Below are 72,089 nucleotides of genomic sequence, written 5' to 3'. Positions count from 1 at the left end.
CATATATATATATATATATATATATATGTGTGTGTGTGTGTGTGTGTGTGTGTGTGTGTATACACACACACACACTCAATGGACCAATGAGTTGAACCTACCAAAGAAGTCCCCTAACACTGAGCTACAGTGTAATTTTAGCCCCATGACTAGCCAAGTATTTTATATAAGTTGTGACAAAGTTCCTCCTCTATCTTGATGGGTCCTGCGCTTATTGGCGGATTTTCTTGCCTCAGAGATTCACCATGTGGATTGAGGAACAGCCCAGAGATGTTCCCCTCTGGAAGAACCCACAGTCTAGGTCAATTGGGAGGTTTGAGGGGATCCCGGGCCCGCCCTCTACTCCGGGTTCCAGCCCAGGGCCCTGTGGACTGCAGCTGTCTATAGTGCCTCCTGTAACAGCTGCATGACAGCTACAACTCCCTGGGATACTTCCCCATGGCCTCCTCCAAACGCCTTCCTTATTCTCACCACAGGACTTTCCTCCTGGTGTCTGATAACGCTTGTGATCCTCAGTCCTCCAGCAGCACACCCTCATCCTCTCACTCTCAGCTCCTTGCGCCTCTTCCTCCCAGCTCCTCACACTCGCACCACAAACTGAAGTGAGCTCCTTTTAAAACCCAGGTGCCCTGATTAGCCTGCCTTAATTGATTCTAGCAGTTTCTTCTTAATTGGCTCCGGGTGTCCTAATTAGCCTGCCTGCCTTAACTGGTTCTAGCAGGTTCCTGATTACTCTAGTGCAGCCCCTTCTCTGGTCACTCAGGGAACAGAAAACTACTCATCCAGTGACCAGTATATTTGCCCTCTACCAGACTCCTGTACCCCACTGCTCTGGGTCTGTCACATACCCCTCCCCCCTGCTCCACACCAAGGGGTTGGGCAGCTTGGGACGCTAGACAGTGCACACGTGACAAGCCATTGGCGTTGCCATGACGGCTCCCTGCTCTGGAAAGGTTGGAGGGATAAGAACCATCTGGTCACCCTTGTGTTCTTCTCCTTGTTCCGCTGCATCCATTGAAGAGGGGCATGGTCGGTCACGAGGACAAATCTGCGCCCGAGCAGGTAGTAGCGCAATGTTTCCATGGCCCATTTTACAGCGAGGCATTCTCTCTCCACCACTGCATATTTTTGTTCCCTTGGAAGGAGTTTCCGACTGAGGTATAGAATTGGGTGTTCCTCCTCCCCGACCATCAGTGATAGAACAGCCCCCAACCCTACTTCCAATGCATCCCTCTGCAGGATAAACTCCTTGGTGAAATCAGGGGCTATCAGTATGGGGTTACTGCAGAGGGCAGTCCGTAGGTCTGTGAATGCTTCCTCTGCTGCATCAGACTATCTCACCAGATCAGGTCCACGGGCTTTCACTAGGTCTGTCAGGGGGCTTGCCCTTGTGGCAAAGTGGGGGATAAATCATCGGTAATACCCCACCACAGCTAGTAACGCCCGGACTTGTTTCTTGCGACTTGGTCGGGGCCAATTTTGGATGGCCTCTAACTTGTTCACTTGGGTTTTACCAGACCTTTTCCCACAATGTAGCCAAGATACTTGGCCTCTGTAAACCCTACAGCACACTTGGCAGGGTTTGCTGTAAGGCCAGCTTGCCTGAAGGTATCGAGGACTGCCTCCACTTTCTCCAGGTGGGTTTCCCAGTCTGGGGTACGAATGACCACATCGTCCAAGTAGCTAGCAGCATACCTGTTATGCTGGCATAATAGCTTGTCCATGAGGCGCTGGAAGGTAGCTGGGGCCCCATGTAGTCCAAAAGGGAGGACAGTATATTGAAAAAGACCCTCTGGTGTAGAGAACACAGTCTTTTCCTTTGCATCTTCTGCAAGGGGAATCTGCTAGTACCCCTTTGTCAAGTCTAGGGTAGTCAAGTACCGGGCATTACCCAGATGGTCCACTAGCTCATCTATGCGAGGTATGGGGTACGCGTCGAACTGGGATACTTTGTTTAGTCACCAGAAGTCGTTGCAAAATCTTGTGGTGCCATCAGGTTTGGGCACCAGCACGATTGGGCTGGACCACTGACTGTGGGATTCTTCGATGATCCCCAACTCCAGCATTTTTTTACTTCTGCTTTTATTTCCTCCCTTTTTGCCGCTGTCACCCGATAGGGCCTCATTGTTACTCTGGCCCCAGGGTTCGTGACGATGTGGTGATATGTCTCAGTTGTTCGACCCGGTTTTGTCGAGAACACATCTTGGTTCTGGAAGATCATCTCAGACACCTCATTCTTCTGGTCTGGTGTTAAATCGGGAGACACTCTCACCTGTTTGGAAGGCTTGTTTTCCTGGGTTAGGTCTTTTGGGACCATTGTGCATGCCTCTTGTGCATGCCAGGGTTTCAGAAGGTTAACGTGATAAATCTGTGCTTGTTTTCTGCGTCCTGGCTGCCGCACCTTGTAGGTTACTTCCCCCACGGGTTCAACCACCTCATAAGGCCCCTGCCATTGGGCCAGAAGCTTGCTTTCTGCCGTGGGTACCAACACCATAACCCGATCCCCTGGTTGGAACTGTCGCACTTTTGCCTGGTGATTGTAATGGGTTCGCTGGGCCTCCTGTGCCTTCTCCAAATGTTCCCGTACAATAGGGGTAACCCGGGCTATCCGGTCTCGCATCTGCATTACATGCTCTATTATATTTCTCCCCTCATTGGGTTCCTCTTCCCAGATCTCTTTGGCGATATCTAGTATGCCACGGGGGTGACGCCCGTATAATAACTCGAAGGGGGAAAACCCAGTTGAGGCCTGAGGTACCTCCCGGATAGCGAACATTAGGTAGGGTAGTAGGGTGTCCCAATCCTTCCCGTCCCGACTTACCACCTTCCTTATCATAGCCTTGAGGGTTCGGTTAAACCTTTCTACCAACCCATCAGTCTGCGGATGGTAGACCGAAGTTCTCAGGGTATGTATATGGAGCAGCGTACAGAGGTCCTTCATTAGCTTCGACATAAATGGGGTTCCTTGGTCGGTTATTTCTCCTTCGGTAGCCCCATTCAGGCAAAGATCCCCACCAGCTCTTTGGCTATAGTTTTAGAGGCCGTGTTCGGCAGGGGAACTGCTTCTGGGTAGCGAGTAGCATAGTCCAAAACAACAAGTATATATTGGTGGCCCCAAGCCGTCTTCTCCAGGGGTCCCACTAGGTCCATGGCTATTCGCTCGAAGGTGACCTCTATGATGGGAAGGGGTACTAAAGGTGCCCTCAAGTGGAGACGGGGACTGTGCAGCTGACACTCTGGGCAGGAGGCACAGTACCTCCGCACTTCTTCATGTACTCCAGGCCAGAAGAACGGTCGTAGGACTCGTGCCAGGCTCTTCTCTACCCCCAAATGCCCCCCAAAAAGATGACTATGAGCAAAACTTAATACAGCGTTCTGGTGTTTTTGAGGTACTAGGATCTGCTGTACCTTCTGCCCCTGTACTGGTGCAACCCGGTATAAGATATCCTTCTTCATTATGAAGTAGGGTCCTGGTCCCTGGGTTTTCCCTTCCACAGGGACCCCATCTATTTCAGTCACCTCCTTCCTAATGTTGTCATACCTTGAGTCTTCTGCCTGGTCCCATCCAAAATTTCCTCTCCCGGGGCTAATCTGCTGAAGATCTAGGGGCCCAGTCTCTTTTGCCTCTACTGGGTCAGAAGCATTAGGGTGGGGGTCAGACTCAGGTGCTTTTCCCTCCTGCATGGCCTCCTTTTCAGCTGCTCGGGTCCTCCTACCTACAAGAGCGACCCTCTGGCTTTGGGTCAGTATTTGGGTTCCCAAGGCCTTAGCTGCCCTTCTTTCCCTTTTTGTCTTTCTACCCTGTCTGGGAGTGGAGAACAAATCTGGGGATATTTCAGAGAAGATTGGGGGTTGACAGTCTGCTGTGGATGCCTCACCAATTTTAGGGTCCCCATCTTTCTCCAATCCCCCTACTGGGAGTAAGTTTCCAAACCCTGGGAAGTCCCTCTCTATGAGCACCGGGTATGGGAGTTTAGGGACTACACCTGCTGCTACCTCAGTAGTGTTCCCTTGGATCTCAATTTTTACTGGGATGGTGGGGTAGTAACTAACTGTCCCATGGACACATGTTATCTCCGTACATTTAGTCTGCAGCAGCTGACTACGCTGCACGAGCTTACCTGAGATAAGCGTGATAGCACTCACCGAATCAACCAGTGCCGTGGTCCCTACCCCATTTAGTTTCACTGGTCTGGTATACATATGTGGGGTTAGTGAGACCCCCACAAGGTGGATTAGGGAGCATGGATCTGCCCAGTTCCCCAGGTTACACTGCATAGGTTCCTCAGCATTGGGACACTGTGCAGCTATGTGTCTCCACTCCCCGCAGGCATAACATCTGTATGGAGCCCTAGGCGTTCCCCGGTCTCTTGGTTTGGACAGTCTAACATCACGATCCTCTTCTCCCTCAGTGCTCCGACTCTTTGTGGCCTCTGATGGGCCTTCAGCCTCTCTCTTTTTCCACCTGGGCCCTCCTGGTGGCCCAGTCACCCAAACTTTAGGACTTGGTGCTGCTAGTTTAACCCGGGGTGCCTCTTCCTTAACTGGTCGGGTCAGCTCCCTCGCTGTCCTTTGCCTCTCTTCCAGGGTGAGAACCTCGTCATAGGTGGAGGGTTCGTTCTGGCTTACCCAGGCACGAAGGTCTGGTGGTAGTCCCCTCATGTATCGGTCGATGACCAGAACCGCTAGTATCTCTTCCGGACTCCGGGACTCTGTTTGCAACCACTTTCGTGTGAGATGGATGAGGTCATACAATTGGGACCGTGGGGTTTTGTCTTCCTGGTACCTCCAACCGTGATACTGCTGGGCACGCAATGCTGTCGTTACCCCAGATCTGGCCAGGATCTCTTTCAGCTGGGGGTAGTCTGCCGCAGCCACTTCAGGCAGATCATGGTAGGCCTTCTGGGCCTCCCCACACAGGAATGGGGCAAGGATGCCAGACCACTGATCTCGAGGCCAGGCCTCCTGTAGGGCTGCCCTCTCAAAGGCCAGAAGGTATGCCTCTACTGAATCCTCCCATGTCATTTTCTACAGCCAATGTGTCCTATCATGGCTGTGATTCAGCTCTGTAAGGAACTTCACATGGTTTACCAGTTCCCGCAGCATAGCTTGGTCTTGAGCAGCCTGGTCCATCAGCAGGCGATTAGTCTCTTGTTGCAGCCGCCCTGCCTCCTGTTGGGCGACTGCCTGGACACGGGTAGCCTCCTGCTGGGCCGCCATAGCTTGTATCAGTGCCCGCACTACATCATCCATTGTGGTGAAAAAAAAATAAACCCTCTCCCTTTTGTTGTTGTTGTTTTTTAAGTCACCCTCCTTCTTCCGCTGCGCTGTGCACCCCAAGATCCCACCCCTGACACCAGTGTGACAAAGTTCCTCCTCTATCTTGGTGGGTCCTGCACTTATTGGTGGATTTTCTTGCCTCAGAGATTCACCATGTGGGTTGGGGAGCAGCCCAGAGACTTTCCCCTCTGGAAGAACCCACAGTCCAGGTCAATTGGGAGGTTTGGGGGGAACCCAGGCCCGCCCTCTACTCTGGGTTCCAGCCCAGGGCCCTGTGGACTGCAGCTGTCTATAGTGCCTCCTGTAACAGCTGCATTACAGCTACAACTCCCTGGGCTACTTCCCCATGGTCTCCTCCAAACACCTTCCTTATTATCACCACAGGACCTTCCTCCTGGTGTCTGATAACGGTTGTGCTCCTCAGTCCTCCAGCAGCACACCCTCATCCTCTCACTCTCAGCTCCTTGCGCCTCTTGCTCCCAGCTCCTCACACTCGCACCACAAACTGAAGTGAGCTCCTTTTAAAACCCAGGTGCCCTGATTAGCCTGCCTTAATTGATTCTAGCAGCTTCTTCTTAATTGGCTCCAGGTGTCCTAATTAGCCTGCCTGCCTTAACTGGTTCTAGCAGGTTCCTGATTACTCTAGTGCAGCCCCTGCTCTGGTCACTCAGGGAACAGAAAACTACTCATCCAGTGACCAGTATATTTGCCCTCTACCAGACTCCTGTACCCCACTGGTCTGGGTCTGTCACAAAGTGGAATAGCTTCAATAGGAAAGCTTGAGAAAACTCCACCCCTGTGTACCCCCTTCTCTTTCAGGTAACTTGGTCATCCAAGTCCCATTGACTTGTGCTCTAAATCATTTAGGCACTTTTAGAAATGCCACTTGCAGTTTCCATTTCATGAGGAAAAATGCTGTAGTTTGTTATAAAGGAGAAACGCCCATGGTGCTCTCTCAGGAAACTTGACTTTGTTCTTCCTTGTTTTGATGTTCGCCTTAAGGTCTGCTGGAGAAGAGTATTAAAAAAGTACATTGGATAGGAATCTTGCTCATGAAGGCTTGTCGGTCAAGGAAGAAACCAACATCTATTGCCTAGCACAGCTGATCTCAAACGGTGATTCATTGTCCTCCAATGGCCTGTGGGCCATATTTTTAAAGTTCTTTACGTGACTGAAGACACAGATAAGTACCTAGGAGTACCTAGCTCCCTTTGACTTCAAAGGGAGTTATGTAAATGGATGCTTTTGAAAATCCCAGTAGGCATCTATCTTTGGAAATCTGGCCGTATGGTTCTCTTCCTTCTGGCCTGGAGAGAGGAATATTTTGAAAACCAAGAACTGGGGAGACTGAAGTATTGGAAGAAGCAGTACAGAAATGAAAGAAGTTGGAAGACCACTGGCTCAGAGGGAGGAAGGCATGATTATATTTGAGAAAACTGTACAGGGCGCAAAGCAAAGAACTTAAGGAGAATATTTAAAGTCTGAGTCTAAGGGAGACAAGTTGGATGTGATCTTACATTTTCAATGGAGATTGAGGGAGCTATGTTTCAAAATCCCATTGGCTGTCAACTAACTCCCTTGGGCTCCTTGAAAAATCTCAGCCTGCGTATATATAGGTAGATGGTTAGATATCAACAGAGTGAGTGGATTGGTAGGCTGGCCTATCAGGAGGGTATAAAATGGTGAAAATTAAAGTAGGCTGCTACCTATTTTATTGTTCACCTTTTATGGCTCATAGGATCTATGCTATGTCCCAACTTTTAAACAATCCCTTGGAGGAACCCCTTCAGTGTGCCAGACCCCCACAGGGTCCCACTTTTCTTTAAGTCCTTGTGGCCTTTCACACCCTGAACTCTGCACAGTTATTCCTTGTGTTGGTATAAAGAAGCACAGCCTGCAGTCCATCCTGGTCCAGCCAGCGCGTCACCCAGCCAAGCTGCCATGGAATCCATTTTTGTCTCTCTCCCTCTGTTAGTCCTTGGTGAGGGCTGCTGAGCTGCCCTTAACCCAGCCACCTGACACCTCTTGGCCCATCCTCCTCCTTCAGGTCCATGCTGAGTTTACCTATTCCGCCTGCTGGAGTTGCCCATGGGCAGGTGTCAGTTGTTCAATCCTTGGGGCTCCCATTGTCTTTCTGGATCCTCCATTGAAATGGGTCAGTTCCAGATGGTCCTTAGTGACCCATTCCTACCCCCCCCCCAAACAGTGATGTGACACACACACACACCCCATGTCTCCAGCTCAGCCTCTAAACAATTTTAACCATTTTGCATCCACTCGGTAACAATCCCTAGTCACATATGTCACTGCATTGCATGTCATTCATTACATTATTACAGAAAATTCCCACTTCATCACACAAACTCTGACTGGGCCCTATAGAATACACCCAAATCACTCTACATAACCTGTCCAGTGTAGCCTGTTCTATTGGTTATGTATTAATTATACTGATCACTTGAGAATTGCTAGTTCTCTCTTTGAGGGTTGATAGGTTCTTGTCCCAAAACCAGTATTATTAAAATTGCTATATGGTTGGGAACCCCGATGTGCACAGTTGCAACAGTCACACTATAGGAACTCTTCTATATTTACAAATAGTTCATTATTACATTTAGCAAAGTAACAAACAACAAATTTAGTAAGGCAGATAGAGAGACTACAGAATGTACATCTGCACATCCATAAACTCACACCATCCCTTGCAGAACAACCTGAAATATTCGTCATTATCTTCATTCTCATCAGCAGTGGCCATCATTCTGGCTCCTCCCAAGGGATAGATCTCTCTCTCCTACCATCCACAGACTGGGATGCAACTTCTATAATATGTTATACCAGAGGTTCTGAAACTGAGGGTCGTGTCACCCCCCCAGGGTGTCATGTGGTTATTATATATGTCACAAGCTGACAGCCTCCACCCTCAAATGCCACTCCACCTCCAGGATTTATAATAGTGTTAAATATATATATTTTTAAAGTGTTTTTAATTTATAAGGGGTGGTCACACTCAGACGCTTCCTGTGTGAAAGGGATAACCAATACAAAAGTTTGAGAACCACTGTGTTACACTGACAGTCTCTAAGGTGCCCCAAGTACTCCTGTTCTTTTTGCGGATACAGACTAACACAGCTGCTACTCTGAAAGCTAACAGAGACTAACAAATTTATTAGATTAAATTTAAGGTGACACAAGTACTCCTGTCTGGTTCTGACACCACTATATCTAATGCATATTCAGTAGGGTCCCCCCCCTTCCCCTTATTTGTGTTTCCTCATCCTACTAATATTGATGTGTCTTTCTTCTATAGGTTAGTATATTAATACATGTAACGACCATTTCAGCTCATGATCAAACCCATCACCCCTTGCTTAAGCGGATTTGCAGTTATTACTTCCATGTTCCTTGTGGCAACACTTACTGGACCACTCTAACTCTTGGCATTGAGGAAGCTCTTCTTAGTTCCCAAAATCTAAAGGTAATGGCTGATCTGTGCCAAGGGTTACAGCCTACTTAACCACACTTATGCTAACTAATGCTTCAGCTAATATCATACAGGATACAGGCCTGTAGGTTTCTTGCATTACAGCTGAATATAATGGTTTCAGAGTAGCAGCCGTGTTAGCTGAATATAATGAAAGCAGCTAAATATAATGAAGGTAAGGCACTGAATATAGTAAAGGCAAGCTAGCCCTATGAGCTACACCAGTCCCCAGATCCATGGGATATTTGGAAGACTATCAATATCAGGAACTCAAAAAGGGCAATCAGGGCCAAGGGGCAAACCTGAGTCTAGGAGTAGCCAAGGAGTTCATAGTCAGTTCCAGGCCAGGGTCAATACCGAGCATCAGAGTCCAAGTCAGGTTTCAGGGTCTGAGTCAGGAGGCAAAGTCCAAAACAAGCCACAGTCTAGCTAGGTGTTCAAGAACATAGAGCCTGAACAGTCATAGCAACTACAGAAGATCCATACTGTTGCCTGGACACTTCCCAGAGCACCCCTTGGGTTTATATAGGGCAGGGAGCCAATCAGGAGCCATGGGGCTGCTGCCTATCAAATCCTTGGGGTGGAACTTCCCATTGCCTGTCTCCACAGCAGGTCATGGAATGTGGAGTGCAGGCTGGTTACAGCTGCTGCTGTGTAGCATTTTGGAGTGGTTAAGTGCCTAATACCTCTGCAGACCTGGGTTCTGAACCCATGGGGTCCTACCTTCAAATAAATAGAAATAACAGTCTTGGTCTGGTTTAGGGTTTTAAAGTCAGTGGGAGAATTAATAGGATTTGGGCACCTCCCTTACAATCCTTTAAAATCCCAAACTTAATCTCTCTAACAACCAGGGTAAATCTTCATTGCTCATGTAGGCTGAACTGTGTGTTTTCAGTGCAAATTGCTTTTTAGGTTTTCTGAAAACACAAAACCAAACAAAAACCCCACACATGTATACAACAAGAGTCTATGGATGTGACCTTTTATTCTGTAATGGCCCCATTTGGGACCTCAGGACTGCAAAACCTAGCTAGGCAGGTTGGGCCAGAGTGGGAGTAAGGGGCTTAGCTGGGAGGCGGTCAGAGTGGGGGTGAAAGGTGTAGCTGTGTGGCCATTTTACACTTGATTCTAACCAACAGGGAGGAAGTGGTTGCAAACCTGAAGGTGGAAGGCAATTTTGGGAGAAAGTGCTTGTGAAATGATAGATATGAAATTGCAGAACTCCTTCTTTTCCTTACAGTCATGAAATCTGAGTTTCTTCAAGACTCTTGGATGAATGCCATCTGGTCCTCGTGACTAATTAGTGTTTAATTTATCAATTTGTTCTAAAACCTCCTCTATCGACAGCTCCGTATGGGACAGTTCCTCCAATTTATCACCTAAGCTGAAGGGATCTCCCTCCCATCCTCTGCAGTGAAGATTAATGCAAATAATTCATTTAGCTCCTCCACAAGAGCAATGTCTTTCCAGAGTGCTCCTTTAGCATCTTGATCATCCAATGGCCCCACTGATTGTTTGTCTGGCTTCCTACTTCTGATGTACTTAAAAAAAAAAAGTTCAGTTAGTTTTTGTGTCCTTAGCTAATTGTCAATCAGTCCCTGACTATGTGAGCAAGAACAGTGTAGGCAAACATCTGAGAGAGAGAAAACCTCGGAGCCCTGGCTCATCGCATGCAAGATCCTATCTCCAATTGGGGCCATCACTGATGCTTCAGAGGAAAGAGACCCAAAAAACCCCTCCCAGAATACATTGGTGGGAGGAGGAAGGATTCCTTCATGAACTTTGGTGTCCGGCTGAAACCCTGAAGCATGTCCTTTAGGAACATAAGACAGAAACCAGAAATGAGCCCCAGGGTTGCTGAGCCCTGCCCCACACCATCACACCGTCATAAATGTATCCAACACTTTTAATAAACTAATTAACATATGCATCCCTACAGCTCCTATTAGAAGTTTGTTCCAGAACCTCATCCTTCTGAGGGTGAGAAACCTTTCTCTAATTTCCAGCCTGAATTTGTTCATGGCCAGTTATATACATTTGAATTTGTGCAAACAAGAAGACAGAATTAGGAAGAGGAGCTCTGGCATAACTTTTATTCCCGTGGTTATGGTACTCATCTCAAATGTGGGAGACCCCTACTTCAAGTGTCTGATGAGGAGAAATGATTGAAACAGAGATCTGTCCCCTCCCAAGTGCATGCCTTGGCCACTGTGTTATAGGATATCTCTCATTTTCTCCTGTTCAAGACCATTTGTGAGTCTAACTCCAGCACCCATTGGTTCCAATGGAGCTATGCTGATTTACACACTCTGGGGATCTGGCCAATTGACTTCAATGGTTCTGCACTGGATCTGTGGAGGATTTGGCCCAAAGTGTCAGTCAGTTATCTGAGCTGAGAATGTCCCAAACACTAGTTACCCACAAATCTATGCTTTCTGACTTTAAAAAAATGAGAGAATCAACACTAATTGAGAAACCTGAATTTCCCCAATATATTCCTTAGAGCTGCTTTCACCTCCTTGTTTTTCAGGCTGTAGACGATGGGGTTTAACATGGGGGTCAAGATGCTGTACTGGATGGAGAACATTTCATTCAGAACCACAGAGGAGACTGATCTGGGTTTTGTATACTGGAGAAAACCTGTGTTAAGAAGGGCATAGAAGAAGCCCATGGTCCATGCACCACTTACCAGTTGAACACAGATCCCTTTCCTCATTGTCTGAACATAATGTAATGGATCACAGATGGCAGCATAGCGGTCATAAGCCATGGCTGAGAGAATGAAAATTTCAGCACCAACCAAGAGGATAAAAAGGAACATCTGGGCAGTGCAGCCATTGACAGAAATAGTTTTGTGCTCTGCTAGGAAGTTCATCAGCATATGAGGCACAGTGACCGAGGAATAACAGATATCAACAAAGGATAAATGGAAGAGGAAGAAGTACATAGGGGTGTGAAGATGAGAATCAGCTCTTATCACCACCATGATCACTATATTACCACCCAGAGTGATTAGGTAAATAACTAAAAACACCAGGAAGAGGAAAATCTGCATCTGTGGTTCACTGGAAAGTCCCAGGAGGATAAATTCGGTCACTGTGGTTTGATTTTTCATTGTCATTTATTCAGGACATCTGTGACCTGGAGGACCAGAAAAAAAATGAAATTAGCACTTATCATAAAAATAAATTGAAACAGTATGTGGAGATCATCTGTTCCAGAGGATGAATGTAAAGAGAGTGCTATTCCGTTCTGCAAAATGTGTGTTTTAACTATCCTATTTCTAGACCTTTAATCATTTGTGTTGCTCTTCTCTGGACTTTTTCCAATTTGTTCACATCTTTCCTGAAATGTGACACCCAGAACTGGACACAATAGTCCAGCTGAGGCCTAATCAGCGTGGAATAGAGTGGAAGAATTACTTCTCGTGTCTCACTTACATCACTCCTGCTAATACATTCCAGAATGATGCTTTTTTTTGCAACAGTGTTACACTGTTGACTCATATTTAGCTTGTGATCCACTATGAGCCTGAGATCCCATTCCGCGGTACTCCTTCCTAAGCAGTCATTTCCCATTTTGTATGTGTGCAACTGATTGTTCCTTCCTAAGTTTAGTACTTTGCATTTGTTCTTATTGAATTTCATCCTATTTACTTCAGACCATTTCTCCAGTTTGTCCAGATCATTTTGAATTATAATCCTATCCTCCAATGCACTTCCAACCCCTCCCAGCTTGGTATCATCCTCAAACTTTATAGGTGTATTCTCTATGCATTATCTAAAGCAGTGATGAAGATATTGAACAGAACTGGACCAAGAATTGATCCCTGCAGGACCCCACTAGTTATGTCCTTCCAACATGACTGTGGACCACTGATAACTACTCTCTGGGAACTGTTTTCCAGCCAGCTATGCACATACTTTATGCTAGCTCCATCTAGGTTGTATTTCTCTAGTTTGTTTATGAGAAGGTTATGAGAGACACTATCAAGAAGAAATGAATGTGACCATCAAACATTATCTCGACACAGTGTTATAATTTGGAAAAGAGGGACCTGATAGAAAATCAATGGGACTTTTGTTCCTAAGTCAATTAAACTCTAGCTCAATGGGATTTTTGATTCAATTTTCTGCATGTCTGAATATCAGGCTGTACATACAGTAGAGACATTTTCCTGCCCTCCTGGAAGTGAATGGCTATGTTTACATCAGTTATTAATGGAAAAGGGAATGAAATCAATGTTCTGTCCAATGTCAAAATTATGTTTGCCCCATGCAACCCTAGAGAGAAACTGAACCTTTCCTCCATTATCAGCTCATGAGACAAATGCCTAAGCAAAGAGATGGACCTTGTACTAGAACATGAATGTCAACACAGGCAGATTCTGTGCATAAGGAAATTCAATTCCAAGTGCGTTTTCCAGAGAATGCCCTTCCCCTGACACACACACACACACACACACAGACACACACACACTGCTCTCAGCTATCTCAGTGCTGCCTTGAGAAAGAGAGAGCTGGGCGATTCAAGTAAATCAGTTTCACCAGCCATGGCCCCTGTGCTGTAACTGAGTCTGTGTGAGCAGACTGCTGCAGCCAGGTAAAAGTCAATGGGACTCTGAAGAGACCCACCCTTAGATAAGAGGGGCAGAATCCGGTCCTTTGAAATGAAAAGGATACAAAAATTGAAAAGGAATAAAAATATGAATCAACTCACCTGCCTTTTAAGCACAGATCATAAATATGGTGAGATCATTCTGACCTGTGATTTTCTCTTTTCTTAGTCTATCTACATCCTTATGGATTTGTCTATGTAGTCTGTCTGTCTCTGGAATACAGCATCCAAGGAGATCCAATACTCTTTACCCGGAGCAGTGAAACTCCTCAAGGTGTGTAGGGTTATCAGTGGGAGTGAAGCAAAGAGATTTTCCTTAGCTGACTCCAAGACTAGGTGCTGATTCTTGAGAGTTGTTTAAATGCTGTCTTGTTCCCCCTGGGACAATCCCTGGAGTTCACTCTCTGTAACAAGCTCCCAGCAACATTGTGCTGTGTCAGACCTTGAGCAATGATCTATGGTACCTAACAATGAGAGCATTGAGGCTTGGGTTATCATATGCATCCAAGTGATTTAGGTACCCAATCTCAGTAACAGTCCATTTAGGCTCAGATTCTCAAAGCAGCTGACGGGGTTAGATGTGCAAATAGCAGCACATTTCCTCTCCCCTAGACTCCTTTGAAGGTCCTAGTCTTAATGTATAATTACCACAAGAGTGCTGCAAAGAGAAAGAATGGGGACTGGCCAGCCATCCTTAAAAAATCACCAATAGCTGGATACACAGGTTAAGGAATGAGAAAAGAGCAAATAGACTGTATAAAATGACAGGAAAGAACAGGAGATGAGACAAAGGAGGAGCTTTTCTGAATACATCTGGATAAAATTTTTCAGACAAGTAGTTTATTCACTGAAAAATGCAGTTTGGTTGACCCAATACTATTTGTGAATTAGAAAGAAAAGCCAAATTGTTTCATCCAGGGCAAAACAAACAAACAAAAAAACCAAGTAAAGTCACAAAGCAGCACAGGGCACCTTAGTGCCTCCCCAGTACCTTTAACCTACTGGTTAGGGAACTCACCTGGATCATGGGAGATCTTCATGCAATTTCTTCTCTGTCTGATGTAGAGCAGAGATTTGAAGTGAGGTCTCTTATCTCTCAGGAAAGTGATTTAATCTCTGTGCTGTAGGCCTTGCTGGAAACCTAAGCATAAGTAACTATTAACCAAAGGCTGGGAACTAGAGTAGGCCGGGCTTTGACAAAATAACAATGCACCAGGTAAGCACATTCCTGACCACAGAGGATGATACAAAAACATACAGATATCTCAAGTTACTATGTAAACGCATTCTTAGGAGGTGGTACAAGAGCACACTGACTCCTCATAAGATAAGGATGGGATGACAGGATAATGAGTGAGGATGTTTTGTTCTAACTAGCAGGTACCAGGATAAGGGTGGTAACTAACAGCATCTAGAGTGTAATACGGCACTTGTTTATATCAATGTATAAAAGAAGAAGTCCTATGAGGGGCATATTTGTATCGGCCGAGGGGACAGGACCCTGGTGTCCCATCTTGTCACAGAAATACATGTGTTAGTGTCCCTGTGACCCCTTGGACAGGGCGCTAGTGCCATGCTTTGCTGACAATAAACCTGGCCGAGGGCCTTCACCACGAAACCGAACTTATGGTCTTTCTTTAGGAATAACATTGAGGTCTGCTGAATCGGTAAGCTGAATTCCCTGCTCGTGCAGATGGCACCTGAGTTCCAAGAACAGCAGCACTGAGTAGCCTTAACAAATTAGCAGCCTTAACAACTCTCCTCAGCACTAACAACTTGGTCTATAAGGTATTTTGGGGCAGGGCTTTCTAAGCATCTCTGAAGCTGGTTTGCTTTGTAAAGTCAGCAGCACATCAGCAGCAGCAGAAACACCTGGCTCTAACACAGCCATGGTGGCATGTAGAATGGGTTTCCACCTTGAATGGTCCTTTGCAAGTCTTCTTCCTTACACAAGAGACAAGATGGGATGATTTAGGTTTCTTAAATACCACAAAATTGCATCTTTCAATCTCATTCATGGTTGCACTGGTGCTCTACTTCCTTCTACCTCAGCTCTATAAACCTTCTGTAAAAGCATACGGTCTTCTGAACATTGTGCATACCCCCACCATTGCAGTCGTCTTCTTCTCAACTAATGCAAGACTGCAACTTGCTGGGAACATTTAAGTATCTCCCTGTTTGTGACAAAATCAAATCAATGGATGTCAAGGATATGTCATAACTTTTGACATTGGAAACTGTTTAATTTCCTCTCCTCAGCTGTTTTTAATGAATATGTTTCTGCTCCGTATAACAGAGTTGTCATCACTACCATATTGAATACTTGTCTCTCAGTTGTCACATAGACATTCTGCCTCCCAAACAGTGGCCCTCGAAGATTCTGAATTGTCATTGACAGAAGACTCACCAGATGTGTGACTTCTTCAGATATAGAAACTCATGCTGTCAAACAACTACCCAGATAGAAAAACCTATTCACCCATTCAATGTGGTTGCTATCTACATGCAGCATCAGCAGGTCCTGAGCAACCCCTGGGTAAAAGAAATTGCCCATCCAAATTATTTGTCAAAGCATTTAGAGAAATCAGGAGGACTTCACAAATAACTCAAGGCCAATATTCACCACTAACTTTGACTGACTAATGAAATCCAGCAACATGGGTCTGTGCATTTTTCAAGAGATCAGAAACTGCCCCGTCCATTTCTGAACATCTCCTCATGTGATTGCTATTCATAATTGTGGATTGTATAATATGTTATGTCATCGTACACTATCAGCATTATTTCTCTTTGTTCCTCTCTGTGTGGCATTTATCCTTCCATCATCATCTATCTAATCTATCTATCTGAGTGACAAGATAGGTGAGGTAATATATTTTATTGGGCCACTTCTATTGGTGAAAGAGACAAGCTTTCGAGATACAGTGAATATTTCTTTGGGTCACTGTGCAATGGGTAGGGCATCCTCTATGAGGCAAATACGCCATATCTTGTGGACATGAAGTCAGCCAGCAACTCAAGGGAGGTAAACCTTCATTGGGAATACATTGTTTTCCCTAGGAAAGGGATCATGGAGCTTGGAACCAGCAACTGGAAGGCAACTCTCAGGGTCTGCTGAATAGGGTTTTCTCCTTACATCGGGCACATTGCAGAGACGAATTTACAATGAAACACACACCCCCAACTACAGGGGGCCTCAGGGCCGGGCAGCCCAGCACTATCCAGCACTCCCTGTGGGGAGGACCACTGTGGGGGCAGAAGCTGTGAGGGAGAGAGCTGTTTAAGAGCAGTTCTGGAGGCGCAGGTTGCAGTGTGCTCTCCCAGCCGGTAAGCCTGGCTCCTGCTAGCTTCCGGGACTCCTGCTGGAGGCTGGTGCTGGCGGCCCCGCGCGCCACAGCAGGCTGCCGGAGGAGGCAGGCTGGTGAGGGGCTGGCTGGGGGTGCGCAGTAGGGGAGGCCTGCCTGCTCCCCTGGTGGGGTGTCCATCCGTGCCTGTCTGCTGCCCTGCTCCTCTGGATGCCGGGCAGCACAGGTGCAGTCTCTGGCGTGCACTGCTGGTGGCGGCCCCTGGAAAAAAGCCAGGGGAAGGGAGCGGCATGCCATGGGGTCTCAGCACTCACATGCTGCTTTAAATATACTGAATTCAATGAGAGATAAACAGAGAAGCTGGATAGAATTTGTGTGTTTTAATTAGTCAAAATAGGCTAGATACACAAAAGGACTTGGGCACCTAACTGCCACTTTAGATACCTAAATTGCAGAGTCTGGCCCCACTGGTGTTCACAAAAACCCTGCTCAGCTGCGATTAGCAGACAGGCTGATGTGGGGCTCCCTAAGTCTCTTCTCTTGAAGCTGATCCAATCTAGCTCAAATATTAGAGAGGAAGTGCAGCAGGGTTACTGGGTACTTGGTCTTCTGCATTCCCGATAAGGCTCTAACCAACAGTCTCTCTCTCTCTCTCTCTCTCTCTCTCCTAATGTTACTTTAATCCGGCCTTATGACTTCAACACAGCTACAAACTGAGGTACACCATCATGGGAACTGGCAGATTGACTCCAATGGAGCTATGGCTGATTTACAATAGCTGGGCATGTGACCAAATTTATAAAAAGATTCTCCTTCTCTATATCTTCCTGTCACTTGTTCTGGACTATTTTGTTGAAAACACTATTTAATATCTATAGTATATAACTGGATTCTTACCTATTAAAATCATTAGGATTTTTCAAAAAGCAACAAAGAGTCCTGTGGCACCTTACAGACTAACAGACGTATTGGAGCATAAGCTTTCTTGGGTGAATGCCCACTTCGTTCGTCCATAAGGTGCCACAGGACTCTTTGTTGCTTTTTACAGATCCAGACTAACACAGCTCCCTCTCTGATAACTGAGGATTTTTCAAGAAAAAGAAGAAATGAATGTGACCAGCAAACATTGCCTCAGCACAGTGACGTAATTTTGAAAAGAGGGACCTGATAGAAAATTAATGGGACTTTTGTTCATAAGGCATTTAAACTCCGACTCAATGGGACTTTTATTCCATTGTTCTGCACATCTGAATATCAGGCTATCAGGCTTTACATATAGTAACAAGCTACCAGTAACACTGTGCTGATTAAACCCTTACGCTCTACCATGAGTAAGAATGAGAGCAATGATACTTGGATTATCAAAAGAGCCTAATGGATTTAGGTATCCAAACTCAGTGACAGTCAATCAAAAAGACACATATTTAAGTTCAGATTCTCAAAGCAGCCAAAGGAGTTAGACTCCCAAATAGCAAATATTTTTATCACCCATTCAATCCTTTGACGATCCTAGCTATAATGTATCATTACCACAGGAAGGCGGAAGAGAAAAAAGCATGGAAAATAGCCAGCCATCATTGAACATCATCAATAGGCAAACACATAGGTTAAGGAATGAGAAATGAGCAAATAGACTGGATAAGATGGCAGGAAAGAATAAGAGATGAGACAAAGGAGGAGATGTATTGTATAGAGCTGGGCAAAATTTTGAGGTAAATCGTTTATTTACCAAAAAACTAAACAAACAAACAAAAGTTTTGATTGACCCCCATACAATTTGCAAATGTGAAACCTATTTGCCAAATATTTTCATCCGTGGGGAAAAAAAGGCTAAACTGACAAACTCAGCATGTGGAACCCTGGCATCCCCCCATACCTCTAACCTAGTGGTTAGGGCACTCAGCCATGGGATATCCTCGTTCAGTTCCCTCTCTGTCTGACATGGAGCAGAGGTTTGAAGCTAGGTCTCCCATCTCTGAGGAAAGTGTTTAATCTCTGGGGTGTAAGGTAGTTAGGGCGGGGCTTCCTCAGGCTCTCCTCTTGAAGCTGTTCACATTGCATATATATTAGCGGCACAGCAGCAGCAGCAGATACACATCACTATAATGCAGCCATGGTGGGACATAGAATGGATTTCCATCTTGGATTGTCCCTTGCAACTCTTCTTGCTTCCATAAGAATCAGTATGGGAGGATTTCGGTTTCTTAAATTCCTCATAATTGCATCTTCCAATCTCATTCATGATTGGCCTCATACTCTACACTTTTTGACCTCAGATTTATAAACCTTCATTAAAAGTACACCTTCTTATGCACATTAGACAGGACTCCACCATTGCAGTCATCTTCCTCTCAACTGGTACAAGACTGCAACTTGCTGGGTTTATCTCTGTAGCTCCTCATTTGTGACAAAATCAAACCAATGGATGTTAAGAATACTCTTAACTTTTGACCCTGAAAACTGTCTAGTTTCCTCTCCTCAGCTATTTTTAATGAATATGTTTCTGCTCCGTATAACAGAGTTGTCATCACTAGCATGCTGAACACTCTTCTCTTAGTTGTCACATAGACTGCCTGCCACCCAAACAGAGGCCTTTGAAGATGCCGATATGCTATTGATGCAAGACCAATCAGACGTATGACTTCTTCTCATATAGGACCTCCTGCTGTCAACTGACTACCCAGATAGATATTCACCCATTCAATGTCATTGCCATCTACATGCAGCATCATAAGTCATTCATTTCCATTTTATAGGAGGCATGCATGGCTTTGGTTTTATCATCATAGATTCTGCAGTTTTCCTCAGCTTTTACAGCAGCAGCTGTAGCTGGTCAATAGTCTCTCTAAGTAAGGAAATATCATCCACATATTCAAGATCCACTAAAGATGAATATTTAAATATTATACCTCCTACTTAGACTATCCAATGACAAGGCTTATTGAAGCCTATCAGAATATTAAATAACATAAGTGAGAGATCACATCCCTGGCGTACCCCTGATTCTACTGAAAACCAGTCTGTAATAAAACCGTATGGGCAGTGGTGTGTGGCGGTATGGCTAGCTTTGCCAAATACATACCCACGGGGTTCAGTTGAAATTATTACTCTGTGAAATGAGCCAATGCCACTGCTCACAGCTGCCCACGCTACTAGTGCTAATTTTGGAATGCTAGCTCAATGAACTGGGAAACACACCTCTATCTCATAGCATAGGCGTAGCCTTATTTGTCATTAAGAAACAGTTCCTTAAAGGCTGAGGTCTGCTGCCCTTGTGGAGCACTGGAACCAGTTTGAACAGGCTGGATCACACTGGGGGAACCACACTGAGAGTTATACGAACACAGAGGAGAATCTGGGCAGGCCAAGAGAATGCAAATCAGACAGGTTGTGTTCCTGTAATTTAAGAGCGAAGCCAAATTAATTTAGCTTTTAGTGTAGTATGAGATTAAGTAGGTGTGCATGGCTCTGGCAGGAGCTGTCCTTCAATGCCTACCAGGGGTTTTCCTGTGGTTTCAAGTTCATCATATCTCAGCTCAGACCAAGAATATCTCCTGCCTCTGTCAATCATTGATGTCTCCAGTTGGGCTCTTTAAAGAGACTTGGACTACGTAATCAGACAGACAATGGGTATCCGCTCAAAGTGTAGCTTCAAAAGATTGGACTTTAGGTGGGTAATTTGCATAATCTTCACCCTCAACAATTTTCTTGATAATCCACTTCACATGTATTATCCCCAAAAATTCCCCAATATCTCCCAGCAATTCCTTTATTCACATCTTCCTCCTAGAGAAGCACCATGCAATCCTACAGAAGTACATAAACATTTGAATTTTAATACAATGAACTCCAATGATGTGAAACTTAATTCAATAATGTTTGTTCAGGATGTTACAGGATGTTGTCCTATCTGCAATATAGTGTTTTGCACTCTTGCACTCTATATTGAACTCTTGCAGTACAGTGTCTGAACCTCTTGCTGCACTTACTTAACTCAAATCTTCTTCTAGCCTTACTCCCATCTATACGGGGTTGGTTCTTCACCTCCTTCTTATCCATTGCAGTGTGTCTTGAATGCCATTCCTTAGAAACTCTGCAGCTAATCCTATCCTTTATTATGACATCCACCCATCCAGTTTTAGTTTTCTGCCAACTCTTCTCTTACCCTACACTTCTAAGTTTAACTCCCTGTTTCCTATATATTTTTCCGATTTTCTTTTCACATGGACAAACCATCTATGCCTCGATTCCCTCAGCTTTTCTATAACTGGTACCAACTTCACATTTCCCCTACTTCATTCGTTCCAAATATGGCCCAACCACGGAACTCCAAGTATCCATCTTTACATTTTCATTTCCACTGTATTCAAGATCTGCTCCTGTCTGTTCCTCAGTGCCCAGAATTCAGAGCCCTGTGAAAGTGCAGGCCTAAATAACATCTTGCAGATCTCACTTTTCAATTTGGTAAGTTTAGTGAAAATACAAATGCTCATATAAATAGGCTTATAATGCCCAATCCAGCAAGAACTTTACTCCTGTGAAGATGTTGTACACATGAATAATTTTATTGAAATTATGTGTGAGTACCGACTATTAGCACGAGTGTGATTCTATCTGCAGGATGGGGATCGTGTATAATGTTGATTAGATTCAGTCCTGCAGGTGGTCTATATGTGGAAGTCTTGTAAGCCTCAGTTAGAGTTCTGAATGAAGACAGGCTGTAGGGGTATGTCCATTTAGTCTAAACATTCAAGTGCTTGCAGTATCATGTCTATAGAGAAGAAGAGATTCACAAAAACATAATAGAGAAATGAAGAAGCCCACTCAGTGGAGACCTCCTCCCTTTCTTCCTGTAGGATTTTCATAAGGTGAGATTGATGGTTTGGTAAACCACTATTGGGAGGGTGTTCCATGCATGTGCTGATGGCATGAAGAAGAAACATAATTAGACAGTGGAACTTCTTGACACATTTAGACTTTGAAGACCAAAAATGTAGCAATATTCATATAAGGTTTAGATAAGACAAATATTCAGGTTTATTATAATTAATTTTGACAACATATTTTGAAGGGATATTAAACAACATGTTTCAGGGATTAAGCCACATAACCCAGTCACTGTCCCACATTAAAGAGTTTTAAACAAGGTTCAGAGTTCAGTTGCAGAGACCTCAGTCTGCTTCGTTCCTTGGCAAACACACCATTACAAATCTCCCTTTATAACTTTTATATTAAAGACAAGATAAAAAAAAGCATTTGAAATGTAAATATTAAATCAGACTTTCATTTTCATATTAACAACATCCTTTATTGCCTTTTTCTTGAGCTGGAGACGGTTTAAAAAAAAAGAATTAGATAAATTCATGGAGGTTAGGTCCATCAACGGCTATTAGTCCAGGCCAGAGAGGCAACCCCATGTTTTGGGTGTCCCTAAAACTCTTACTGCCAGAAGCTGGGAATGGGCGACAGGGGATGTATCACTCAATAATTGTCTGTTCTGTTCATTCCATCTGAAAAATCTGGCACTGGCCACTGGCAGAAACATGAGACCATCCCAGATGGTCCATTGGTCTGATCTGGGATGGTCTTTCATTTGTTCTTGTGTTCTAACATGATGATAGGTGTTTCCCTATTCAATGGGAGATGCCGAGGCGAGGGGTGTGTTCTAAACCCTGCTGCTGCCAAAGAGGTCAGTCCCCATATCCCCTTCTTCTATCTCCATAACACCTCCTTCTGCTTGTAATTCTCAGCTGGGAACGCTGTAACCCACCTAAGGGTTTTTTACATGAAGCTGGGTCGGGAGGAGGAAGAAGATGGAATTAGAAGGAGGTTATAACTTTTATCCCAATGGTCAGGGTAGTCACCTGGAATGTGGGAGGGCCCCGCTTCAAGTGCTTGATAGAGACAGGCTTGAACACAAGAGTTAGAGAGAGACCCACATGAGTGTATCCTGGTGGTTATGTCACCCACATCCCCTGTTAAAATCCTAAGTTTATTTGTGGCTCTAGCCCTCCCTGGGGAGTAAACCTATTGGCTCCAATGATTATTATATTATCCTTATTATTATTATAGGGTAGAATAAGGTAATTGATATTAAATAGAGTTTCAACAAATTACTCAAAAAGAAAGAAAGAAATTAATAGATGAAGAGATTCTTTTTATAGAATTGGCCAGATCCTCAGCTGGTATAAATTGGCCATAGCTCCCCTGAAGTCAGAGGGACAGATTAAAGAGATATGGAGAGAGGGGAAAGGGAGAAATGTGTGAATGACTATAAGCCTGGTGCTCAGAGCACTTGCTCTGGATTTAGGAGACCCAAGGTCCAGTTCCCCATGCTCCAGTGACTCTTGTACAACTGGGAATCTGGCCCGCTGACCTCAATGGCACTACACTGATTTAGACCAACTGAAGTTTTGTCCCAATGTTTCCATCAGTTACCTGAGCTGAGAATGTCTCAAATACAAGTTATGCACAGTTCTATGATCTGATGTAAAAATATGTAATTTAATTTATTTAAGATCATCAACATTACTTGAGAAACTTCAATTTCCTCAACATTTTCCCTACAGCCGTTTTCACCTCCTTGTTTTTCAGGCTGTAGATGATGGGGTTTAAGATGGAGGTCAAGACGCTGTACTGGATGGAGAACATTTCATCCAGCATGACAGAGGAGACCGAGCTGGATTTTGTGTACTGGAGAAAACCTGTCAGGTAGAATAAGACAACCACAATCAGGTGGGAGCTGCAGGTGGAGAAGGCTTTACGCCTGCCCTCCGCAGAGCGTATCCTCAGGATGGTAGAGATGATGTGAATGTAGGAGATCAGGGTGAGGAGAAAGGAGCTTGATCCAAATATCAGAACAGAAGTAAGAAGCACCACTTGATTGGTGAGGGTCACAGTGCAGGACAGCTGTAACAGAGGAGGGAGCTCACAGATGAAATGGCTGATTTGATTGGGCCCACAGAAATGTAACTTGAAGGTAAAAACAGTGTTAAGCAGGGCATGGAAGAAACTTATTGCCCATGCACCGCTCACCAGCTGAACACAAATCCCTTTGCTCATTCTCTGCATGTAACGCAGTGGGTCACAGATGGCAGCGTAGTGGTCATAAGCCATGACTGAGAGAATGAGAATTTCAGCACCACCTGAGAGGAGGATGAAGAACATCTGGACAATGCAGCCATTGACAGAAATAATTTTGTGCACTGCTAGGAAGTTCCTCAGTGTGTTAGGCACCGTGACCGAGAAATAGCAGATATCAATAAAGGATAAATGGAAGAGGAAGAAGTACATAGGGGTGTTAAGGTGAGACTCTGCTCTTATCACCACCATGATCACTATGTTACCACCCAGTGTGATTAGGTAAATAACTAAAAACACTGAGAAGAGGAAAATCTGCATCTCTGGGTCACTGGAAAGTCCCAGGAGAATAAATTCAGTCACTGTGGTTTGATTTTTCTTTGGCATTTATTCAGGAAAACTATGACCTGGAAGACAAGCGAAAACAAATGAAATTAACACTTATCATAAAAATAAACTGAAAGAGTATGTGGAGAACATCTGTTCCATAGGATGAATGTAAAGAGCGTCCTATTCCATTCTGTAAAATACGTGTTTTAAGTAGACTAAATTTAGAGAGAAAGAGAGAGAGAGGGATGTCAGATCGTATCTGTGTGTTTTAAATAGACAAAATAGGCTGGCTACACAAAAGGCCTTGGGCACCTGCCACTTTAGACGCCTAAATCCAAGAATCAGGTCCTACTGGTATTCACAAATACCCTGCTCAGCTCTGACTAAGGGATAGTCTGATGTGGGGCTCCCTCAGTCTCTCCTCTTCAAGCTGTTCCTCTGTGGATAAATCATAAAAAGAGGCAGTGCAGGGTTACTGGATACTTGGTCTTCTGCATCTGTGGTGAGTGTTCTAGCATGTGAAGTTAATCTGATCAGTAGCATGAATGTAAAGAGAGCCCTATTCCAGGCTGTGCAATGTCTGTTTGAAAAATACTAAATTCAGAGAGAGAAAAACAGAGATCCTGGATGGATTTTGTGTGTTTTAAGTAGACAACACGGGCTGGTTTGGGGCACCTAACTGCCACTTTAGATGCCTAAATCACAGAATCTGGCCCCAGTGGTGTTCACAAAAACCCTGCTCAGCTGGGACTAGCAGACAGGCTGATGTGGGGCTCCCTAAATCTCTCCTCTTGAAGCTGATCCAATCTAGCTCAAATATTAGAGAGGAAGCACAGCAGGGTTACTGGGTATTTGGTCTTCTGCATCCGGGATAAGTCTCTAACCACTAGGCTATATAGTCTCTCTCTCTCTCTCTCTCTCTCTCTCTCTCTCTGTCCTAATGTTTCTTTAATCCGGCCTTATGACTTCAACAGAGCTACAAATGTGGTACACCAGCATGGGAACTGGCAGATTGCCTCCAATGAAACTATGGCTGATTTACAATAGCTTGGCATGTGGCCAAATGTATAAAAAAATCTAGTTGAAAACACAATTTAATATCTGTAGTATATAATTACATTCTTACCTATTAAAATCATTTGGATTTTTCTAGAAGAAGAAATGAATGTTACAAGTAAACATTCCCTCAGCACAGTGACATAATTTTGAAAAGGGGGACCTGGTAGAAAACTAATGGGACTTTTGTTCCTAAGTCATTTAAAGTGCAACTCAATGAGACTTTTGATTCATCATTCTGCACATCTGAATATCAGTCTTTATATATAGTAGAGAATCTATCCTGCCCCCATGGAAGTCAGTGGTTATTTTGACATCGGTTTTCACGGAGAATGGGAATGAAGCCAATGTTCTCTCCAATGTCCAATCTATATTTGTCCCCATATAATCTCAGACAAAAAATAACCTCTCTTTCATTATTAACTCATGAGACAAATACCTAAGTGAAGAGGTGGACCTTGTTCTAGAATCTGAATGTCAACACAGGCGGATTGTGTGCAAAGGGAAATTTGGCTAATTCTATAAGAATTCTATTACATTTTGTAATTTTTGTAGGCCAGTGGTTTTCAACCTTTTTTCATTTGCGGACCCCTACCTGGATACATAAAAGTATTCACCCGTTCAATGTTGTTGCCATTTACCTGCTCTGTCGGCAGGTCATGAATAACCCCGGGCAAACGAAATTGCCCATTCAAATTATTTGTCAAATCATTCAGTGAAATCAGGATGAGTTCACAAATAACTCAAGGGCACAAAACAAGGCCAACATTCGCAGCTAATGTTTGACTGACTAATGAAAACCACTGACATGGGTATCTGACTTTTTCAAGAGATCAGAAACTGCCCCCTATATTTCTGAACATTTCCCGATGTGAATAGTATACATTTTTATTAATTGTATAATGTGTTACATCATGATAGACTATCAGTATTATTTCTCTTTCTACTTCTCTGTGTGTCATTTATTGTTCCATCATCATTTCTCTCTCTGTGACAAGTTGGACCACTTTTATTAGTGAAAAAGACAAGCTTTCGAGCGACACAGAGTTCTTTTTCATCACTGTTCAATGGGTAGAACATCCTCTGTGGGTCAGTGATTCCATATCTTGTGGACATGAAGTGAGCCAGCACCATACGGAAAATAAACCTTCATCAGAAGGACATTGTTTTCCCTAGGAAAGGGAGCATGGGGCTGGGAGCCATGAACCGGATGGAGATTCTCAGGGTCTGCTGAGTGGGGTTTGCTCCTTACATGGGGCTCACTGTGGAATGATTGGTAAAGTTCAGAACAACTGCACCTGTGTTTCTCCTCTATGGTCCACTGAGGGCACCCAGTCTCAGGCGTCCTGCTCCCCAGTCATTACCTCTCTTGGATGGAGACTTGCATCACTCTTCCTTCTGACAGGCTGACCAGTTACCTGCCTTCACTGTGTTATTCCTAACAGACCATCTTCACTTCTCTCCTCAGAGACAGTACACAGTGTAATTGCTAAGCTTGTAAGTTACCACACAGCTCTTTCTAAGCAAGCATATTTTAGGCTTAAGGTAAGTCACTACCGAGAAAAATATATAAAAAAGAATAAAAGAAACCTATACAACAAGCTTTCCAGAGATCTCCCGAACTGCAACATGGGCTTTGGTAAGAGCTGTCCTTCAACCCCCACTCAGGGATTTTCCTATGGATTCATGTTCTTCACATCCTCACCTCAGAACAAGAACAATGCCTGACTCTGTGAGTGACTCATTTATAGAGTTTGTCTCTTTGAAGAGACCTTGCATATGTAGTCAGCCAGACAATCTCTGCCCAAAGTGCAGCTTCAAAAGAAGGGTTTCCAGGTGAGTCATTTGCACAGGGCCGGCCCTAGACCAAATGGTGCCCAAGGCCAGAAACGTCTTTGCCGCCCCCCCTCCAAATGTTAAACTTTTGAATACCTTATTTTTTATTGCATTTGTACCACATTTCATGACTTTGGTGCATGATTTGCATGCATGATTTATCCCTGTCAGAGAAGAAGTTAAATTTGCACACTAGGATCTGTAAATCTGTATTTTGTCACTGACAACAAAAACAGCACCCCCCAAGCCCTGGGTTGCCTGCCCTAAATCCGGGTCTGCATTTGCATTCCCTTCTCCCCCACAAAATGTCCTAGGACATCCACTTCACTCGTATTGTCCCCAATAGTCCTTTGAAGCTCCTAATAGCTCCCAGAGATTGCATTATTCATTGCTTCCTCCTAAGGAATCTCCATGCAATCTCACAACAGTACATAAATATTTGCATTTTTAATACAAAAACTCCAAAGATGTTAAACTTAATTCAGTAAGGTTTTTCCAAGATATTACAGGATATTGTCATTTCTGTCATAATGACAATCTTGCAATATAGTGTCTGAATCCCTGGCTGCACTCAAATCCTCTAGGCTTACTCCCATCTATATGTGGTTGTGTCTTCAAGTTCTTCTTATCCATTCTAGTCTGTCTTGGTATATATTTCCTCTGAAACCCAGAAGCTAACCAAATCCTTTACTATGACATCCATCTATCTAATTTGGGGTCTTCCAACACTTCTTACCCTTCACTACTAAATTTAACTCCCTCTTTCCTATATGTTCTCCCTATTTTATTTTTGCATAGCCAAACCATCTAAACCTGGATTCCCTCAGCTTTTTTTTATATATATATGTAATTTGTATCACCTTCACACTTCCCCTACTTTGTTCCGAACATGGTCCATCCTTGTAACTCCAACCACTGATCTTAAATATTCATTTCCACTGTATTCAAGATTTCCTCCTTTCTCTTCCTCGCTGCCCAGAATTCAGAGCCCTTCAAAAATGCAGATCTAATTACTATCTTGTAGACGTTACTTTTCAATTTGTTTGGCTTAGTGAAAACTCAAATGCTCATATAAATATTCATGTAGTGACCAATCCTGCAAAAGGGCTACTCCAGTGCATAGGATGAACACATGAATAATCATACTCCAATTAAGTGTGACTATGGACCACTACCAAGATTCTGAATTTGTCTGCAGGACTTGGATCACACAGAATCTTGATTGGGCTCAGTCCATCAGTAAGTCTAAAAAAGGAAGTCCTGTTAGCCTCCGTTGGAGTTCTGAAAGCAGACAGGCTGTGGGGATACAGCCATTTAGTTTATTGCTGCATCTGAAGAAATTAGGTTTTTTACCCATGAAAGCTTATGCCCAAATAAATCTGTTAGTCTTTAAGGTGCCACCGGACTCCTTGTTGTTTTTGTGGATACAGACTAACATGGCTACCAACTGATACTTGACAACCATTTAGTCTAAACACTCAAGTGCATGCAATATCATGTCTATAGAGAAGAAGAGATGCACATAAACATAATAGATGAATGAAAAAGCCCATTCAACCAAGTTAGACTTTCTTTCTTTAATATTTGCTTTGGGTGTGGGTGTTTGTTTGGTGAACCACTGTTGGGAGGGTGTTCTATGCACAAATAAGACACATAATTAAACTTTAAGTTTCAGGGCTTAAACCAAACTCTAACAATTAGAGACTCTGCTATAGGGGCAGATTATCCCACATCTGTGTACTGTCAAGAATTGCCATATTGAGTCAGACCTGCCATGTAGTCTAGAATCCTCTTTCTGGCAGTGACCAGAACCAGCTGTTCAGAGGAAGACTCAATAACCTATGTTCCCATGACACAGACAATGGCAGTACAAGAGGCGATCAATTTTCTTCAGCAGCTTCCTTTATCCGAAGATTTCAAAGGACTTTATGTGTATCACTGTATGTTCTATTAATTTAGATGGAATATATGGCCCCAAAGGTGTTAACATATCCCAGTCACTGTCCAGCATTAAACAGTATTAAACAAGCTTCAGAATTTGGTATACAGAGAGCTCAGCCTACTTGTTACCATGTCAAACACACCATTAAACATCCTTTATGGCTTTTATTAAAGACACAGAAAAGGAGGACAAACAATTTAAGTCTTTGAAAAGGAAAGTGTTAAATAAAGCTTTTATTTTAACAACTTCCGTTATTCCCCTCCGCTTTAGCTGAAGGAAGTTTTTGGAAGGAAAAAAAACACACCCTTGTTCAACAGACTTTTAGATGGCATTAAAGATGGTAATAACTGTTCTTTTGGGGAAAAGAGGAGAAGTTAGTAGAGCTGTGTGGGAGCTATCCTTGCTGTTCTTGTTCAAATCCGATCCTGTTTGCTAGAAGACAAAACAAAAGAAAAACACACACAAGGGGAGAGTAAGGGACAGCAAAAATAGAAAATGCAGCTTCAGTCTCTGGGGTTGACTCTCATTTGCAACCTCACAGCTGGAGAAACACAGGCATGGCTCACTGTCTTATTAGCCATTTAGAGACCTGGCAAGCTTGTACCAGCATCCAGCTGTTTAGGGCATTACTTTCAATGGCCTCTTTCTGGTCCCAGGCTGACAGCAGTGCTCCTAAGTATACAGTCTTGTCCTGCTAAGCCAGACTCTCATTAGACAGAAGGGAAAAGGGGAGGGATAGGAAAGAGAAGAAATAAAGTTGCGAAGGAAAAGGAGGCAGGGCAAAAGGGAGGAACATGGAGCTAAAGGAAGTATCTCATCTTAGGCGGTATTTGGAATTTAACTGGAGGCAGTGATGGAGTCATCTTCCTCCCTCTCTCTGGACCAGTCTGGTCAGGACGTCTCTCAGGATTAGGATGAAGAAGTTCTGGGGTCCCAGGAAACAGTGCGGGTGTTAGCCATGATGGTGACGCTCACTCCAGTAGCCAACTTTTCTACCCAAAGTCTCTTTCTTTAAGAACCCCAAAAGGGACTGATGGATGCAGTAGCCCATCCCCTCATTACTTTGCTTACCAATTAGGCCTAGTTTGATACACTGATTTTGGTTAACTGATTTTTCGGTCTCACACTGCCTTATTTATGAGGCATGATCTTAGCACAGTTTGTGAGTTCTATCAGGAAACGTTTTCCATTGGACTAATTCAGTCTCTCTTTCTCACTCCCTTTGGTGTCTTTTTCCATCACCATTTGCTATTATAGGCTATTGTGACATCTGATGAACTGTCACATACTTTTTTACAGTTGAGCTCATAATGAGAGTAAGTTTGTAGGCTGAATTATTACAAAGTGTATTGAACTCTGCAGTCCATCTGTGAGGTTCTTTTCCCCCAAATTACAGAAGGTTATTACCACTAATCTGTTAGGCACCAACAAAATACCAGTCTGTGCACTTAAAATGAAATTAAAGAGAGTCTATGACCCAGAGAGCTTAAATGTTATGGACTGAGACACTGGAGAAACCACTTCTTTATTATATATAATCTGTCCTGTGTTATACAGGAGGTCAGACTAGGGGATCACAGTGATCCCTTCTGGCCTTTGAATCTATGAAATCAGTTCCTTGTTTTACTTGGCAGTGTACAAATATTAGAGATGATACAGAAATTTCCATCACACAGGAAGCTACATATGTTGACATTTCATTTAATCCCAACAGGGGCAAAAAAAATGAAATGTCAAAATTTTCATGAGATTAAAATTTCTAAAAGGTTTGGATGCAGAAATGTCTGAACATTTCATCTTTAAATTTGATTGTAACAAAACATTTCCTCTTTAAGTGTCCATTTCAAACAAAATCCTTATTGAATGAATATTTTTATTTACAATGAGCTTGAGAGGAGTCATTTTATTGTCAATTTTAGTGACAATATCAGTTCAAAATGAAAGTTTTCATTTCAATTGGACATTTTGAAACAAAAACTCTCATTTCATTTTGAAATGTCAAATTGAAATGGAATCTTCCCCCCAACAAAAAAAATGAAATATTTTTATTCAAAATTCAGATTTTCCCACAGAAAATTTCTATCTTGATGTAAGAACATTTTCAGATTTTGTTTTCCAAACATGGGAAAAAAATTGACCAGAACTAACAAACATAGAAGTGGTCATCATTCCTGTTCTAAAGAAATTACAGTCCAGCAGAGTGACAATTAGTAGGCAGGACACCTACTAAGCAAGAGGGGACAGAAGTTATATCATGCTATTTTCTATTCAATGAGCTGGTTGCAAAAGGTGTGCATTTTAACAAGAAAGAGGGACATATTTTTTTTATGACAATATTCCCATTTTCAACCAGCTCTATTCATTTTTCGTGAAGAATGTGAAAGAAGAAATTCTCCCTTGAAACCGGGAGGAGAGGGTGGTATCTTTCTTAGCAGGGACAGGGAGTGCATTCTGTTAGTATTAGGCTGACATGGGAAGAGATATGGGACTACCAGTGGCACATGGATCAAGCTTCAATAACTTGCTCTCCACTGACTTTCTTACTGACCTTGGGCATATCACTGTGACTTCATTTTTCCCATCTAATAGGAGTAGGGCACCTAACTTGCCTAAAGTCTTTTGAAAATCCCAGCCTGCTGGTTGACTCTTCATTTACTCGAGACCATATCTCTGTAAGTCCAACTTTGACAAAAGGTGGATTCTGAATCATAACTTTATTCGCTGAGGCAAGATCCTCAGCTGACATATATCGGTGTAGCCCGGTTTCTTTCAATGGAGTTATGTTGCTTTCCACCAGCTGCAATGCTGCATCTAAGGGTGAATATCACTGGGGTGCATAGTGCCAGCACCACTTCCTATTATGTTTAGGATTTAAGTGGAAACTCGATGACACACGGGGCTTTCCAACTCAATGGTGAGGGAAATTTGAGGAATGTAAAATCACTTTAGAATATGGACACTATGGGCCAGATTCCCAGTTCATGTAAATTCACCTAGTTCCATTGATGTAATGGCACTATGTCAATTTACACCCAGAGTTAGATTCACAAAGGGACATAGCTCTTCTAATGCTGAACATTGCAGTGGGTAACTTTTAGGTGATTTTTCCATCCAATCACTTGGTTTCCAGAGCCTGAGTTGGGCAGCCAGGCTCCTTACACAGTGAACGGGCAGACATAGGTACCAAAGAATGTGATTAAAAAAAAGCCAACATGATAGATGGTTCCTTAGCCAATGGGAAAGGCCAAGCAGAGGGTTGTGTTCTAAATCCTGCAGCTATCACAGGAGTTCAGTCTCTATATATTCTCTGGGGGAAGGCACCTCCTTCACCTTGGGACTCTCAGCTGGGAAGCCTCTAACCCCACCTAAGTTGTAATACCAGTCAGCTCTGTGTTTTCGGGGAACCAGGGTGCAGTATCCAGCCTGTCTGACTCATGAAGGACACACCCCCAGGATCTGCTTGAACCAAAGCCGATCAGAGAAAAGACTTACAGAGAGCAGTGAAGGGTGGTGGGAGACAGACCTAGACCCCTCCTAACAAGGGTAATAGGATTAAGGCAACTCCCCTAGCCTCATCTGCATCAAAGATGGGACAGGGAGGCATCTCCATTAGCATACAGAATGGAGAACAGAGATTCCAAGGCAAGAACAGCACCAAACTCTGGGACCAGAAAAGCAGGGAAGCATTGCATCCTGGGGGATCTCTGCTCCAGATGTTCATGAACCTATGCCTGCACACACACAGCTCAGCAGTTACCAGACCAAATATAGTAATGAATCCTTGATTGATAGCCAAAATACTGAAGCTGCCTAATTGCATTGTGAGCTCCCTGGAAGGAACACCACCCATAGCCAAAAGTGATCAGCTCCTATTGTCTAGCCTAAAGAAAACCCTTGAGTCATCAGTTTACCCATAAACAAATCTAGTGTTCTCCCTTGAACCATTGTTGTTTCCCTACACACACACACACACACAAAAAACCCCTACCCACGCTCAAGTAAGTGTTCTGATGAATGGATCCAAACTCTGCATCAGTTCCACTAAGACTTCATCTTCTCCTGACTGATCGTGCTGGGGACTCTCCCTTTCTCCAGCACTCAGGACGCTGAGCTACCACCATCACCTGGGAACCCCGACCAGTTCAAGCTTCATGGAGTGCTGAGATCCCTCCCTCCCTCTCTCTCTGTTTTCTTTTCTACGTCAGGTATAACTTTTTAACCCTGACTTGTTTGATCAGGTATAGTTTTCTATATATGACTTCTGTAATCTTTTATAACATAACAGTTATGATTGTTTAGGCTCTCCTTGTGTGGTTATCACTATTATTCAATAAATAACTTTTATGGTTAAGCTGGTTGCTTCCCTCACTATCTATCTGAACTTTACTCTTCTGTTTTTCTGGCTTCCCATTTACTCTGCAGCAACGCTTCTCTTACCTAAGCTAAAGATCCCTGTAGTGCCCCAAAATCCGGTGGGATTTGCTCATCAAGAGGGATACTACCAGAACAATTGTAACGTGGAAGTGGGGTTAGGGACTTGCTGAACCTGTGACAGACGAGGGTGGCAGCGCTGCTCGACCCAGACTACTGAGTCTAGGGGCATATAAGGGTGGCAGCTTGGAAGTGCTAATTACCAGAGCAAGTCTGAGTAGACCAGGTCAATGTGTGTGTGTGTGCGCGCATGCGTGTTCAGCTGGTTCTGGGGCTGGAGGAACCCAGCCCTGGGGAACCCAGGTCCTGCAGGATAGCTCCATTGGGAGGGGACTTGCAGAAGGGAGAAGTAGGGCTCGATATGAAGACACCAGATTTGCCCATTACTTTGGGGTATGTTTATTAGAGTTACTTTTCTGTGGGGGGGGGGAGGAGGGTTGTTTCTGTAATTCTATCAATGTACTGCTTGTGTCACTTGTAACAGGTGGCAAGAAACCATGGCGAGAGAGGGGAGAGAAGAAGAAGGAATTAGGTGGAAGAAACTCCTAAACTTTTATACTAGCAGTTAGGGATGTAGCAGACCGTTTTCAAGTGCCTGATAATGAGAAATATTTTAAAAAGGGATCTGCTTCCTCCCATGTGGGTGCCCTAACCACTGCGATATGGGATTCCTGATATGTGTCTCAATCTCTCCTAACAGAGACTTAATTCCTTTGTGCATCTTGGCCCAGCTGGGGATCACACTCATTATGAATGTATATGACATAACTAGAATATGTTTTATGCTACCTATGCCATGTAACATATCTATGTGAAGGTTATGATCTACTGAATATATTCAATAAATAACTTTTATGGTTAAGCTGGTTGCTTCCCTCACTATCTATCTGAACTTTACTCTTCTGTTTTTCTGGCTTCCCATTTACTCTGAAGCAACGCTTCTCTTACCTAAGCTAAAGATCCCTGTAGTGTCCAAAAATCCGGTGGGGTTTGCTCATCAAGAGGTTTACTACCAGAACAATTGTAATGTGGAAGTGGGGATAGGGACATGCTGAACCTGTGACAGATGAGGGTGGCAGCTTGGAAGTGCTGCTCGACCCAGGCTACTGAGTCCAGGGGCATATAAGGGTGGCAGTTTGGTAGTGCTGATTGATCTGGTCCACTCAGACTTGCTCTGCTAATGTGTGTGTGTGTGCGCGCAAGCGTGTGCTCAGCTGTTTCTGGGGTGGAGGAACCCAGCCCTGGGGAACCCAGGTCCTGCAGGATAGCTCCATTGGGAGGGGACTTGCAGAAGGGAGAAGTAGGGCTCGATATGAAGACACAAGTGACACAAGCAGTAGATTGATAGAATTACAGAAACACCCCTCCTGCCTCCCCCACAGAAAAGTAACCCTAAAAAATGAGCATACCCCAAAATAATGGGCAAATCTGGCAACAGGTGGCAAGAAACCATGGTTAGAGAGGGGAGAGAACAAGAAGATGTTAGGTGGAAGAAACCCCTCAACTTTTCACCTAGCAGTTAGGGATGCAGTAGACCATTTTCAAGTGCCTGATAATGTAGGTGCCCTAACCACTGTGATATGGGATTCCTGATATGTGTCTCAATCTCTCCTAACAGAGACTTAATTCCTTTGTGCATCTTGGCCCAGCTGGGGATCACACTCATTATTAGTTATTATTAGTGGAGACAGAGACATTAATAGTGATGAATCCTATAAGATACTACAGATATTAAATAGGGTTTTCAACAAAATACTCTAGAAGAACTACAGACTGCAATAGACAAAGATGTTCTTTTCATAGAACTGGCCAGATCCTCAAGTGGTATGAATTAGCCATAGCTCCATTGCAGTCAGCAGGTCAGATTGAAAGAAATATTGGCCTAGAGAGAGAGAGAGCGTGCGCATGAATGGCTCTAGATCCTGGTGCTTCTAGCACTCACCCAAGATGGAGACCCAGGTGTGACGGGTTGGATCACAGAAACCCCCTTGGGGCTGTCAATTGATGTGCCAAGACTACTTCTGCCCCTGCTCTCCTGCCCTGGGAGCTTGGGACTTCAGTCTCCTGCCTGGTTTGAGCCAGACCCACTAGCCTGCTGCAAACCCAGAACCAGGTCTGAGCCACGTCCCTCAACAGCTGCAGGCTTGAACTGAAAGCAGGTTAAGAAGTGTTTCTGTCTTCAACACTCAGATGCCCAACTCCCAATGGGGTCCAAACCCCAAATAAATTTGTTTTACACAAAACATAAACATAAAGCTTTATACAGGGTAAATTCATAAATTGTTCGCCCTCTAACACACTGATAGAGAGATATGCACAGCTGTTTGCCCCCCGGTATAAATACCTACTCTGGGTTAATAAGTAAAAAGTGATTTTATTAAATACAGAAAGTAGGATTTAAGAGGTTCCAAGTAAAATAAAATAAAAACCTGCAAGTCTATGCATAATACAGTAAGAAAACTGAATACAGATAATACCTCACCCTCAGAGGAGTTCCAGTAAGCTTCCTTTTACAGACTAGTCTCCTTCTAGTCTGGGTCCAGCAATCACTCACACCCTTGTAGTTACTGTCCTTTGTTCCAGATTCTTTCAGGTATCCTTGGGGGTGGAGAGGCTCTCTTTTGAGCTAGCTGAAGACAAAATGGAGGGGTCTCCCAGGGGTTTAAATAGACTCTCTCTTCTGGGTGGATACCCCTCACTCCCCCTGTGTAGAATTCCAGCTACAAGATGGAGTTTTGGAGTCACATGGGCAAGTCACATGTCCATGCATGACTCAGAACTTACAGGTAGCAGCCATGTTTCACACGCTACATTGAACGTCCTCATGTAGACTTATGTGGATTGGAGCCTTCCAAGATCCATTTTCCATTAAGTGCTTCTTGATTGGGCACTTAACTTGCAAATTCCTTTCTAAAGAAGCTGACCAAATGCCTTCCTAAGGCTATTTAAAAACCAAACATGTATACAGCCAGTATTCCTAACTTCAAATACAACAATAACACATGCATACAAATAGGATGAATATATTCAGTAGATCATAACCTTCACATAGATATGTTACATGGCATAGGTAGCATAAAACATATTCTAGTTATGTCATATACATTCATAAGCATATTTCCATAAAGTCTTATGGGGTGCAACACCACAACAGGATCCCGTCCCCTTTGCTCCAGTGTCTCTTCTACCCAATGGGGATATGGCCTGCTGAGTTCAATGGAGCCACAGCTGAGGCTTTGGCCCAAAATGTCAGATACCTGAGCTGAGAATCTCCCAAACACAAGTTACCCACAGTTCTATGCTCATTAAAAAAAATAATAACATTGACACTACTTGAGAAATTTGATTTTCCCCAACATTTTCCCTACAGCTGTTTTCACCTCCTTATTTTTCAGGCTGTAGATGATGGGGTTTAACATGGGGGTTAGGATGCAGTACTGGACGGAGAAAATTTCATCCAGAGCCACAGAGGAGACTGAGCTGGGTTTTGTGTACTGGAAAAAAGCTGTCAAGTACAACAAACCAACCACAATAAGGTGGGAGCTGCAGGTGGAGAAGGCTTTACGCCTGCCCTCCGCAGAGCGTATCCTCAGGATAGTGGAGATTATGTGAATGTAGGAGATTAGGGTGAAGAGAAAGGAGCTTGATCCAAATATCGCAATAGAAGTAAGAAGCACCACTTGACTGGTGAAGGTCTCAGTGCAGGACAGATGTAATAGAGGAGGGAGCTCACAGCTGAAATGATGGATTTGGTTGTACCCACAGAAATGCAACTTCAGAGTAAAAACAGTGTTAAGAAGGGCATAAAAGAAGCCCGTGGTCCATGTCCCACTCACCAGCAGAACACAGATTCCTTTGCTCATTCTCTCCATGTAATGCAATGGGTCAGAGATGGCAGCGTAGCGGTCATAAGCCATGGCTGAGAGAATGAAAACTTCAGCACCAGCTGAGAGGAGGATGAAGAACATCTGAGTAATGCAGCCATTGACAGAAATAGTTTTGTGGTCTGCGAGTAAGTTAATCAGCATATTAGGCACCGTGACCGAGGAATAGCAGATATCAACAAAGGATAAATGGAAGAGGAAGAAGTACATAGGGGTGTGAAGGTGAGAATCAGTTCTTATCACCAACATGATTACTATGTTACCACCCAGAGTTATTAGGTAAATAACTAAAAACACCAGGAAGAGGAAAAGCTGCATCTGTGGGTCACTGGAAAGACCCAGGAGGATAAATTCGGTCACCGTGGTTTGATTTTTCATTTATTCAGGAAATCTGTGACCTGGAAGACAAGGAAAAAAAATGAAATTAACACTTATCATAAAAATAAACTGAAAGAGTATGTGGAGATCATCTGTTCCATAGGATGAATGTAAAGAGCGTCCTATTCCATTCTGTAAAATACGTGTTTTAAGTAGACTAAATTTAGAGAGAGAGATGTCAGATGGTATTTGTGTATTTTAAATAGACAAAATAGGCTGGCTACACAAAAGGCCTTGGGCACCTGCCACTTTAGACGCCTAAATCCCAGAATCAGGTCCTACTGGTATTCACAAATACCCTGCTCAGCTCTGACTAAGGGATAGTCTGATGTGGGACTCCCTCAGGCTCTCCTCTTGAAGCTGTTCCTCTGTGGATAAATCACAAAAAGAGGCAGTGCAGGGTTACTGGATACTTGGTCTTCTGCATCCAGGGTGAGTGTTCAAACCACCAGGCTATAGAGGAATTTCTCTCTCTCTCTCTCTCTCTCTGATTGGCTGCAATGAAACTATGGCCAATTTACAATAGCTGGACATCTGGCCAAATCTATAAAAAATAATCTCCTTCTCCATTACAGTCTGTCAGTTGTTCTAGACTATTTTGTTGAAAACCCTATTTAATATCTGTAGTATATAATTGGATTCTTACCTATTAAAATCATTAGGATTTTTCAAGAAGAATAAGAATCATAGAACTGGAAGGGACCTCGAGAAGTCATCTACTCCAGTCCCCTGCACTCATGGCAGGACTAAGTATTATCTAGACCATCCCTGGCAGGTGTTTGTCCAACCTGCTCTTAAAAATCTTCAATGAAGGAGATTGCATAACCTCCCAAGGCAATTTATTGCAGTACTTAACAACTCTGACAGTTAGGATGTTTTTCCTAATGTCTAACTAAACCACCCTTGCTGCAATTTAAGCCCATTGCTTCTTGTCTTATCCTCAGAGGTTAAGAAGAACAATTTTTCTCCCTTCTCCTTTTAACAACCTTTTATGTACTTGAAAACTGTTATCATGTCTCCTCTCAGTCTTCTCTTCTCCAGATTAAAGAAATCCAATTTTTTTTTCAATCTTCCCTCATAGGTCATGTTTTCTAGACCTTTAATAATTTTTGTTGCTCTTCTCTGGACTTTTTCCAGTTTGCCCACACATTTCCTAAAATGTGGCGCCCAGTGCAGGACACAATACTGCAGTTGAGGCTTAATAAGTGTGGAGTAGAGTGGAAGAATTACTTCTCGTGTCTTCCTAACAACACTCCTGTTAATACATCCCAGAATTATTCCTTGACTTTAGCACAGCTTTTGATACGGTCTCCCACAGCATTCTTGCCAGCAAGTTAAAGAAGTATGGGCTGGATGTATGGATTGTAAGGTGGATAGAAAGCTGCCTAGATCATCGGGCTCAATGGGTAGTGATCAATGGCTCCAGGTCTAGTTGGCAGCCGGTATCAAGCAAAGTACCCAAGGGTCTGTCCCGGGCAGGGCCGACTCCAGCTTTTTTGCCACCCAAAGTGGCGAAAAAAGAAAAAAAAATAGAAAAACCCGATTGAGCTGATGCCAAAGTGCCGCCGAAGAGGAAGACGGAGTGAAGGACCTGCCGCCGAATTGCTGCTGAAGACTGAAGCGGAACGATTCAGCTGCCGCCGAATTGCCGCCGCCCCAAAACGGATTGTCTGCCACCCCTTTCTATTGCCCTCCTCAGGCACCTGCTTCCTTCGCTGGTGCCTGGAGCCAGCCCTGGTCCTGGGGCCGACTTTGTTCAATATCTTTATTAATGATCTGGAGGATGGTGTGGATTGCACCCTCAGCAGGTTTGCAGATGACACTAAACTGGGAGAAGTGGTAGATATGCTGGAGGGTAGGGATAGGACACAGTGAGACCTAGACGAATTACGGGATTGGGCCAAAAGAAATCTGATGAGGTTCCATAAGGACAAGTGCAGAGTCCTGCACTTAGGATGGAAGAATCCCATGCATTGCTACAGAGTAGGGACTGAGTGGCCAAACTCTCATTAGACAGAAGGGAAAAGGGGAGGGATAGGAAAGAGAAGAAATAAAGTGGCGAAGGAAAAGGAGGCGGGGAGAAGAAGAGGAAGACAGAGCAAGAGAAAGTCTCACATCTCAGGCGGTATTTGGGATTTAGCTGGAGCCAGTGGTGGTGTCATCTTCCTCCCTCTCTCTGGACCAGTCTGGTCAGGACGTCTCTCAGGATTAGGATGAAGAAGTTCTGGGGTCCCAGGAAACAGTGCGGGTGTTAGCCATGATGGTGACGCTCACTCCAGTAGCCAACTTTTCTACTCAAAGTCTCTTTCTTTAAGAACTCCAAAAGGGACTGATGGGTGCAATAGCCCATCCCCTCATCACTTTGCTCACTAATTAGGCCTCATTTGATACCATGTGAGACTGAAAAATCAGTGTCTTATTTATGAGGCATGATCTTAGCACAGTTTGTGAGTTCTATCAGGAGACCTTTTCCTTTGGACTAATTCAGTCTCTCTTTCTCACTCCCTTTATTGTCTTTTTCCATCACCATTTGCTATTATAGGCTACTGTGACATCTGATGAACTGTCACATACATTCTGCAGTTGAGCTCACAGTGAAGGTAAACTAGGCTGAATTATTACAACATGTATTAAACTCTGCAGTCCATCTGTGAGGTTCTTTCCCCCAAATTACAGAAGGTTATTACCATCAATCTCCATTAAGCACCAACAAAATACTAGTCTCTGTGCTTAAAATGAAATTAAAGAGAGTCTATGACTCAGAGAGCTTAAATATAATAGATAATAAAGAAGTGGTCTCTTCAGTGTCTCAGTCTATCTATCTAATCTGTCCTGTGTTATATAGGAGGTCAGACTAGGGGATCACTCAGGTCCCTTCTGGCTTTTGAAACTATGAAATCAGTTCCTTGTTATACTTGGCAGTGTACAAATATTAGATATGATACAGAAATTTTCATCACACAGGAAGCTCCATATTTTGACATTTTGTTTAATCCCAACAGGGCCAAAGAGAGAGAATTTTTCATCTCATGAAAATGTTGACATTTCAAGAGCCTAGGATGAGGAAATGACTAAATATTTCATTTTTAAATTTGATTGTAACAAAACATTTCCTCTTGAAGTGTCCATTTCAAATGAAATCTTTCATGTTAAATGAACATTTTTATTTACAATGAGCTTGAGATGAGTCATTTTGTTGTCAATTTAAGTGAAAATATCAATTCAAAATGAAAGTTCTCATTTTAATTGGACATTTTGAAATAAAACTTTCATTTCATTTTAGATGTAAAACTGAAAAGGAATCTTCCCCCCCCCCCAAAAAAAGAAATATTTTTCTTCAAAATTCAGATTTTCCCACAGAAAATTTCTATCTTGAAGAAACAACACTTTCAGACTTTGCTTTCCAAACATGGGGAAAGTTTTTAACCAGAACTAACAAACATAGAATTGGTCATCATTCCTGTTCTAAAGAAATTACAGTCCAACAGAGTGATGCTTAATAGGCAGGACACCCTGCAAAAGCAGGAGGTGAGAGTAGCTAAATAATGATATTTTCTATTCAATGAGCTGGTTGCAAAAGTTGTGAATTTTGATGAGAAAGAGGGGCATGATTTTCGTCATGAAAATATTCCCATTTTCAACCAGCTCTATTCATTTGTTGTGAAGAATGTGAAAGAAGAAATTCTCCCTGTGAAACTGGGAGGAGAGGGTGGTGTCTTTCTTAACTGGGAAGGGAGTTCATTCTTTTAGTACAAGGCTGAGATGGGAAGAGATATGGGACTACCAGTGGGAACATGGATGATTGTGTGATTCAAGTCAGAGACAGGAATGGAATAGATCAGGCTTCAATATCTTCCTCTCCACTGACTTTCTGACTGACCTTGGGCATGTCACTGGGACTACATTTTCCCCATCCAATAGGAGTAGGGCACCTAACTTGCCAAATTCTTTTGAAAATCCCAGCCTGCTGGCTGACTCTTCATTTACCTGAGACGATATCTCTGCAATTCAACTTTGACAAAAGGTGGATTCTGAATCATAACTTTATTCACTGAGGCAAGATCCTCAGCTGACATATATCGGTGTAGCCCTGTTTCTTTCAGTGGAGTCATGTTGCTTTCCACCAGCTGTGGTGCTGCATCTAAGGGGGAATTTCACTGGGTGCATAGTGCCAGCACCACTTCCTATTATGTTTAGGATTTAAGTGGAAACTTGATGACACACGGGTCTTCCCAACTCAATGGTGAGTGAAATGTGAGGAATGTAAAATCACTTTAGAATATGGACACTATGGGCCAGATTCCCAGTTCATGTAAATCCACCTAGTTCCATTGATTTAATGGCGCTATGTCAATTTACATCCAGAGTTCACAAAGAGACATAGCTGTTCTAATGCTGAGCATTTTAGTGGATAACTTTTAGGTGATTTTTTCTAATCACTTAGTTTCCAGAGCCTGAGTTGGGCGGCCAGGCTCCCTACACAGAGAAAGTGGAGACATAGGCACCTAAGAATGGGATTTTAAAAAGCCAACATGACAGATGGTTCCTTAGCCAATGGGAAAGGCCAAGCAGAGGGTTGTGTTCTAAATCCCGCAGCTATCACAGGAGTTCAGTCCCTATCTCCTCTGGGGGAAGGCACCTCCTTCACCTTGGAATTATCAGCTGGAAAACTTCTTATCCCACCTAAGATGGCAAGAAACCATGGTGAGAGAGGGGAGAAAAGAAGAAGGAATTAGGGGGAGGAAACCCCTCAGCTTTTATCCTAGTAGTCAGGGATGTAGCAGACCCTTTTTGAGTGCCTGATAAGGAGAAACATTTTAAAAAGGGATCTGCTCCCTCCCATGTGGGTGTCCTAACCACTGCGATATGGGATACTTGATATGTGTCTCTCTCAATCTCTCCTAATAGAGCCTTAATTCCTATGTGCACCGTGGCCCAGCTGGGGATCACACTATTTATTATTCTTAGAGATGGACATTAAAAGGGATGAATCCTATAAGATACTACAGATATTAAATAGGGTTTTCAACAAAATACTCTAGAAGAACTACAGACTGCAATAGACAAAGATGTTCTTTTCATAGAACTGGCCAGATCCTCAAGTGGTATAAATTGGCCATAGCTCCATTCAAGTCAGTGGGTCAGATTGAAAGAGATATTGGTCGAGAGAGAGCATGAATGGCTCTAGATCTTGGTGCTTCTAGCACTCACCCTAGATGGAGACCCAGGATCCCGTCCCATTTGCTCCAGTGTCTCTTCTACCAAATGGGGATGTGTCCTGCTGAGTTCAATGGAACCACACTGATTTAGACTAGCTGAGGCTTTGGCCCAAAGTGTCAGATACCTGAGCTGAGACACAAGCTATCCACATTCTATGCTCTTTTTTTTAATAAGATTGACAGTACTTGAGAAACATGAGGGCAGAAACAGTGTTAAGAAGGGCATGGAAGAAGCCTATCGCCCATGCACTACTCGCCAGCTGAACACAGATCCTTGTGCTCATTGTGTCCATGTAACGCAGTGGGTCACAGATGGCAGCGTAGTGATCATAAGCCATCGCTGAGAGAATACAAATTTCAGTAGCAGCTAATAGAAAAAAGAAGAACATCTGTTCAATGCAGCTATTGACAGAAATGGTTTTGTGCTCTGCTAGGAAATGCACCAACATATTAGGGACAATGGCTGAGAAATAGCAGATATCAACAAAGGATAAATGAGACAGGAAGAAGTACATTGGGGTGTGAAGGTGAGGATCAGCCCTTATCACCAGCATGATCACCATGTTTGCCAAAAGCGTCACTAGGTAGACAACTAAAAACCCCAGGAAGAGAAAAATCTGCATCTGCAGGTTATTGGAAAGTCCCAGGATAATAAATTCAGTCACCTTGGTTTGATTTCCCATTGATCCTTACTCAGGAAAGCTGACCTGTCAGACTGGAAAAAATAAAATTAACACACAAGTAAATTGAAATGGCCTGTGGACATCATCTGATTAGTAGGATGAATGTAAAGAGAGGCCTACTACATCCTATTAAATGTGTATTTAAAATAGACAAAAATGGGCTAGATGCAGAAAAGGACTTTGGCACCAAACTACTCCTTTAGTTGCCTAAATCCCAGGATCATGCCCCACTGGTATTCACAGAAACTCTGCTCAACTGTGACATTGGGACAGTTGGACATAGGGCTCCCTCATTCTCTCCTGTTGAAGCTGTTCCACTGTGGTTAAATAATAAAAAAAGCTTTGGAGCAGAGGGACTGGATACTCAGCCTCCTGCATCTGGAGGTGAGTGCCCTAACCACCAGGATATAGAGTCACACTTGTTGTCTCTCTCTTTCCTAATATCTCTTTCATCTGTCCTATTAACTTCAATAGATCTACGTCTGATTTACAGCAGCTGGCGATTTGGCCCATTTATGCCTATGGAGCTTTATTCCAAAGAGGAGAATTTACACAAAGGAGATTGAAAGCCTGAAAAGGGAGATTAGTCAGGTAGAACTACATACAAACATTTTGGTGGGAGCAGTGACATAGATTAAAACAGAAGCCAGAAATGGAAGAAAATTTGAGGACAAATAAGAGTGAAAGAGCACCTGAAGAAAGTAAAGAAAATATGAAGGATTTCTTAATCAAGATCATGCAGACTGATCATGCAGATTGATCATGCAGCGCTACCAACTGTAAAATGTGCAGACCATCACACACTGGATGACATAATGCAAGCACTTAATGAAGTGTTCAAGGAAACTGGAGAAAAAAACAACAAGGATTAGCCAGTACAATTATATAATTTATGCTACAGTAACAGTAGCAGATCATTGTTTAACGTCAAGTCATCTGAACATATGAACCATTGGAAAACTTCCTATCTTCAAGAACCTCCATGGAAATTAAGGTTAAAAGAGAAGAGTATGCTTTTTTGTTGAGATACCAGCCTACTGGATGAATATGAGAAAAATCGTTTAAGAGAAAAGAGCAGCAAACAGCCTTGGAGATGAAATATCAGCTGAGTGAAAGGATATGAGAGTTATGAAGGAATAATGTAAAGAGAAGCTGATCATTTAGAGCAGGGGAGGGCAAACTTTTTGGCCTGAGGGCCGCAACAGGTTTTGTAAATTGTACAGAGGGCCGGTTAGGGGAGGAGGTCGTGGCCCGGCCCCCACCTCCTATCTGCCCCCCCTGGGATTCCCGCGCCATCCAAACCCCCTTTTTTCCCTGACAGACCCCTGGGATCCCTATCCCAGCCACCTCCTCCCGCTCCCTGTCCCCTGACCAACCCTGGACCCCCGCTGACCCATCCAACCCCTCCTCTCATTCCTGATGGCCTCCCTGGGACCCCTGCCCCATCCAACCACCCCTTCTCCATGTCCCCTGACTGCTCCCGGAACCCCTGCCCCTGACTGCCCCATGCCGCCCCATCCAACCCCCGCTCCTTCCTGACTGCCCCCCCAGGACCCCTGCCCCATTCAACCCCCTGTTCCAACCACCCCGACTCCTAGCCACACTCCTGACCCCTGAACACCTCCCTGAACTCCCCTGCCCCGTGCTCTGTGCCCCCTTCCTGTGCTGCCTGGAGCACCGGTGGCTGATGGCCCTACAGCCATGCCGCCCGGCTGGAACCAGGCCACGCCACCACTGCACCGTGTAAGGCCCGGCTCTGCAGCGGAGCTTCCCCAGGAGTTCACAACCCCGCCGCTTAGAGCATTGTGCTGGTAGCGGAGAAAGCGAGCTGAGGTTTTGGGGGAGGGGGAACAGCAGGGCAGGGGCCGGGGGTGAGCCTCCCGGACCAGGAGCTCAGGGTCCAGGCAGCACAGTCCTGTGGGCCGGATGTGGCCCATGGGCCATAGTTTGCCCACCTCTGACTTAGAGTCATGGACTTGAAAGATTTCAGCACAGACTTATTAGTATAAAGAGAACAGTCATTTCACCAGAGACTGGAGAAGATTCTTTCATCTGATTGATGTTAAAAAACAGAACAGGCAAACATAGAGAGCCAATAAATGACACTGAAGAGTTTCACTGCTTCTGGAAGGAAATCTGATGGATGGTGACAGGGAGAACTCTTCTCATACAGGAAAAAGAAAGAAAGAAAGAAAGAAAGAAGGTTGTATTGATCCTATGAATTATAGACTGACCACGTGTTTACCAGCTATATGGAAACTTCTAACAATAATTCTGGGAAAGAAGATCTGGATAGTGCTAGTTCACAATGGAATGCTGGTTCCTGAGCAAAAAGGCAGCACAGTAAACATGAAAGGAACAAAAGGCCACCTCTGGCTAAACAGGAAGATCACAAGATGCAAAACAAAGAAAGGAAAAAGTTAGCGATTTTGTGGGTAGACTACCAGAGAGCACCCAACAGTGTCTCACAATCAAGGGTCATTGAGACACTGAAAATGTCCAAGGTTCATCCAGACATCATTTCCTTTCTGCAGCAATCTATGTTTAACTGGAGCACTCGATTGATGAGGTTCAAATTAAAAGAGAAATATTTCAAGGGGATTCCTCAGCACCAGTGCTGTTTGTGGTAGCCATGCTGCCACTGAAATGGATGCTTGTTGAGATAACCACAATTTACCATATCAGCAAAGACCAAAAACCAGTTAACCATTTGTTAGACATGAGCAATCTGAAACTACATGAACAGTCACAAAAAGGAGCTACAGAGATTGATGATGTGTGGAAAAGTTTGGTGAAGATATAAAACTACGGGTGGGTTGGCTAACTGTGTGTCAGCATCTGTAAAGATGGCCAGACTGGTACAACCTCATGACATACAGGTTAATTAAGGAACTATCTATGATATCTCAGTATGACCCCTACAAATATCTTGGAATCAGGGAACTGTTGGAGCTACAGCATAAGAAAAAGTGAGGAAAGAATATTACAGATGTATAAGAACTATCCTACAGAGAAAACTCAATGGCTCAGATCAAATTCTTAGACTTAATATGTGGGGGGATGCCAGTAGTACAGAACATTGCTGGAGTGATCACGTGGAATCAAGAGGAGAAGAAAAAATTAACATCCAAAGAAGACAGCTGCCGGTAATGCATAGGATATTAGATAGCAACCAGGTCATGGACAGGATGTACATCCCATGATGTGATGAAGGAAAACCTCTGCTATCTGTGGAAGAAGCAATTGACAATGAAGACTATAATAGCAAAATATATGAGGCGTTAACCAGAATAAAGATCATCTGGTCACGATAACAAGCAATGACTGAGCTGCATCCAAGCCCAAGAAAGCATGAAAGAAAGGAGAAAGCAAACTGCCAAAAAAGATTTGAAAGATTTATATAGAGATCATTGCACGGACAGTGGTGGAGAGAGATCAAACCTATTGGTGATAGAAGATTAACAAATTGATGATTGTAGAAGCATCCCTCAAAAAAGAGACAAAGCCTCATTATGAGTGGACAAGAAAAATCCTTAATTATTTAAGAAGTAAAATTGACTGACAACTGCTCCCCGAGCCGCAGAATGTGTTTTTAAAAGGAAGATATTGTGTAGCCTGTGTTGAGCAACTGCTAGAGCCTATCTGGGAGAGAATATATGAACAGACACAGTGAGGTTGCTAAGTGTCTGCACTGGAGACTCTGTGCAAATCCATGCTTGCCACAAACTATGTGCTATTACGAACACCAAACTGAAAGCGTTCTAGAGAACGAAGATTTATGGGATCTGGCAATTGTCACAGACCGAATGGTGTGATAAAACAGGCCACACATAGTTGTAGAAAAGACAACAAACAAGCCCATGTTAATTGATGTTGCCGTGCCAGCAGACAGAAACATAAAAAAAACAAGTCGAGAGGATGGCAAAGTATGAAGAACACAGCATTGAAGGCACGCAATTATAGAAACTAGAACAAAGACAATCCCAGCAGTTATTGGAGCACAAGGTGCAAGCGCTAGGGGTAAAACATGTTAGGATTCCAAGACATCTTGGTCAGTGACTTGCAGCCGACAGCGCTCTTAGGCACTGCGAGAATATGCAGGAAAGTCAAATGACAATGAATGTACTTGAGCACCTAAAATGTAGGAATTCTGTAGGTGTTTAAAAAAAACTCCTGAGCACACAAACCTACAGAGTCCGTTCAGCCAGGATTTTTCGGTGACTCATGGGGATACATGTTAAACAGCAGCTTTCTTCTTTTAAAGCTTAAAGATTGAATACGTTGGGAAAGCTATTTCTTTTTTAAAAAATCTGCCTTATGTAATACTGAGGGACATTAATAATGATCATAATAAAGGAATGTGTCCAGCAAACACTCTCTAGGTACACTGACATAATTTGAAAGAGAAGGGTCTGACTGAAAATTAATGGGACTTTCGTGCCTAAAAATTACTTAAGTTCCTTTGAAAATCTGACCCCATGGGACTTTTGACTCAGTGTCCTGCAAGTCTGAATATCAAACTGCTCATACATAAGAGAATCTTTACTGCCCTCTTGGAAGTGAGTGGCTATTTTGACATTGATTTCTAAATGGAAATGGGAATGAAGCCAGTGTTCTGTCCAACACCAAATTGATGTTTAAACACAAATGTCCACCAGAGAGAAACTAAATCTTTTTCCCATTATCAGCTCATCAGACAACTGAAGAGATCTTGTACTACAGCCTGAATGTCACAGGCAGATTCTGTGCAAAGGGAACTCCAAAGCTAAATGCCTTCTCCAGAGAACGCCCTGCCCCTAACCTCACGACCCAATAACACACACACACACATTACTGCTAACATGCACCAACTGATTTCATTTGTCTCAGTGCTGTTGAGAGTGAACAAGTGAGAGAGAGAGAGAGCAAGATCTGGGTGATTCATAGAGTAACTGGGTTGCCAGCCATGGCCTCTGTGCTGTAACTGACAGTGGGAGCAGAGTGTTGCATCCAGGCAGAAGTCTATGGGACTCTGCAGAGAGACCCACCCTTAGATAAGTGGAGCAGATTCTGGTCCTTTGTAATTGAAAGATTAAAATGAATAGGAATATGAATCAACTCACCTGCCTTTTAAATGTGGATCATAAATATGGTGAGATCATTCTTACCTGTGATTTTCTCTGTATTCTTAGCCAAATCAATAAGTAGGTAGACTACGTAGTCTGCCTATCTGCATCCAGAATACAGCATCTCAAGACATCCAATAGGTCTATGGATGTGATCCTTGGACCCTTTACCCAGAGCAATGAAACCACTCAAGGTGTGTAGGGTTATCTGTGGGAGTGGAGCAAAAAGCCTTCCCTGAACTGCCTCCAAGATTAAAAGCTGATTTCTTGAGAATGGTTTAAATGCTGTTTTGTTCCCCTTGGGACAAGATCCCTGAAGTTCACTCTCTGTAACAAGCTACCAGTAACACTGGGCTGGGTCAGCACTCAAGCAATCCTCTGTAGTGCCTGAAAATAAGAGCAATGAGACTTGGCTTATCACAGGATTTAGGTACACAATCTCTGCAACCGTCACTAAAAAAAAAAAGTGTGTATTTAGGCTCCTATTTTCAAAACAGCCAAAGGAGCTAGACACCCTAATAGCAAATAATTTCATCTCCCCCACACTTCTTTGAAGCTCCTAGCCATAATATATAATTACCACAAGACGACAACACGGCCAGATAGCCTTAAACTTCATTAATGGGAAAAAGGAGTAAATAGACTATATATGATTTTGATACTGTCTCGCATGACCTTTTCATAAACAAATTAGGGAAATGCAACCTAGATGGAGCTACTATAAGGTGGGTGAATAACTGGTTGGAAAACCATTCCCAGAGAGTAGTTATCAGTGGTTCACAGTAATGCTGGAAAGGCATAACAAGTGGAGTTCCGCAGGGATCGGTTGTGAGTCCGGTTCTGCTCAATATCTTCGTCAATGATTTAGATAATGGCATAGAGAGTACACTTATAATCCTATCCTCCAATGCACTTGCAACCCTTCCCTGCTTGTTATCATGCACAAACTTTATAATTCAAAATGATCTGGACAAACTGGAGAAATGATCTGACATAGGATGAAATTCAATAAGAACAAATACAAAGTACTCCATTTAGGAAGGAATGATCAGTTGCACACATACAAAATGGGAAATGACTGCCTAGGAAGGAGTACTGCAGAAAGGGATCTGGGGGTCATAGTAGATCACAAAATAATATGATCAATAGTGTAACACTGTTTAAAAAAAATCAAACATCATTCTGGGATGTATTAGCAGGACTGTTATAAGCAAGACACGAGAAGTAATTCTTCCACTCTATTCCGCACTGATTCGGCCTCAACTCGAGTATTGTGTCCAGTTCTGGGTGCCACATTTCAGGAAAGATGTGGACAAGTTGGAGAAAGTACAGAGAAGAGCAACAAAAATGATTAAAGGTGTAGAAAACATGAAGGAAGTTTGAAAAAAAATGGGTTTGTTTAGTCTGGAGAAGAGAAGACTGAGAGGGGACAGGATAACAGTTTTCAAGTACATAAAAGGTTGTTACACGGAGGAGGGAGAAAAATTGTTCTTCTTAACATCTGAGGATAGGACAAGTAGCAATGGGTTTAAATTGCAGCAAGGGTGGTTTAGGTTGGACATTAGGAAAAAGTTCCTAACTATCAGCGTGATTAAGAAGTGGGAAAAAAGTCCCTAGGGAGTTTGTGGAATCTCCATCTTTGGAGATTTTTAAGAGCAGGTTGGACAAACACCTGTCATAGATTCATAGATTAATAGATTCTAGGACTGGAAGGGACCTCGAGAGGTCATCGAGTCCAGTCCCCTGCCCGCATGGCAGGACCAAATATTGTCTAGACCATCCCTGATAGACATTTATCTAACCTACTCTTAAATACTCCAGAGATAGAGATTCCACAACCTCCCTAGGCAATTTATTCCAGTGTTTAACCACCCTGACAGTTAGGAACTTTTTCCTAATGTCCAACCTAGACCTCCCTTGCTGCAGTTTAAGCCCATTGCTTCTTGTTCTATCCTTAGAGGCTAAGGTGAACAAGTTTTCTCCCTCCTCCTTATGACACCCTTTTAGATACCTGAAAACTGCTATCATGTCCCCTCTCAGTCTTTTCTTTTCCAAACTAAACAAACCCAATTCTTTCAGTCTTCCTTCATCGGTCATGTTCTCAAGACCTTTAATCATTCTTGTTGCTCTTCTCTGGACCCTCTGGTAACTTGTAACTTCAGTCCATTGGTTAGGTCACTCTCCTTGCATGTGGGGGACCATGGTTCTCTTCCCTTCTCTACCTGGGGGTGGGGGGGAGGGCAGAGATTTGAAGTGAGATCTCCCATCTCTGAGGAAAGTGCCTTAATATCTGGGCTATAAGGTATTCTGGAGTATCGAAGCTGTTATACAATGTATAAATAACTAAAAAAAAATACTCAATGGACCAATGAGTTGAACCTACCAAAGGAGTCCCCTAACACTGAGCTACAGTGTAATTTTAGCCCAATGACTAGCCAAGTATTTTATATAAGTGGAATAGCTTCAATAGAAAAACTTGAGAAAACTCCACCCCCATGTATTTATATAGTGGTGGTTAGGGCCTTCAGCTGGGAGGTCAAAGTTTCAGTCCCTGCTCTACAGGAGGTAGAATGGGGAATTGAACCCAGGTCTTCCAGAACACCAGTAATTAACACTGGGCTAATGGTTGGAAGAAGGGGCACCACTTCCTCTTTCAGGTAACTTGGTCAAACAAGTCCCATTGACTTGTGCTCTAAATCATTTAGGCACTTCTAGAAATGCCACCTGCATTTTCCATTTCATGAGGGAAAATGTTGTAGTTTGTTATAAAGGAGAAATGTCCATGGTGCTCTCTCAGGCAAGTCTTTGTTCTTCCTTGTTTTGTTGCGCGCCTTAAGGTCTGCCTGAGAAGAGTGCAATTATGATTTCTGTGTGTAAAGCAATGGAAGCTGGGATTTTCAAAGGAGCCTAAGGGAGTTAAGCACCCAACATACATTGAAATGCAATTTTCACTCAGTCAGTGGAAGCTTTACAGGGAGTAAGGTCTGAGTTAAAGTTGAGATCAAACCTAAGGATTTGAGTTTTTAAAAAGTACATTGGATGGGAATCTTACTCATGAAGGCTTGTCAGTCAAGGAAGAAACGAATATCTATTGTCTAGCACAGCTGATCTCAATTAGTGATTCATTGTCCTCCAAAGGCCTGTGGGCCATATTTTAAAAGGTCTTTAAGTGACTGAAGACACAGATAAGTACCTAGGACTACCTAGCTCCCATTGACTTCAAAGGGAGTTATGTACCTGGATGCTTTTGAAAATCCCAGTAGGCATCTATCTTTGGAAATCTGGCCATATGGTACTCTTCCTTCTGGCCTGGAGAGAGGAATATTTTGAAAACCAAGAACTGGGGAGACTGAAGTATTGGAAGAAGCAGTACAGAAATGAACGAATTTGGAAGACCACTGACTAGTTCATTATTACATTTAGCAAAGTCACAAACACTCTAATTTAGTAAGGCAGATAGAGAGACTACAGAATGTACATCTGCACATCCATATACTCACACCATCCCTTGCCTGGATTTTATATAAGTGGAGGGGGGGGGTAAAAAAAGAGAGAATCAACACTAATTGAGAAACCTGAATTTCCACAATATATTCCTTACAGCTGTTTTCACCTCCTTGTTTTTCAGGCTATAGACAATGGGGTTTAACAAGGGGGTCAAGATGCTGTACTGGATGGAGAACATTTCATCCAGAACCACAGAGGAGACTGAGCTGGGTTTTGTGTACTGGAGTAAACCTGTCACGTACAACAAGCCAACCACAATCAGGTGGGAGCTACAGGTGGAGAAGGCTTTACGCCTGCCCTCCGCAGAGCGTATCCTCAGGATGGTGGAGATGATGTGAATGTAGGAGATTAGGGTGAGGAGGAAGGAGCTCAAACCAAATACCAAAGCAGAAATAAGTAGCACCACTTGATTGGTGAGGGTGTCAGTGCAGGACAGTTGTAACAGAGGAGGGAGCTCACAGCTGAAATGGCTGATTTGATTGGGCCCACAGAAATGCAACTTGAGGGCAAAAATTGTATTAAGAAGGGCATAGAGGAAGCCCATGGTCCATGCACCACTAACCAGCTGAACACAGATCCCTTTCCTCATTGTCTCCACGTAATGCAATGGGTCACAGATGGCAGCATAGCGGTCATAAGCCATGGCTGAGAGAATGAAAGCTTCAGTACCAGCTGAGAGGATAAAAAGGAACATCTGGGCAATGCAGCCATTGACAGAAATAGTTTTGTGCTCTGCTAGGAAGTTCATCAGCATATTAGGCACCGTGACTGAGGAATAGCAGATATCAACAAAGGATAAATGGAAGAGGAAGAAGTACATAGGGGTGTGAAGGTGAGAATCAGCTCTTATCACCACCATGATCACTATGTTACCACCCAGAGTGATTAGGTAAATAACTAAGAAAAGCAAGAAGAGGAAAATCTGCATCTGTGGGTCACTGGAAAGTCCCAGGAGGATAAATTCGGTCACCGTGGTTTGATTTTTCATTGTCATTTATTCAGGAAATCTGTGACCTGGAAGACCAGAAAAAAATGAAATTAACACTTATCATAAAAATAAACGGAAAGAGTATGTGGAGATCATCTGTTCCATAAGATGAGTGTAAAGAGAGTCCTATTCAATTCTGTAAAATGTACAGACTGAATTTAGAGAAAGAGAGATGGCAGATGGCATTTGTGTGTTTTAAATAGACAAAATAGGCTGGATACACAAAAGGACTTAGGCATCTAAAGTGGCAGTTAGGTGCCAAAGTCCCAGAATCAGGTCCTACTGGTATTCACAAATACCCTGCTCAGCTCTGACTAAGGGATAGTATGATGTAGGGCTCCCTCAGTCTCTCCTCTTGAAGCTGTTCCTCTATGGATAAATCATAAAAGAGGCAGTGCAGGGTTACTGTATACTTGGTCTTCTGCATCCGGGGTGAGTATTCTAGCCACCAGGCTATAGAGGAATTTATTCTCTCTCTCTCTCTCTCTCTCTCTCTCTCTGCAATCTGTCCTTATGACTTCAATAGAGCTACAGCTGTGTTACACCAGCATGGGAACTGCCAGCTTGGCTGCAATCAAACTATGGCCAATTTACAATAGCTGGACATCTGGCCAAATCTATGTAAATAATCTCCTTCTCCATTACAGTCTGACAGTTTTTCTAGACTATTATGTTGAAAACACTATTTAATATCTGTAGTATATAATTGGATTCTTATCTATTAAAATCATTAGGATTTTTCAAAAATAATAATAATCATAGAAGAGGAAGGGACCTCAAGAGGTCATCTAGTCCAGTCCCCTGCACTCATGGCAGGACTACGTATTATCTAGACCATTCCTGACAGGTGTTTGTCCAACCTGCTTTTAAAAATCTCCAATGATGGTGATTCCACAACCTTCCTAGGCAATTTATTCCAGTGCTGAACCACTCTGACAGTTAGGAAGTTTTCCTAATGTCCAACCTAAACCTCCCTTGCTGCAATTTAAGCCCATTGCTTCTTGTCCTATCCTCAGAGGTTAACAAGAATAATTTTTCTCCATGCTCCTCATAATAACCTTTTATGTACTTGAAAACTGTTATCATGTCCCCTCTCAGTCTTCTCTTCTCCAGACTAAAGAAACCCAATTTTTTCAATCTTCCCTCATAGGTCATGTTTTCTAGACCTTTAATCATTTTTGTTGCTCCTCTCTGGACTTTCTCCAATTTGTCTACATCTTTCCTGAAATGTGGTGCCCAGAACTAGACACAATGCTCCAGTTGAGGCCTAATCAGCGCACTGTAGAGCAGAAGAATTACTTCTCGTGTGCTGCTTACAACACTCCTCCTAATACATCACAGAATGATGCTTTTTTTGCAACAGCGTTACACTGTTGACTCATATTTAGCTTGTGGTCTACTATGACCCCCAGATCCCTTTCCGCAGTACTCCTTCCTAGGCAGTCCTTTCCCTTTTTGTATGTGTGCAACTGATCGTTCCTTCCTAAGTGGAGTACTTAGCATTTGTCCTTACTGAATTTTATTCTATTTACTTCAGACCATTTCTCCAGTTTGTCCCGATCACTTTGAATTATAATCCTATCCTCCAATGCACTTGCAACCGCTCCCAGCTTGGTATCATCCGCAAACTTTATAAGTGTATTCTCTGTGCTATTATCTAATCATTGATGAAGATATTGAACAGAACCGGACCAAGAACCAGTCCCTGTGGGACCCCACTAGTTATGCCCTTCCAACATGACTGTGAAACACTGATAACTAAACTCTGGGAACTGTTTTCCAATCAGCTATGCACCCACCTTATAGTAGCTGCATCTAGGTTGTATTTCTCTAGTTTGTTTATGAGAAGGTAATGGAAGTCAGTATCAAGAAGAAATGAATGTGACCAGAAAACATTATCTTGACACAGTGACATAATTTTGAAAAGAGGGGCCTGATAGAAAATTAATTGGACTTTTCCTCCTAAGTCACTTAAACTCCGACTCAGTGGGATTTTTGACTCAGCTTTCTGCACATCTGAATATCAGCCTGTATATACAGTAGAGAACTTATCTTGCCCTCCTGGAAGTGAAAGGCTAATTTGACCTCAGTTATTAATGGAAAAGGGAATGAAATCAATGTTCTGTCCAATGTCAAAATTATGTTTGTCCCCATACGACCCTAGATAGAAATTAAAGCTTTCTTCCATTATCAGCTCATGAGACAAATGCCTAAGAAAAGAGATGGACCTTTAATTGAATCTGAATGCCAACACAGGCAGATTCTGTGCACAGGAAAATTCAATTCCAAGTGCATTTCCCAGAGAATGCGCCCCCCCACACACACACAATCAATACAAACTACTGCACCAACTGATCTCACCTATCTCAGTGCTGCCTTGAGAAAGAGAGATCTGGGTGATTGAAGAAAATCAGTTTTGCCAGCCATGGCCCCTGTGCCGTAGCTAAGTCTGTGTGAGCAGACTGCTGCAGCCAGGAAGAGGTCAATGGGACTATGCAGAGACCCACCCCTAGATAAGAGGGGCAGAATCTGGCCCTTTGAAATGAAAAGGAAACAAAAAATAAAAAGGATTAAAAATATGAATCAACTCACCTGCCTTTTAAGTGCAGATCATGAATATGGTGAGATCATTCTGACCTGTGATTTTCTCTTTTCTTCGTCTATCTACCTCCTTATTGCTTTGTCTATCTAATCTGTCTGTCTCTGGAATACAGCATCCAAGGAGATCCAATATTCTTAACCCTACACACCTTGAGGGGTTTCACTGCTCCGGGTAATCAGTGGGAGTGAAGCAAAGAGATTTTCCTTAGCTGACTCTAAGACTAGGAGCTGATTCTTGAGAGTTGTTTAAATGCTGTCTTGTTCCCCCTGGGACAATCCCTGGAGTTCACTCTCTGTAACAAGCTCCCAGTGACATTGTGCTGGGTCAGCCCTTAAGCAATGGTATATCGTACCTAAGAATGAGAACATTGAGGATTGGGTTATCATAGGATCCAAGTGATTTAGATACCCAATCTCAGTGACAGTCAATTAAAAAGGCATGTATTTAGGCTCAGATTCTCAAAGTAGCTGAAGGACTTAGATGTGCAAACAGCAGCACATTTCCTCTCCCTAAGACTCCTTTGAAGGTCCTAGTCTTAATGTATAATTACCACAAGAGTGCAGCAGAGGAGAAAGAATGGGGAATGACCAGACATCCTTAAAAAATCACCAATAGCTGGATACACAGGTTAAGGGATGAGGAAGGATCAAATAGACTGTATAAAATGGCAGGAAAGAACAGGAGATGAGACAAAGGAGGAGCTTTTCTGAATACAACTGGGTAAATTTTTTCAGACAAGTAGTTTATTCACTGAAAAATGCAGTTTGGTTGACCCTATACTATTTGTGAATTAGAAAAATAAAAGCCAAATTGTTTCATCCAGTGCCAAACAAACAAACAAAAAAACCAACTAAATTCACAAAGCAACACAGGGCACCTTAGTGCCTCCCCAGTACCTTTAACCTCGTGGTTAGGGAACTCACCTGGGTCATGGGAGATCCTCATGCAATTCCTTCTCTGTCTGATGTAGAGAAGAGATTTGAAGTTAGGTCTCCTATCTCTAAGGAAAGTGCTTTAATCTCTGTGCCATAGGCCTTGCTGGAAACCTAAGCCTAAGTAACTGTATTAACCAAACGCTTGGAACCAGAGTAGGCCTGTCTTTGACAGAATAGCAATGCACCAGGTAAGCCCATTCCTGACCAGAGAGGATGGTACAAAAACACATAGCTCTCTCGAGTAACAACGTAAACACATTCCTAAGAGATGGTACAAGAACACACTTACGCTTCATAAAGATAAGGAGGGGATGACAGAATAATGGGTGAGGATGTTTTGTTCTAACTAGCAGGTACGAGTATAAGGGTGGTAAGTAACAACATCCGGAGTGTAATACAGCACTTGTTTGTATCAATGTATAAAAGGAGAAGTCCTATGAACGGCATCTTTGTATCGGCTGAGGGGACAGGACCCTGGTGTCCTATCTTGTCACAGAAATACATGTGTTAGTGTCCCTGTGACACCTGGGACAGGGCGCTTGTACTGTGCTTTGCTAACAATAAACCTGGCTGAGGGCCTTCGCTACAAAAACAAGCCTGTGGTTGTTCTTTATGAATAACATAGAGTTCTGCTGAATCGGTAAGCTGCATTCCCTGCTCGTGCAGCTGACACCGGAGATCCAAGAAGAGCAGCACTGAGCAGCCTTAACAACTCTCCACAGCACTAATAACTTGATCTATAAGGTATTTTGGGGCAGGGCTTTCTCAGTCTCTCTTAAGTTGTTGTGCTGCTGAATTTAAAAAGCAAAACAACAGCAGCAGAAACACCTGGCTCTAACGCAGCCATGGTGGCACGTAGAATGGGTTTCCATCTTGAATGGTCCTTTGCAAGTCTTCTTCATTTCACAAGAGTCAGGATGGAATGATTTAGGTTTCTGAAATCCCACAAAATTGCATCTTTCAATCTCATTCATGGTTGCACTCGTGCTCTACTTCCTTCTACCTCAGCTCTATAAACCTTCTGTAAAAGCATACGGTCTTCTGTACATTGTGCATACCCCCACCATTGCAGTCGTCTTCTTCTTAACTAATGCAAGACTGCAACTTGCTGGGATCATTTAAGTATCTCCCTGTTTGTGACAAAATCAAATCTATGGATGTCAAGGATATGGCATAACTTTTGACACTGAAAACTGCTTAATTTCCTCTTCCCAGCTGTTTCTAATGAATATGTTTCTGCTCCATTTAACAGGGTTGCCATCACTACCATATTGAATACTTTTCTCTTAGTTTTCACATCGACATTCTGCCTCCCAAACAGAGGCTTTTGAAGGTGCCGAAATGTCATTGGCACAAGACCCATCAGATGTGTGACTTCTTCAGATATAGAAACTCATGCTGTCAAACAACTACCCAGATACAAAAACCTATTCACCCATTCAATGTGGTTGCCATCTATATGCACCATCAGCAGGTCATGAGTAACCCCATGGCAAAAGAAATTGCCCATCCAAATTATTTGTCAAAGCATTCAGAGAAATCAGGAGGACTTCACAAATAACTCAAGGCCAACATTCACCGCTAACATTTGACTGACTAATGAACAACATGTGTCTATGCCTTTTTTAAGAGATCAGAAACTACCCCATACATTCCTGAACATTTCCTCATATGATTGCTATACATAATTTTGGATTGTATAATATGTTATGTCACAGTACACTATCAGCATTATTTCTCTTTGTTCCTCTCTGTGTGGCATTTATCCTTCCATCAGCATCTACGTAACCTATCTATCTGAGTGACAAGATAGGTGAGCTAATATCTTTTATTGAGCCACTTCTGTTGGTGAAAGAGGCAACCTTTCGAACTATGCAGAATTTTTCTTCAGGTCATTGTGCAATGGGTAGGACATACTCTATGAGACAGATACTCCATATCTTGTGGACATGAAGTCAGCCAGCACCTCAAGGGAGCTAAACCTGCATTGGGAGGACATTGTTTTCCCTAGGAAAAGGATCATGGGGCTGGGAACCAGCAACTGGATAGCGACTCTCAGGGTCTGCTGAATGCGGTTTGCTCCTTACATGGGGCACATTGTAAAATGACTGTCACAGTTCAGACCAACTGCACTTGTATTCTCCCTCTATGGTCCAGCCAGAGCACCCACTCTCAGGCTTCCCACTCCCCAGCTGTTGCCTATCTTAAGAGGAGACCCACATGTCTCTCCCAGCTGGGGTGGGTATTTTGAGGATGACCAGTTCCCAGCCTTCAATTTGTTATTTCCAGCAAAAGATAGCCTGCCTAACAGACCAGCTTCACTTTTCTCCTTACAGACGCTAAAGAGGATAATTGCTATGTTTTTAAGTTACCACACAGCTCTTTCTAAGCAAGCATGTTTTTATTCATTATTTCTTACTACAGAGAACATATTAAAAATAATAAAAGAATCTACACATATGCTAATAAGCTTACCAGTGATCACCCCAACTGCAGCCTGGGCTCTGGTAGAAGCTCTCCTTCAATCCCCTCCCAGGATTTTTCCTGCTGTTTCAAGTAAATCACATCCTCAGCTCAGAACAAGAACAACTCCTGACTCTGTGAGTGACTCATTTATCCACTTTGGCTCTTTGAAGAGACCTTGAAAATATAATCAGCCAGACTGTTGCAGGCACAGAGGCCCGAGGACAGCAACAGCGGGGTTCGTTGCCCGGCGTGCTTCGCGTCAATAAACATACCGGGGTGGAGAAACAATCAAAGTTTATTTGAGATCTCAAAGTGGTGCAAGGAGACAGGCAAATCAAGCACACCAGCAAAAACAGTTTCTCTCCTCATATACTTTTCACAACTAAGCCCCCCCTCTCTCCCTCTACCACCCCCCCCCCCTCCCCCTCCCCTCTCTACCGAAGGCATGCTTATACATTTAAGCCGTTAACTGTTTAGAGGAATGTTACTAACAAACTAGATTTATAGCCCTAGAATGATTTATTTGGTTCTGTTTACCCTTAGTTTATTACCCCTTCTCCAGCTAAAAATATGCAAACCTCATCATTATCGCTTGGTACCTGGTATGAGGGGGGGGGGGGGGTTGTAATTGGTAACTGGCTATTTACACATTCCAATTCCTGTCCTTGGCTTTTGAGGCCGATTAGAGTTAAACATGGAAGGACAGAGTTTAAACATGGAAGAACTCTGGCTTAGGCAGGCCTAGTAACCCCAACAAGACGGTAGGTCTCTGCTCAAAGTGCAGCTTCAAAATGAGGGATTCCAGAGGAGTCAGTCACATTCCCTTCCTCCCTCCCCTAGAATTTCCTTGAAAATCCACTTCACATGACTTGTCCCGAAATGTCCTTTGATGTTCCTAATGTCTCCCAGAGATTGCACTAATCAGAACTTCCTCCTAAATTAGCTCCATAAAATACTGTAATAGTACATAAATATTTGCATTTTAATACAACCAACTTCAAAGATATTTACCTTAATTCAATAACGTTTAACTTAATTCATTAAGGTTTGTGCAGGATGTTAAAGGACACTTTCATATCTGTCACAGTGACAATCTTGAAATATAGTGTCGCAATCTTTTACTGCACTTACTGGACTCAATTCTTCTTCTAGCCTTACTCCCATCTATATGGGATTGGCTTTTTGTGTCCTTCTAATCCATTCCAGTCTGTCTTGAATGCTATTCCTCGGAAACTCTGCAGCTAATCAAATCCTTTACTGTGACATCCATCCACCTAGTTCTGGGTCTACCTACCCTTCTCTTACCCTCCTCTTCTAAATTTAACCCCCTGTTATCCGATCTTCTTTTCACATGGCCAAACCCTCTAAGCCTGGAATCCCTCAGCATTTCTATAACTGGTACCACCTTCACACTTCCCCTACTTTGTTCATTCCAAACATGGTCAATCCTTGTAACTGCAAGCACCCATCTTAATGGTTTTCTTTCCAGTGTCTTCAAGATCTGCTCCTGTCTCTTGCTCAGTACCCAGCATTCAGAGCCCTACCAAAGTGCAGGCCTAATTACCGACTTGTAGATCTCACTCTTCACTTCAATAGGCTTCGTGAAACCTCAAATGTTCATATAAATATTCACATAGTGCCCAGTCTTGCAAAAGGCTCACTCCAGTGAACAGGTAGAACAAATGAGTAATTGAAATTTAGTGTGAGTATGGACCACTGCCATCACTGTGAATCTGTCTGCAGGATTGGGGTCATACACAGTGTTATTTGGGCTCAAGCCTGCAGGTGGTCTAAAAGTGAAAGTCCTGCTATCCTCAGCTGGATATCTACATGCACAAAGGCTATAAGGATCTGTCCATTTAGTCTAAACACTCAAGTGCATGCAGTATCATGTCTTTAGAGAAGAAGAAATGCACAAAAACCAGAATAGCTGAATGGAAAAAGCCCATTCAGTCAGGTAATTCTTTCTTTCTTTCTTTCTTTCTTTCTTTCTTTCTTTCTTTCTTTCTTTCTTTCTTTCTTTCTTTCTTTCTTTCTTTCTTTCGAATCTGCATAAGATGATGGGGGTGATTTGGTGCAGCAATGTTGGGATGGTTTTCCATGCATGTCCAGATGGTATGAAGGAGACACATGATTAGACTGTGGAACTCCTTGCCACAGGTATACACTGAGACCATAAATGTAGCAAGATTCAAAAAGAGATTGGGTAATAAAAATATCCAGAGTTCTTATGATTAATTATGATAACATTACTGGAAGGGATACTAAATATCATGTCTATTGTGAGGTTCTTGAATCTTCCTCTGAACATCTGTTCCTGGTCACTGTCAGAAATGGGATAGTAGATTTAGATGGCAGGTCTGTCTCAGAATGGCTATTTTTATGGCTCTGTGACACAGACACTGGCATTACAAGAAGAGAGCAGTGTTCTTCAGTAGCATCCTTGTCCCTGAGATCTCAAAATACTTTATGTGCATTAATATATAAACATCTGCAATACATCTGCCCATTTATTTTCCTCAAATTACAGAAGATTTTTACTATCAAGCATCTATTAAACACCAACCAACTTCTAGTCTTTGTGCTTAAGATAAAATTCAAGGAAGTCCTTGACCCAAAGGACCTAAATATAACAAATACATAATAATAAAAGAAGAAGTGGTATTTCCAGGTTCTTTATTTTATATTACAATTAGGTGAGATTAATACCTTGTCTTGTTTGGTTCTGTACAAATGTTAGAGATGGTCAGAAAAAGAAATTTCCATCACTCAGTAAATTCCATATTTCAACATTTGTTTTAAACCCAAAATAGGTCAGAAAGTTGAAATGTCAACATGTTTGTGAAAGGAAAAATCATAAAATATTTGAATGCAGAAATATCTAAACATTTCATTTTGTCCATTTTGATTGAAACAAACCATCCTTTTGAAGTGTCAATTTCATTCTCAATCAATATTTTGATCTAAATTACATTCAGATGAGTAATTTTGTCATTTTAAATCGAAATGTCAACTCAAAATATTTTTTTTTCAGCTTGACATTTTGAAAGAAAATCTATGATTTAATTTTGAGAGGTCAAATTGAAATGCAATTTTTGTTTAGATTTTCCCAATGCAAAAATCAAATATTTTACTTCAAAATTCAGATTTTCCAGCGAAAAAAAATAAAATAAAAAAAAAAAATTCTATCATGATGTAACCACACTTTGAAATTGGAAAAACAATGATGGTAAAAACGTTCACCAGAACTAACAAACTTAAAAGTACCCATGATTGCTGCCATGAAGAATTGACAGTACAACAGAGTGATGCGCAGTAAGCAGGACACCCTGAAAAAAAAAGAGTAGCTAAATAGAGCTATTATTTATTTAGTAAGCAGGTTGCAAAAGTTTTGAATTTGGATAACAAAGACGGACATAGTTTTCTCCATGAAAATAGTTCCATTGTTCAACTAGTTATATTTATTTTGTGTGAAGAATCTGAAAGAAGAAATTCTCCCTGTGAAAATGGAGCAGAGGGTGGTGTCTTTCTTAAATGGGACAAAAAGTGCATGCCATCAGTACTAGGATGGGATGGGAAGAGTGATGGAAGTGGGCACATGTATGGAATTTTGGCTGAACACACTGGACAGGGAAGGAAGAGATCTGGCTTCCATGTCTTGCTCTCCACTGACTTTCTGGCTGACCTTGGGCAGGAGGCTGGGACTAAGTTATTCCCATCCAATAGGAGTTGGACACCTGACTCCCCTAGACTCTTTTGAACAGTTCAACCTATTGGTTGACTCTTCATTTACCCCAGACCGTATCTCTAGAAGTCAAACATTGGCAACGGTTGAATTCAAAGTCATATCTGAGATCCTCAGTTGGCAGGTATCAGAGTAGCCCTGTTTATTTCAGTGGAGCTACGCTGCTTTTCACCAGCTGGGGTTTTGTATCTAAAGGTGAATTGCACTTGGGTGCAGACCAGCAGCACCACTTCCCACTATGTTTGTGATGTCCGTGGACATTCAGAAATACACAGGGCTTTCCAGCTCGACAGTGAGTGAAATTTGAGGAAAACAAAATCACTTTAGAATACGAAAACTTTGGTCACAGCCTCATGTGATGTAAATTCATGTACCTACATTGACTTAATGGCACCATGTCAATTTACACCAAGGGGTAGGTTCCCAAAGGGACATAGGTGTTGTGATGCTGAGCATTGCAGTGCCTAACTTTGAAGTGCCTGGAAAATCATAGAGATTCACAAAGCCAGAATTTGTCACCCTGGCTCCCTCCACAATGGAAGAGGAGAGAGAGGTGCCTACGAATGGGATTTGAAAAAGCCATCTTGATTGGTGGGTCGCATCCCAAATTAGCCAATGGGAGATGCTGAGGAGATGGGTGTGCCCTAAACACCCCAATCTTTCAAGGCGTGCATTACCTTAATCCCCAGGAGGGAAACACTTTTTCTGCTTGGGATTCCCATCTGGGAACCCTCTAACCCCAACTAAGGTGTATTTTTCAATAAGCCGGAGTGTGGTGGGGCAGAGAAGACTGAGAGGGAATTAGGAGGAAGAAGTCCCTCCTTAGTTTTAGCTCAGTGGTTCTGGTAGTCACCCAAGAGAAGCAGACCCCGGTTCAATGGCCTGATGAGGAGAAGAGATTTAAGAACATTGACACTACTTGAGAGGGTTGAATTTCCTCCAACATTTTCCCTACAGCTGTTTTCACCTCCTTGTTTTGAATTTCCTCCAACATTTTCCCTACAGCTGTTTTCACCTCCTTGTTTTGAATTTCCTCCAAGATTTTCCCTACAGCTGTTTTCACCTCCTTGTTTTTCAGGCTGTAGATGATGGGGTTTAACATGGGGGTCAAAATGCTCTACTGGATGGAGAACATTTCATCCAGAATCATAGAGACGAAGCTGGGCTTTGGGTTATTCTTCCTGACAGGTTTTGTCCGGTACACAATCACAATAAATTGGGAGCTACAGTTGGAGAAGGCTTTACGCCTGCCCTCCACAGAACGTATCCTCTGGATGGTGGAGATGATGTGAATGTAGGAGACCAGGGTGAGGAGGATGGAACTCAACCCAAATATCACAGCAGAAGTAAGAAACAGCACTTGACTTGTGAGAGTCTCAGTGCAGGACAGTTGTAACAGAGGAGGAAGCTCACAGCTGAAATGGCTCCACGTAATGCAGTGGGTCACAGATGGCAGAGTAGTGGTCATAAGCCATGGCTGAGAGAATGAAAGCTTCAGTACCAGCTTAGAGGATAAAGAAGAAGATTTGGGCAATGCAGCCATTGACAGAAATAGTTTTCTGCTCTGCTAGGAAGTTCATCAGCATATTAGGCACTATGACCGAGGAATAGCAGATATCAACAAAGGATAAATGGAAGAGGAAGAAGTACATGGGGATGTGAATGTGAGAATCAGCCCTTATCACCAGCATGATCACCATGTTCACTGAAAGGGTGATTAGGTAAATAACTAAAAACACCAGGAAGAGGCAAATCTGCATCTGTGGGTCACTGGAAAATCCCAGGAGGATAAATTCGGTCACTGTGGTTTGATTTTTCATTGGTATTTGTACAGGAGAACTGTGACCTGGAAGACAAGAAAAAACAAATGAAACTAACACTTATAATAAAAGTAAATTGAAACAGCATGTGGAGTTCATCTGATCAGCCCTATTGAAGAAAGCCCTATTCCATCCTGTAAATGTGTGCTTTTAATAGATTAAATTTAGAGAGAGAGAGAGAAGCTGGATGGAATTTGTGTATTTTAAATAGACAAAACGGGCTGGATACAGAAAAGGACTTAGGCACCTAACTGCCACTTTAGATACCTAAAACCCAGACTCAGGCCCCACTGGGATTCACAAATACCCTGCTCAGCTGGGACTATGGGACAGGCTGTTGTGGAGCTCCCTCAGTCTCTCCTCTTTAAGCTGAGTTAGAGAGATATTGCAGTAGATGTACTGGATACTGGGTCTCCTGCATCCACGGTGAGTGCTCTAGCCATGGGGCTATAAAGTTACTCACTTTTTCTCTCTCTCTGTGTCTATGTCACTCCCTCCCTCTGGCCTCATGTCTCTAAGATCGCCCAGTGACTTCATGGAGTCACAGCAGATTCACACCAGCAGGGGATCTGGTCAATTATCTTTGTCAATTATTTTCTGTCTATAGTTTTAGACTGTTTTGTTGAAAATTCTATTTATTATCTGTGGTATCTTATTGGATTCATTTAGGAATTTTCAAGAAGAAGAAGAAGGAGAAAAGAAGAAATGAATGTGCTGGCAAACATTTTCTAGTCACAGTGACATAATTTTGGAAAGAGGGGCTTGATAGAAAATAAGTGACTTAGGACCAAAAGTCGCATTAAAACTCTTTTGAAAATCTGACTCAATGGGACTTTGATTCATTGCTTTGCACATCTGAATGTCAGGCTGCACATACAGAAGAGACTCTATTCTGCCCTCATGGAAGTGAGTGGCTTTTATTACATCATTTTTTTAATAGAAATAGGAATTAAGTCAATATTCTCGCCAATGTCCAATCTATGTTTGTCTCCATATGACCCAGAGGGAAACTAAACCTTTCCTCCATGATCAGCTCAAGAGACAAATACCTAAGCAAAGAGATGGACCTTGTATTAAAAACATAAATATTAACCCAGGTAGATTCTGTGCAAAGGGAAAATTCACAGTGGAAAGAGATAAATAGCTGGGTCTCTCAAGGATCAGTACTGGGACTAGTGCTGTTTAACATATTCATAAATGATCTGGGAAAAGGGGTAAACAATGAGGTAGCACAGTTTGTAGATTATACAAAATTACTCAAGATAATGAAATACAAAGCAGACTATGAAGAGTTACCAAGGAATTTCAAAAAAGTGAGTGACTGGACAAAGAAAATGGCGAATGAAATTAAATGCTCATAAATGCAAAGTAAAAAATGCATTGGAAAACAAATTAGCTGTTACTCTTCAAGAAAGAGATCTTGGAGTCATTGTGGATAGTTCTCTGAAAACATCCACTCAATGTGCAGCAGCAGTCAAAAAACTAACAGAATGTTAGGAACCATTAAGAAAGGGAGAGAGAATAAAATAGAAAATATCATAATGCCTCTATATAAATCCATGGTATGCCTACACAATGAATACTACGTGCAGTACTCATTGCCCCATCTCACAAAAATATATATTAGAATTGGGAAAAGTACAGTGAAGGGCAACAAAAATGATTATGGGTATGGAACAGCTTCCATATGAGGAGGCATTAAAAAGACTGGGAAAGTTTGGCCTGGGAAAGAGATGACTAAGGGGAATGTGACAGAGGCCTATAAAATCAAGAATGGTGTGCAGGAAGTGAATAAAGAAGTGTTATTTACCCCTTCACATAACATACAAATCAGGGGTCCGCCGATGAAATTAATAGGCAGCAGGTTTAAACCAAACATAAGGAAGCACTTCTTCACACAACGCACAGTCAACCTGTGTAACTCATTGCCACAGGATGTTGTGAAGGCCAAAAGTATACCTGGGTTCAACAAAGAATTAATTGAGTTCATTAGGGTAATTGGCTATTAGCCAATATGGCCACTGTCTGAATGTCCCTAAACGTCTGATTGCTAGAAGCTGCGACTGGATAAAGGGAAATGGATCACTTGATAGATTGCTCTGTTCTGTTCACTCCTTCTGAAGCATCTGACACCTGCCACTGTTGGAAGACAGGATACTGGGCTAGATGGACCATTGGTTTGACCCAGTATGGCCATTCTTATGTTCTTAATAAAGTTAAGAGTCTTCTCCAGATAATGCCTTATCCCTAACCTACCCATTCAATTAAAACACACACACACACACACACACACACACACACACACACACACACACACACACACACACACACACACACAGTTTCCAACAAAATAAACTAAAGCTAACATGCACCAAATGAACTCAATTGTCTCAGTGCTGTCTTGAGAAAGAGAGAGAGAGAGAGATGAGTGATTCAAGTAGTATCTCTGTTCTCATCCATGGCCCCTGTGCTGCAACTCACTCTGTGTGAGCATACAGTGGAGTTGTAGCTGTCTTGGTCTCAGGATATTCAAGAGACAAGGTGGGTGAGGTAATATCTTTTATTGGACCAACTTCTGTTTTTGAGCCACACAGAACTCTTCTTTCTCATCAACAGAAGTTGGTCAAATAAAAGATATTACCTCACCCACCTTGCCTCTGTGTGAGCAGATTGCTGCATCCAGGCAGAAGTCAATGGAACTCTGTAGAGAGACCTACCCCTAGGTAAGGCGGGGGAGAGGGAAGAGAATCTGGTCCTTTGGAATGGAAAGGATAAAATAAGATTAACAAGGAATAAAACAATATGAATAAACTCAGCTGACTTTTAAATGTGGATCATAAATACGGTGAGATCATTCTGACCTGTGGTTTTCTCTTTCTGTTTTCTTAGTCTGTTTAGACAGACAAATCAATAAGTAGGTAGATAGTCTCTCTATCTGCCTCTGCAATACACCATGTCAGCCTAATGGATTTAGGTATCCAATCTCAGTGACAGGCTGTCAGGGTTCCCTCCTCACTCTGAACTTTAGGGTACAGACATGGAAACCCACATGAAGACCCCCTAAGATTATTTCTACCAGCTTAGGTTAAAAACTTCTCAAGGCACAAATTCTTTCTTATACCTTGGATTAAGTAATGCTGCCACCACCAAGTGATTTAAACAAACATTTAGAGAGGGCCACTTGGATCCCTACCTTCCACATATATCCCCCCAAGTCCCTACACCCCTTTTTTCTGGCCAGGCTTGATAATAATCCCCCAAGCCCTACATCCTCTTTCCTGGGGATGCTTGAGATTATATTCTCACCAATTGGTATAGGTGAACACAGACCCAAACCCTTGGATCTTAAAACAATGAAAAATCAATCAGGTTCTTAAAAGAAGAATTTGAATTAAAGAAAAGGTAAAGGAATTACCCATATAAAATCAGGATGGTAAGTACTTTACAGAATAACAAAAGACTCAAGAACATAGAGGATCTCCCCTCTAGGCAAAACCTTAAAGTTTCAAAACCAGGGATAAACCTCCCTCCTTCTACAAAGGAAATCACAAGCCAAAATAAAAGTAAGCTAATGCATTCCTTCGCTAGTACTTACTAATACTAATGGAGTTGGATTGCTTGCTTTCTTGATCTGTCTCCGGCAAGCACACAGAACAGACAGACAAAGCCTTCCCCCTCCCCCCCCCCCGATTTGAAAGTATCTTGTCCCCTCATTGGTCCTTTTGTCAAGTGTCAGCTAGGTTACCTGAGCTTCTTAACCCTTTACAGGTAAAAGAGGAATTAATCCCTTACAGGGTAAAGAGGGATTTTATGCTACCCTTAGCTGTATGTTTATGACACAGGCTCAGATTTTCAAAGTGTCCTAGGAGCTAGACACCCAAACAGCAAACCATTTAATCTCCCATACGCTCCTTTGAAGATGCTAGCCATAATGAAAATGGAACAAATAGATTACATGAGGTGGCAGGAAAAAATAGATGATGAGAGAAAGGAGGAGTTATATTGTGTAGAGCTGGACAAAATTTGTCAGAGCATTTTTTGTGTGTGAAAAAAACTAACAGTTTTGGTTGTCCACATATTATTTGCAAATTTGACACCTATTCACCAAATATTTTCATGCAAGGGGGAAAAACAAAGTCTAAATTGACAGCCCGGCATATGGAACACTAGCACTCACATTAATACCTTGTGTCTATTGATTGGGGTATTTGGATGTGGGAGAAACTCATTCACTCATTCTTCCGATTTTCTTTTCACATGGACAAACCATCTATGCCACGATTCCCTCAGCTTTTCTATAACTGATACCAACTTCACATTTCCCCTACTTCATTAATTCCAAACATGTCTATCCATGGAACTCCAAGTATCCATCTTTACATTTTCATTTCCATTGTATTCAAGATCTGCTCCTGTCTGTTCCTCAGTGCCTAGAATTCAGAGCCCTCTGAAAGTGCAGGTGTAATTAATATCTTGCAGATCTCACTTTTCAATTTGGTAGGTTTAGTGAAAATACAAATGCTCATATAAATAAGCATATAATGCCCAATCCAGCAAGAACTTTACTCCTGTGAATATGTTGTACACATGAATAATTTTATTGAAATTAAGTGTGAGTACGGACTCCTAGCACCAGTGTGAATCTATCTGCAGAATGGGGATCGTGCATAATGTTGATTAGATTCAGTCCTGCAGGTGGTCTATAAGTGGAAGTCTTGTAAGTTTCAGTTGGAGTTCTGAATGCAGAGAGGCTGTAGGGGTATGTCCATTTAGTCTAAATATTTAACTGCATGCAGTATCACGTCTATAGAGAAGAAGGGATCCACAAAAATATAATAGGGAAATGAAGAAGCCCATTCAGTGGAGACCTCCTCTCTTTCTTCCTGTAGGATTTTCATAAGGTGAGGTTGATGGTTTGGTGAACCACTGTTGGGTGGGTGTTCCATGCATGTGCTGATGGCATGAAGAAGACACATAATAGGACTGTGGAAGTTCTTGCCACAGAGCGACTTTGAAGACCAAAAATGTAGCAATATTCAGATAAGGTTTGGATAAGACAAATATTCAGGGTTATTATAATTAATTATGGCAACATATTTTGAAGGGATATTAAACATCATGTTTCAGGGATTAAGCCACATAACCCAGTCACTGTCCCACATTAAACAGTTTTAAACAAGGTTCAGAATTCGGTTTGCAGAGACCTCAGTCTGTTTAGTACCTTGGCAAACCTACCTTTAAAAATCTCTTTTTATAACCTTTTTTTAAAGACAAGAAGTAAAAATGCATGTGAAATGTAAAATATTAAATCAGGCTTTCATTTTAACAGCATCCTTTGTTCCCTTTTTCTTGAGCTGGAGACAGTTTTTAAAAAAACAATTAGATAAGTTCATGGAAGATAGGTCATCAATGGCTATTAGTCCAGAAGGCCAGAGAGGCAACCCCATGTTCTGGGTGTCCCTAAACCTCTGACTGCCAGAAGCTGGGACTGGACGACAGGGGATGTATCACTCGATAATTGTCTGTTCTGTTCATCCCCTTTGAAGAATCTGGCACTGGCCATCGGCAGAAACATGATACTGGGCTAGATGGACCTTTGGTCTGACCTGAGATGGTCTTTCATTTGTTCTTATGTTCTAACATGATAATAGGTGGTTCCCTAGTCAATGGGAGATGCTGAGGCGAGAGGTGTGTTCTAAGCCCTGCCGTTGTCAAAGAGTTCAGTCCCTATATCCCCGTGAGCAAGACAAATCTATCTGCTTGTCATTCTCAGCTAGGAACCCTCTAACCCCACCTAAGGGTTTTTTTACATGAAGCTGGGGCGGGATGTGGGAGGGCCCCACTTCAAGTGCCTGATAAAGAGACAGGATTTAAACAGGGGATCTCTCCCCACCCATGTGGATGCCCTAACCACCAGGATATGTTCGTGTGGGTCTCTCTCTAACTCTCCTGTTGAAGCGTAAGTTCCTTTGTGGATCTAGCCCTCCCTGGGGAATAAACCCATTGGCTCCAATGCTTATTATATTATCCTTATTAATTATTATTTAAAATCATTGAGATTTTAGTAGGATAGAATAAGATAACTGATATTAAATGGAGTTTCAAGAAATTAGTCAAAAAAAAAACACAAAAGAACAGAGATTCAGAGATGAAGAGATTCTTTTTATAGAATTGGCCAAAATCTCAGCTGGTATAAATTGGCCATAGCTCCCCTGAAGTCAGTGGGCCAGACTAAAGAGCTATGGAGATAGAGGAAAGGAAGAAATGTGTGAATGACTCTACAGCTTAGTGCTCAGAGCACTCACTCTGGATTTAGGAGACCCAAGATCCAGTGCTCCAGTGACTCTTGTACAACTGGGAATCTGGCCCGCTGACTTCAATGGAGCCACACTCATTTAGACCAACTGAGGTTTTGTCCCAATGTGTCCGTCAGTTACCTGAGCTGAGAATTTCCTAAACACAAGTTATCCACAGTTCTATGCACTCTGATGTAAAAGTATGTAATTTAATTTATTTAAGATCATCAACATTACTTGAGAAACTTCAATTTCCCCAACATTTTCCTTAGAGCTGTTTTCACCTCCTTGTTTTTCAGGCTGTAGATGATGGGGTTTAACATGGGGGTCAAGACACTGTACTGGATGGAGAATATTTCATCCAGCACTACAGAGGAGACTGAGCTGGGTTTTGTGTACTGGAAAAAGGCTGTCAGGTACCATAAACCAACCACAATAAGGTGGGAGCTGCAGGTGGAGAAGGCTTTACTCTCCAAACAACCAGAGATCATTTGTGACAACAGAGTGAAAAGGAGTCATTTTATAAACCAAGAAGTGATCCGAGGTTGTCTTTTGGCAAAACCAGAAGAGAGAGCCTGGAGCAAAGAAAATGCTCCAACACTGGAAGGAGAGAAACGACAACACCGAGAAAGAAATGACCGAGCATAAACTCACTGCACAACTGAGAGCTTTATTCCAAAGAGGAGAATTTACACAAATGAAGATTGAAAGCCTGAAAAGGAGATTAGTCATGTAGAACTATGTACAAACATTTTGGTGGGAGCAGTGACATAGGATAAACAGAAGCCAGAAATGGAAGAAAATTGGAGGACAAATATGAGTGAAAGAGCACCTGAAGAAAGTAAAGAAAATATGAAGGATTTGTTGATCAAGATCATGCAGAGTTTAAGAGCCATTGAGCACCAGCACTACCAACTGAAATTTGTAGACAATCACGCACAGATGATATAATGCAAGCACTTATGAAGTGCTCAAGGAAACTGGAGAAAAAACCTACAAGGATTAGCCAGTACAATTATATAATTTATGCTCCAGTAACAGTAGCAGCTCTTTGGTTTAACATCAAGCCATCTGAACATATGAACCTTTGGAAAACTTCC

General features: G+C 42.7%; 4 protein-coding genes across 4 annotated transcripts; all 4 read right to left on the bottom strand.

The window, feature by feature from the left end:
* Window positions 1-23,214: 23,214 nt before the first annotated feature.
* LOC135887804 (olfactory receptor 5V1-like) lies at window positions 23,215-24,153 on the bottom strand. The gene has a single exon (XM_065415567.1). The coding sequence runs from the start codon at window positions 24,151-24,153 to the stop codon at window positions 23,215-23,217; it is 939 nt and encodes a 312-aa protein (XP_065271639.1).
* A 12,537-nt stretch (window positions 24,154-36,690) lies between these two features.
* On the bottom strand, window positions 36,691-37,623 carry LOC135887913 (olfactory receptor 5V1-like). Its single transcript, XM_065415712.1, has one exon. The coding sequence runs from the start codon at window positions 37,621-37,623 to the stop codon at window positions 36,691-36,693; it is 933 nt and encodes a 310-aa protein (XP_065271784.1).
* Window positions 37,624-43,009: 5,386 nt separating this feature from the next.
* On the bottom strand, window positions 43,010-43,525 carry LOC135887479 (olfactory receptor 5G9-like). The gene has a single exon (XM_065415224.1). The coding sequence runs from the start codon at window positions 43,523-43,525 to the stop codon at window positions 43,010-43,012; it is 516 nt and encodes a 171-aa protein (XP_065271296.1).
* Window positions 43,526-52,192: 8,667 nt separating this feature from the next.
* Window positions 52,193-53,131, bottom strand: LOC135887818 (olfactory receptor 8S1-like). The gene has a single exon (XM_065415589.1). The coding sequence runs from the start codon at window positions 53,129-53,131 to the stop codon at window positions 52,193-52,195; it is 939 nt and encodes a 312-aa protein (XP_065271661.1).
* Window positions 53,132-72,089: the final 18,958 nt, after the last annotated feature.

The sequence above is a fragment of the Emys orbicularis genome, chromosome 13, assembly GCF_028017835.1.
Source record: "Emys orbicularis isolate rEmyOrb1 chromosome 13, rEmyOrb1.hap1, whole genome shotgun sequence".
Classification (NCBI taxonomy): Eukaryota; Metazoa; Chordata; order Testudines; family Emydidae; genus Emys; species Emys orbicularis.
Note: the sequence above shows the minus strand (reverse complement) of the source record. Positions and strands in the feature narration are given on the sequence as shown.

Bases quoted from the DNA above. Each gene is read 5' to 3' on its own strand.
- LOC135887804 (XM_065415567.1), bottom strand. From the start codon at position 24,153: ATGCCAAAGAAAAATCAAACCACAGTGACTGAATTTATTCTCCTGGGA.
- LOC135887913 (XM_065415712.1), bottom strand. From the start codon at position 37,623: ATGAAAAATCAAACCACGGTGACCGAATTTATCCTCCTGGGTCTTTCC.
- LOC135887479 (XM_065415224.1), bottom strand. From the start codon at position 43,525: ATGGGAAATCAAACCAAGGTGACTGAATTTATTATCCTGGGACTTTCC.
- LOC135887818 (XM_065415589.1), bottom strand. From the start codon at position 53,131: ATGACAATGAAAAATCAAACCACGGTGACCGAATTTATCCTCCTGGGA.